The sequence below is a fragment of the Colossoma macropomum genome, unplaced genomic scaffold, assembly GCF_904425465.1.
Source record: "Colossoma macropomum unplaced genomic scaffold, Colossoma_macropomum, whole genome shotgun sequence".
In the NCBI taxonomy this organism is placed as follows: Eukaryota; Metazoa; Chordata; class Actinopteri; order Characiformes; family Serrasalmidae; genus Colossoma; species Colossoma macropomum.
This window is the reverse complement of record NW_023494805.1, coordinates 42,514,930-42,587,018: the sequence shown is the minus strand read 5'-3', so window position 1 is coordinate 42,587,018 and position 72,089 is coordinate 42,514,930. Positions and strand designations below refer to the sequence as shown.

Below are 72,089 nucleotides of genomic sequence, written 5' to 3'. Positions count from 1 at the left end.
CACGTAATGTCTGTAGTGTCAACTATAGTCACGTAATGTCTGTAGTGTCAACTATAGTAACGTAACGTCTGTAGTGTCAGCTATAGTAACGTAACGTCTGTAGTGTCAACTATAGTAACGTAATGTCTGTAGTGTCAACTATAGTAACGTAACGTCTGTAGTGTCAGCTATAGTCACGTAACGTCTGTAGTGTCAACTATAGTAACGTAACGTCTGTAGTGTCAGCTATAGTAACGTAACGTCTGTAGTGTCAACTATAGTAACGTAATGTCTGTAGTGTCAACTATAGTCACGTAATGTCTGTAGTGTCAACTATAGTCACGTAACGTCTGTAGTGTCAACTATAGTAACGTAACGTCTGTAGTGTCAACTATAGTAACGTAACGTCTGTAGTGTCAACTATAGTAACATGTAATGTTGGTTCAGTGTGAACGTTTAAGATTTTGAGTTCTATATGTGTGAGAAGTTCATCCTGTGAGAATCTCCTGTTAATTTTTGTCAGTGCTCACTATTATCTTCACACTAGTAATCAGACCTGTGATCTCCTGGTGATAGAGTGACACCGTAGATGGTCGCTCCACTCTCCATTCTCCACACACTCACACGCTCCCCATACTCTTCCTCAACTTACTCCACTCACACCTCACACTATAGCTGAGCATACACGTGAAATTCATGTGACTGCTGTGATTCGTTCATGTGATTTCCAGGGATTTGCTGTCCAGAATTCTTTCTCAATCTGATGTAAGATCCTCTTTAAAGTGTACATAAAACATGTTCAGTGCTGATGTATGGACTGCGAGGGACCTCGCTGTAGCTGCTTATTAGATTCAGTTCAATTCAATGCAGTTCCGGCACTTCATTCAGCCCCTAAAGGAGCAATTAGCCACTTCAGAGTTAAAAATTAAGAAACAGATTTGGGCAGGTCCTCCACGTGAACGTGCAGAAAACAAAACGCAGCTAAAAGAAACCTGACGCTCAGGTGATTATTAGGTCGCCAATTAGGGGTAAAAGCACCTATGAATGAAGTTTTAATGGCTTCTGTTGCATAAATTTGCTTTCCCTCAAAGGAAGATGATCTGCAGCAGCATTTGCATCTTATACACCGTTAACAGCAGATTATTCTCGTTAGTTTAAGGGTGATTTAAATAGTTAATGTTGCCTGCAGCAGGCGAGAGGGCAGTTAACCCCTACTGGACTTAGAAACGCAACTTACTGTCCTCTATAGATTGTTTTTGCTATAATATTTAAATAGTTTAATTATTATTTGTGCATAAGTTTATTTTTTACAAGTACAAAATCAATTACATTACAGTGCCAGAAAGGAGAACCACCTTTGGTTCCCTAAAGAACCCTTTAGTGGATGGTTCTTTAGAGAACCATTTCTGTAAATGAGACATAAGTGTGAAGAACTAAAAAGGTCCTAAATTGGTACAAAACCTTTACAATACATGAACTTTTAAAATGTTCCTCACACTCAAATTTCTCTTTCAAGCATGGTTCTTTAGGGAACCGAAAGTTGTTCCTCTATAGCATCGCTCAAAGAACGCTTTAAGGCAACTTTACTTTTAAGAGTGTAGTTTCATAATGAATTACATTCATATTTAATTAACATCCTGTATCAGCAGATTTGTTCCAGGTTTCAATAAACGTAATAAAAAGATGGTTCTTCAAGGGTTCTTTAGAAAAGGGAACGGTTCTTTTTAAAACCACGAATGCTATATAGAACTGTTTCATGCTTGAAGCGTTCTTTGCATGGTGAAATGGTTCTTCAGATTGATTGAGTATGATTGAGAATGTGTTGTGTATGGTTCTGTATAGCATGTTTTTGATAATGGTTCTTCTGTTGGTACAAACTTGACATTGTAACAATAGCAGAACCCCTTCTGGTGCGGTATAGAACCCTGTACAAGGCATTCTCAGTCAATCTAAGGAAACATTTTGCCATGCAAAAAAACATTTAAGCATAAAATGGTTCTTTTAGGGTTGTTTAGTAAAGAAACCAGTTTTATATAGAACCTTTGCATGATCAAAGGGTTCTTTGTATGGTGAAATGGTTTCAGACTTTTGGAGAATGTGCTATAGTTTGTTCTATGAAGAACCTTTTGGTTCTATATAGCACCCAAAAAGTGTTCTTCTCATGTTACAATGTTAAGCTTTAAACAATTGAAGAACCTTTTGGGTGTTATATAGAACCCTTTTCAAAATGCTTCTATATAGAACCATCTATAGCACATTCATGCATGTTTTCCATCAATCTGAAGAACCCTTTCAAGATGCAAAGAACCCTTTTTTGAATGGTTCTTTGAGTGGATTGTTCATGGTTCTATATATGACAATTTTCTTCACTAAAGAACCCTTGAAGAGCCGTCTCTTTAAAGATTGTATATAGAGCTCACGGTTCTAAATAGAATCATCCCCTTGGATTAAAGAACCCTTAAAGAACCATCTTTTTTAAGAGTGTGTAGAAAAAACTTTTCATCTAAATCAAATCCTATTAAAACATCTCCAGATTGAACGTTTAAAATCTGCACTTTCCACATGTTTCCTCCACCTGATTGAGCTGTGAGTCAGACATGACATGAAAAAGTGTTAGAAGAGCTGTGTGAGTGCGCTGTTCTCCACGGGGAACTGGAGGAACAAACGGAACCATGAGAAAAGCAATGAAAGGCACTTTACTGTAAGGTGTATTTTTGTGCTGGATCAGAATCCTGACCTCTGGCTTCGGCGCCACTGAGTTATGGCTTAACCGCTACCACTGACGCCTCTTATGTTGGCCATTCAGTGGGTGATGACCACTTAAACCTGCCCTACATCCATTATCGCTGCGGTTCCTCACTAACGCAGTAAAGCCTCCATTAAAGCGACTGAATGAATGTGTAGTGTTTACATCTTAAAGATGAACTGCAGTGTCCAGTTTCGGCTATTGGCTGTAATGAGACTCTGTTTGGATTAAATATTGATTTACAGCACAGCTTAAGGTCTAAATACTAAACTTCATGCAGTTATTGGTAAATTCAATATCCATTTGATTCATAAAATGCAACCAAATGAAGAACTGCCAGTTCTTCATCACTGGGTGCTGCTGCAGACTCTATTTAACACTTTATATGGTCAAAAGTATGTGGACACCCCTCATAATGATCGAGTTCAGGTTTTTCAGCTGCACTCATTGCTAACAGGTGTATAACATCAATCACATAGCCATGCAGTCTCCATAGACCAGTGGCTGGTAGCACCAGCTGTAAGCTAGGCTAGTTGTGACATAAGTGTTTACTAAGTAAACTAACGAGTTGCACCACACAATTGTTGAGTAGCCATTCCTATGCACTTCGTCCTCTGTTCTTGTCTTTTGGTGGTTCTTTGGTGTTCTTTTGTTTCTGGTTCTTTCTTTGCTACTTTCTCCATGGACAGCAATAAAACTGCTAGATCACACTAGTGCCCTGCCTTCTTGTCTCCTTCGGCTTCCAACATGTTACAAACAATGGCAAGCCAAGAACAGGCCAAACCAACAGGGGCTACAGACAACAGACAGGTGGGACAGATGACCTGGGGAAAAGACCAGGAAGAAGACACAGACCAAAACAACAACAAAAGCACATGGAGTAAGACACACGAGGGAAGATAAACAAAGACAGACACAGACAGAGACAAGGAAAGACAAAGCAGGACAAGACAGGATGTTACACTTAGTGGTTACTAAATATTCACACCTGGCTCTCAAGAGGTGTAAGTTTTGGGGAAACCATCAGAAACCTCATAGAGAGCACAGAAAAGACCAAAAACCTGACTTTTTGGTTAAGTAAGCTAAAAATTCTAAACACTGCACACTGTTAGTCTCACCCTGTGATAACGCTGACCCTCCCCATGATTTTGTTTTGTTTTGCCCTCCCCAGACAAAGACCGCCTGCACAGCATTGTGTAGGCAAGATAGCGGAGTGCAGTAGAAAACGGACAGTTTAAGGCGACCTTCCAGATATTCCTCCACCAAATATTCCTCCCCCGAATATCCCTCAAAGTTGACGAGGCTGAAGTTGGCTTCGTATTTGCATATTCCTGCTCCACCTTAAATTGTGCAGCAGTTCCATTCTGCGCCTCAGGCACCTGAATGGAACTGCTGCACCATTTAAGGTGGAACAGGAAAATTTGAACATCAAGCTGGTGAATGAGAAACTGACTTCAGCTTCATAGAGAGAGCAGAAAAGCCTGAAAAGGGATGAGGAGGCCGCTCTGTTTCTGCTTGACAGGTGGGCAACATGAACTTATTTTCACAGAACAAACAGGTCAGTATCGTTTTGTCCTGTTTGCTGATGTTTGTGATAACAACTGATTAGCTTCGTAGCAGCAATTGTAGCGGCAGTTTGCTAACCCACAACATTAGCTACATCAATGTTTGCAAAGGGTTTTGTGGCCATGAAGATCTAGCTAGCCCAGTGTGGTTCATCTTGGCAATCTACCTCCATGAATTTGGGGGGTGGAGCTTCTGAAGGAGCACTGAAGGGAGGGATGTATTTGTTTTGCTGTTGAGTACAAACATCAACAGCTGTTCTCCAGAATCGTATACTGTGACTTTAACCATGCAAAGATCCTTTCAAGCATTCAGACGGTTCTTTGAGTTGTCATGGTGTTCGACGTAACCATTACCTTTACTAAAGAACCCTTGAAGAACCCCCTTTTTTCAGGGTGGACATACTATTATCTACAAACATGGACCAAACAGAGGCTCAGGCTTTACGTGTGCAGGTTTGATGTTGTAAATATGAACCGTCTATGAGATCAGCCTGTTGGTTTTGTGCTAATGCCAGTAAATTGTGCTTCATTTTCCTCCTGAAGGTAACGGGTGGTAGACGCTGCTGTATTTTATTAATGTGACCTCACCTCCTCCTCTTCACTGCATTACGAGCGCTGTCGAGTGTGTGCTGTTCCAACATATGAATTATGAATTCCATCAGCGAGCTTTAGGAGGAAAACCTGATGAGGAGCCACACGCGTGTGCGCGCTCGCCGGGAAAAGACAGATGAGGACTGTTTCGCAACTAATTCAATTACGTTTAAGAGACTACAGCTGATTAATGTCACAGAGAGACGAGCTAAACCCGGTTTCGAACGCCTCTTCAGGGCCCGGTGTGAGAGAAAAGGGATACATAAGACTGAATTTCCAATAAATAAATAAATAAGTCCTTCTTTTTGGTGCCGTCCTGGAGAGACAGAATGAGGGTTTCCATTCAAACATTTCACAAATGTGAAGCTTCTATCAATCACTGTTCTGAGCTAATTCCTGTAGATGTTGAACGAGGGTGTCACTCACCGTGTGTGGCGTATAAAACCTTTATTAGCTCTTGGTAGAGCAGGTCTGACAGTGCTCTGTCAGATCAGGGCCGGCTCTGCCTAATAAGAGACATAAGCAGCTGCTTAGGGCTCCACTGCCAGCAGGGGGCCCCACAACAACTTCTGGGTTATTACTGTAGAAGAAGTTTAAAGATAATTGTGTGTATGTGATTAATCCTGGTTTAGATACTCAGACTGTGATTAATCCAGGTTTAGATACTCAGACTGTGATTAATCCTGGTTTAGATACTCAGACTGTGATTAATCCTGGTTTAGATACTCAGACTGTGATTAATCCAGGTTTAGATACTCAGACTGTGAATAATGCAGGTTTAGATACTCAGACTGTGATTAATCCAGGTTTAGATACTCAGATTGTGAATAATGCAGGTTTAGATACTCAGACTGTGATTAATCCAGGTTTAGATACTCAGACTGTGAATAATGCAGGTTTAGATACTCAGACTGTGATTAATCCAGGTTTAGATACTCAGATTGTGATTAATACAGGTTTAGATACTCAGACTGTGATTAATCCAGGTTTAGATACTCAGACTGTGAATAATCTGGGTTTAGATACTCAGATTGTGATTAATCTGGGTTTAGAAACTCTGACTTTGATTTATCCAGGTTTAGATACTCAGACTGTGATTAATGCAGGTTTAGATACTCAGATTGTGATTAATCCAGGTTTAGATACTCAGACTGTGATGAATACAGATTTAGATACTCAGACTGTGAATAATCCGGGTTTAAATACTCAGATTGTGATTAATCTGGGTTTAGAAACTCAGACTGTGATTAATACAGATTTAGATACTCAGTCTGAGATTAATGCAGGTTTAGATACTCAGTCTGAGATTAATGCAGGTTTAGATACTCAGTCTGAGATTAATGCAGGTTTAGATACTCAGTCTGAGATTAATGCAGATTTAGATACTCAGACTGTGATTAATCCAGGTTTAGATCCTCAGCCTGAGATTAATCCAGGTTTAGATACTCAGATTGTGATTAATCCAGGTTTAGATCCTCAGTCTGAGATTAATCCTGGTTTAGATCCTCAGTCTGAGATTAATCCTGGTTTAGATCCTCAGTCTAAGATTAATACAGGTTTAGATACTCATACTGTGATTAATGCAGGTTTAATCCAGAAGGTAGAAATTGTCACCTCTTTCCAAAGGCTAAGGCTTGTTTATGTGGCCCTCTCGCCATCGCCCTCTGGTGGACACTTAATCAGAATAAAACTATACATACACTCTTAAAAAGATGCTTCTTCATGAGTTCTTTAGTAAAACTAATGGTTCTATTTAGAACCATGAGTAATTTATAGAACTCATTATTGATGGGGAATGTGTTATATATGGTTCTATATAGAACCTTTTTGAAAATGGTTGTATATAGCACCAAAAAAGGTTCTACTATTGTTACAATGTCAAGCTTGTAACAATAATAGAAGAACCCTATTGGTGTTGAACCACATATAACACACACTTAAATAGATGGTTCTTTAGGGGTTCTTTCATAATGAGAGTGGTTCTACAAGCTTGACATCATAACAATAAAAAAAAAAACCTTTTAGGTACTACATGAAACCATTTTTAAAAAGGTTCTATATGGAACCATCTACAGCACTTTCTTCATCAATTCGAAGAATTTCACTATGCAAAGGGTTCTTTGAGTGTTCATGGTTCTATTTCGAACCATTTTCTTTACTAAAGAACCCTTGATTAACCATCTTCTTTAAGAATGTAGAACCCTTTCATGCTTAAATCGTTCTTCAGATTGATGGGGAATGTGCTGTATATGGTTCTATACAGCATCAAAAAGGGTTCTAATATTGTTATGATGTCAAGCTTGTAACAATAATAGAAGAACCATTTTGGTGCTGTATAGAACATATACGACACACTTAACAAGATGGCTCTTTAAGCGTTCTTTAGTGATGGTAATTGTTCTATATAGAACTATTTGTTCTATATAGAACCTTTCATGATTAAATGGTTCTTTGCATGGTAAAATGGTTCTTCAGATTGACGGAGAACATATTGTACATGGTTCTATATAGAACCTTTTTGAAAATGGTTGTATGAAATGCTGAAAAGGGTTCTTCTATTGTTATAAGCTTGGATCTATCAATCTAAAGAACCCCTTTACCATGCAAAGAACCGTTTAAGCACGCAAATGGATCTGTATAGAACTCATGGTCCTTTACAAAAGAACCCTTGAGGAACCATCTGTTTGGAGAGCTCAGCAGAAACAGCCCCCCCGTGTTGTGCGTTTGGTTGAATCCCCTCCACACAGTGCGGGGAGACCACCCACCCCCCCCCGTGCGCGCTTGGTAGAGTCCAGCATCAGTTGAGTGTTACAGGTGAAGCAGCGCTGGTTCTCTGCAGTGGAGATCAGCCTCCGCTGCTCTGCAGCTCCGCGTGTCCACTGCGGTCAGATGATCGGGGTAAGTGATGCTCAGCCTTCTGCCTTCTTCTCCTCACTGACCCGCGGAGCAGCAGCTCGCGGGGCTTCTCTCTCTTTAGAACATCGCGCGGGTCCGTTCTGCGTCCTCTCGCTCCCGGTTCTCCACTCTTTGTTGTTGCAGCGCGCGTGCAGCGCTGTTGCTTGGAACTTGCAGGGGTCAGGAAGCAGCAGTGTGAGTGTGATGAGAACCCGGAGGGGAACGTGTCTGTCTTAACACTGTCTCAGAGCAATAAAGCAGACTGTATTAGAGGAGGAGGTCTTTCTCCAGAACCCTACTCAGGAGAACAGAGCAGAACATCAGAGCCTTACTCTGAGAAGTTCTGAGGAGAACATGAGTTCTCCTTCTGCACTGACAGACTGCTGAGAGGGTTCTCTGATACAGGACAGAGCTGGACGCTGCAGACAAGTGTCTAAAATCTGCTCTTAAATTCAGATTTCTCCTGTTGAAAGTGCTGCAAGATTCATTTAAGAGTATTTTAATCAATTTAAGACATTTTAACTCTTTTAAGTGCTTTTATTAAGTAACATTATCAGTACTTTGCCACTAATGTATAGAATGTCTATACTGTAGATTTACTTATTATAGAATGCAATAATGCCTAGAAATAAGCTACACACTTTAAAAAGACGGTTCTTCAAGGGTTCTTTAGTAAAGAAAATGGTTCCATATAGAACCATGAACATTCAGAGAACCCTTTGCATGATTACAGGGTTCTTTGCATCATGAAAGGGTTCTGATTGATGGAGAATGTGCTGCAGATGGTTCTAAATAGAACCATTTTGAAAAGGGTTCTGTATAGCACCAAAACGGGTTCTTCTATGTTACGATGTCAAGCTTTATTAATTAATGGATTAATTACTTCAAAAAGACGGTTCTTCAAGGGTTCTTTAGTGAAGAAAATGGTTTCATATAGAACCATAAACGTCCAAAGAACCTTTGCATGATTAAGGGGTTCTTTGCATCATTAAACGGTTCTTCAGATTGATGGAGAATGCGAAACGTTTTTGAAAAGTGTTCTATACAGCACCAAAACGGGTTCATCTATGTTACGATGTCAAGCTTCATTCTTAAAAAAAGATGGTGCTTCAAGGGTTCTTTAGTAAAGAAAATGGCTCCATATAGAACCATGAACAATCAAAGAATCCTTTCCATGATTAAAGGGTGCTTCAGATAGATGGAGAATGTGCTGTAGATGGTTCTATGCAGAACCTTTTTGAAAAGGGTTCTGTGTAGCACCAACAAGGGTTCTGCTGTTGTTATGCTGTCAGCGTTGTTACAATAGAAGATCAATTTTTGGTGCTATTTTGAACGCTTTTCGAAAAGGTTCTGTATAGAACCATCTACAGCACATTCTCCATCAATCTGAAGAAACCCCTCAACATTTAATCATGCAAAAAGTTCTTTCAGTGTTCATGGTTCTATATAGAACCATTTTCTTTGCTAAAGAACCTTTGAAGAACCATTTTGTAGATGATCTTATAAGTGCACAAAATGAGAAATATTAGATATATTGACTAAATTTAAGGTCATTTAAGATAATTGACAAGATTATTAAGATTAATTAATGCAATTTTGTACATAATTATTAATATAATCTAATAAAATTGAGATAATTTTGCAGTTTATAAGAAAATGACAAGATCTTCCTCAAGGGTTCTTTAGTAAAGGCAGTGGTTCTGTTTAGAAGAAGATCTTACACCCTTGTTTACTAAACAGGTAAGACAGAGAGGTTCAGAATGGTTTGGTGTAAAACGCTCAGTTCTAGATAAACTTACAGAGTCAGAACTGTTCACAGTGGTGGTGATAGGAACCAGACGTCCACCTCTAAAAGCTCCCTCACAGAAAGTTCCTACATGAAATGGTTATGAATTCACTGCCTGATGACTGAGACACTGTTTTATGATAGTTTAGAGAACTTAAACTCCATTCATGGTGGAGGGATACATGCAGGGCGCTGTGAGGCAAAATAGTCCCCAAAGAAAACTTATTATTTCAGATTTTCCACTATTTTCCATCATCAACATTCCATATAAACTCAGAAGACTCGTGTAGGTTCACTGGTGGTTCTGGATAGTAAATAAAATGTCTATATTTGTGTTGTAGTCATGGCGACCCCTGGTTCCTATCACCACCACTGTAAAGACATCTGAACCATTTCACACCAAACCACTCTGAATCTCTCTGTTTACATCTCACACACACAGAAACTTTGGAAAAATGGGTGGAATTCCCCTTTCAGTCTCTGATTTCAAACAGGACGTAACTGAGTCTAGGAGAAGTACATGTTAAGAGCAGATCTGAGTGTCAGAACATGTCTTTCCTCTGGATGCGTCTGTCGTCTCTGTCGCTGGGACTCTGAGTCCGGTGGGGGAGTTTAGCGCAGTGTGCAGTCGGAGCTGATTACAGGAGGAATGATTTTTTTAATGAATGAACACACGGAGCCACTTATTCACCCAGCAGCGTCTCTATTCCCTCCATCCTCTCCGTTCTCTCTCTCTCCGCTTACTCTCGGGTTATTGTGCTTTACTGGCGCACTGCCATAGCAATCACAGCAGCAGTGTGCAGCTCTGCCCCAGCGCTGTTAGTGCTACTGATAACATCACTGCTACACTATACAGGGGAAGTCCACCCATTTTTCAGATTCAGTGGTTGAGATGTAATCAGAGTGACTCAGTGGCTTGGTGTGAAATGGTTCAGATGTCTTTACAGTGGTGGTGATAGGAACCAGGGGTCGCCATGACTACAACACAGATATAGACATTTTATTTACTATCCAGAACCACCAGTGAACCTACATGAGTCTTCTGAGTTTATATGGAATGTTGATGATGGAAAATAGTGGAAAATCTGAAATAATACGTTTTCTTTGGGGACTATTTTGCCTCACAGCGCCCTGCATGTATCCCTCCACCATGAATGGAGTTTAAGTTCTCTAAACTATCATAAAACAGTGTCTCAGTCATCAGGCAGTGAATTCATAACCATTTCATGTAGGAACTTTCTGTGAGGGAGCTTTTAGAGGTGGACGTCTGGTTCCTATCACCACCACTGTGAACAGTTCTGACTACATTTCTCTAAACTCTTATAAAAGGTGGTTCCTGATGGGTTCTTTAATAAAGGCACTGGTTCTCTTCAGAACCAGGAGTTCTATACACTCTTACAAAAGATGGCTCTTCAAGAGTTCTTTAGTAAAGGCAATGGTTCTATTTAGAACCATGAGTTCCATGCACTCTTATAAAAGATGGTTTTTCAAGGGTTCTTTAGTAGAGGCGGTGGTTCTATTTAGAACCATGAGTTTATACACTCTTATAGAAGATGGCTTTTCAAGGGTTCTTTAGTAGAGGCGGTGGTTCTATTTAGAACCATGAGTTCTATACTCTCTTATAAAAGAGGGTTCCTCAAAGGTTCTTTAGTAAAGGCAGTGGTTCTATTTAGAACCATGAGTTCCATGCACTCTTATAAAAGGTGGTTCTTCAAGGGTTATTTAGTAAAGATAATGGTTCTGTATAGAACCATGAGTTCTATACACTCTTATAAAAGGTGGTTCTTCAAGGGTTCTTTAGTAAAGGCAATGGTTCTGTTCAGAATCATAAGTTCTATACACTCTTATAAAAGGTGGTTCTTCAGGGTTCTTTAGTAAAGACCATTGTTCTATGCAGCCGTGGAGTTATACAGAACTATTTCATGCTTAAATGGTCCTTTACATGGTGAAGTGGTTCTTCAGATTGATGCAGAATGTGTTGTATATAGTTCTGTATACACCAAAAACGGTTCTTCTGTCATATACAAGCTTGACATTGTAACAGTAGCAGAACCCTTTTCAAAACAGATTTCTATAGAGCCATAAACAACATATTCTCCATCAATCTGAAGAACCATGCAAAGAACCATATAAGCATGGAAATGGTTCTACATAAAACTCACGGTTGTAAGTAGAGTCATTACTTTTAATAAAGAACCCTTGAAGAACCATATTTTTACGAGGGTAGAACGGAGCATTTCACATCAAATTCACCTGTAATATAATAACTTCTCTCAATATTTTGTGTAATTTACCCCAAATCATGTCAGACATTGAACTGTTAAGCGATTAAAATAACTAACCACAATTAATCACATTGTTTTGTGTAGTTAATCACGATTAACCTCATTTATCTCATTTACTAAAAATGTTTGTTCCATTTATCAAGCAGTGCTATTTATAACAGCAATATTAGAGGACAAAATACTGAGAAAATATATATTATATTTAGATATTGAGGCTCATAAACACAAATTAAGTTGATATAATATATATAATGTGTAACCTAGACCCTCCATAGATGCCTTATTGTCTTTATTATTGACAGTTTAAGAGCTTCTCCACACATCCCTCTGTTTTCTCGTGGTTTACGTGGCTGATGTAATCAAATCAAATCAAATCAAATTGATTTGTATAGCGCTTTTTACAACTGATGTTGTCACAAAGCAGCTTCACAGAAATCCGTTTAGAACAAAGTTTCAACATGAAATGTAAATCCTCCAGGTGAGCAAGCCAGGGGCGACAGTGGCAAGGAAAAACTCCCTCAGTTGAGGAAGAAACCTTGGGAGGAACCAAGGCTCACATGGGGGGACCCATCCTCCTCTGGTCAAACTACCTACAAAATTATTATTCTACTAATATTAATAGTAATAGTAGTAATAGTTAGGAGACTTCAGTGTAGAGTGGGAAGCCAGTCCAAGGCAGGTGGCGGTGACTGGGTTGTGGGTAACTGGTCTGAAGCGGGTAGCCGGAGAGCTCTACAAACAATCATCCAGCAGTGTCCAGCCGGACAGGTGAGCAGTCGTTTTCTCAGAAGAAAGGTAGGGAAATGGAATAAATCCTTTAGGTTCTTTATCGGCAGTGAGGTGTGTGCCCTGCCCTCAGGAGAGCTCCCTCACACCCACACTTTATTGTTATAGATTAGATTCATCTAATCACCTCCGCGCTCTGACAAAAGCAATTTCCAGCTCACATTAGCTCCGCCGGTAAAGCAGAGCGCTAATGCACCTCAGCAACACGGACTGATTACCCCACGGTCAGCGCAGCTTCATAACATCCTCGTTCTCTTAATTGTACGTTAGTTTTTTAGCACGATCCAACCCTCTGTAATTAAGTGCTCGTGATAGGCTGCAGTTAATCCATCATTCACCTGAAACCAGACACTGAAATGTACAAATAGACAAATAGACATTGATATGACACTAAATCATACACCAATGATTGATCCTTAGAAGTTGCAGTTATCACTAAGCATGCTGTCGGTTTTTATGTGTTGTTTTTCGCCCATAGCTCAATAAAACTGTATGGAAAGTTTAGATTTTAAACTGTAAATCTGTACACATTTGGGTTTGTGGGTAGAAAATGTGTTATGAAGAAAATTGCCACTCAGTAATGTCGTTTCCGGGTTTGTCAAAAGCTAGGGGGCGCTCCCGAGCAAGCCCAAGATGAATGGGTTAATGTGAAGAATTTGAGCAAAATGTTAGTTTATACATTTTAAAATTGAAGACTTTAAAATGGAATAATGCGCAGAACAGCATGAAACATTTCAACACCTCTGTTATATTTTTATGCACTTCTGAACTCCAGCTATATAAATTACTCCAGTTATATATTTTATAATGGCCCCTTATGTATGTTCACGATGTGAGCCAATTAACTGCTCTGCTCACCAACCAATCAGCGCTCAGTAGCAGTAACGCTAACCAATCAGCGCTCAGTAGCAGTAATGCTAACCAATCAGCTCTCAGTAGCAATAATGCCAACCAATCAGCACTCAGTAGCAGTAAAGCCAACCAATCAGCGCTCAGTAGCAGTAAAGCCATCCAATCAGCACTCAGTAGCAGTAATGCTATCCAATTAGTACTAGGTAGCAAAACTGCTATCCAATCAGCACTCAGTAGCAGTGATTCTAACCAATTAGCACTAGGTAGCAAAACTGCTATCCAATCAGCACTCAGTAGCAGTAATGCTAACCAATCAGCGCTCAGTAGCAGTAACGCTAACCAATCAGCTCTCAGTAGCAATAATACTAACCAATCAGCGCTCAGTAGCAATAATGCCAACCAATCAGCACTCAGTAGCAGTAAAGCCAACCAATCAGCGCTCAGTAGCAGTAAAGCCAACCAATCAGCACTCAGTAGCAGTAATGCTAACCAATTAGCACTAGGTAGCAAAACTGCTATCCAATCAGCTCTCAGTAGCAGTAATGCTAACCAATTAGCACTAGGTAGCAGTAATGCTATCCAATCAGCACTCAGTAGCAGTAATGTTAACCAGTCAGCAGTCAGTAGCAGTAATGCTAACCAATCAGCTCTCAGCAGCAGTAATGTTAACCAGTCAGCAGTCAGTAGCAGTAATGCTAACCAATCAGCACTCAGTAGCAGTAATGCTATCCAATCAGCACTCAGCAGCAGTAATGCTATCCAATCAGCACTCAGTAGCAGTAACGTTAGCGCCCTGCCAAAAACCCTTTTGCTGCAGAAAAATAAACATGCAGGTTCATTTTTAGCCGTTTAGCTCCATTGACCTCCATTCATTGAGGACTCACTCATGGGCGCCCTCTGGTGTTTTGCAGTCACGTTTTTGATTTAAAGGGAGAAATAGGAAGTGGCCAGACCTCTGCTGGGTTCTGCTACTGTTACGATGTCAAGCTTGTTGCCCTTTTTAGTGCTATATAGACCCCTTTTCAAAAAGGTTCTATACAGAACCATATACAACACATTCCCTATCAATCTGAAGAACTATTTCACCATGCAAAGAACCATTTAAGCATGAAATAATACTATAAAGAACTCATGGTTCTAAATAGAACCACTGCCTTTTCAGTAGCACCCTTGAAGAAGCATCTTTTTTCAGAGTGCGCAATGAAGATGTGAACAGAAGCCTGTTTACGTCTCTGAGCCGGACTGTAAACAGAAGCGTCTGACAGGTTTGTGTGACGTTTGGTGTGCGGTGTTTGGTAGCAGCGTGTGGGACGGGTTAGTAAATCTAATGCGTTTATGAAGTAAATGTAAGTTAATTGGCTTAGCTGATTACCCGGAGGAGCTTATTAATTGTAGAGCGGCAGTGATAGGAGCACACACGCAGATAAGACGTCCCCAGGGCCTTCGCTCCCTCTCTCACCATCATTTACATCAAATTACCACCATCTCTCACACTCTGACTGTGTCTGTACAGATACAGCACTGCGCTGAAGCACGTCAGCGCTTTATTTAAAGGTGTCCATCTCAGCAGTGAGTCTGCTTTGACTTGGAAAATCACTGTATAGCATTACAGTAAACTTACATAAACACAAATACAGTCCAAAGTAAAAACATTTTTTCTTATGTTTCTAAAGGTACTCAAATGTTAAGAGGAGCAATTTTGTCTCTTTCAATAAAAATCAATCCACTTTGGCAGCCACAACATTTTATGTCCATTTTACCATCTTGGCTGTAAATATGTCTCAGTGTGTGCTGATGAACTAGTATAGACTAAAAAATATAATATAAACGAAAACTCAGACTCACTTTGCTCTGCTTTAAGCTTTAGATCAGCTATAGCTGCTTTTCTCGCATCTCCAGCAGGAAACTTTTCCTCAAAAGTAGAACAGTTTCTTGTAAAACATCTCTCAACAGTTGATTTTTTATTAGGCTGAAGTCGCTTCTCATTCGCCAGCTTCTTGTTTGAATCTTCCCATTCCACCTTAAATGATGCCTGAGGCTCCAGAATGTAACTGCAGTGCCATTTAAGGTGGAACGGGAGAATTTGAACTAGAAGCTGGTGAGAACTTTTTAGTGTTTGTCAGTTTTTCATTGCAGATTAAACGTATCAGGAATCCAGCTGGAGTGATTATAAACGCAAATTAGTTCATTTATCTCTAAATTATCGATGTTCATCTTAAATCTGTCTCTTTGCCGTTTCGTTAGCTACTAGCTAGGCGAGACGGTAGTCTGTGTTGCTATGGTGACCAGCAGTCTGCGCTGATCTTCAGGGTTAAAGGGTGAATCAGCAGTTCTACATTAACTCCAGAGTTTAAGACCAATTATTGTTAAACTGTGTTGAACGATCAGCAGAGCTTTATTTTACTGTAAAGGAGGATTATTTTATTTTTACCTACAAATCTGATTCAGCTGTGGAGCCACAACAGGGCAGTAAAAGAGCCTCATGTGGCTCCGGAGCTGCATGTTGCCGACCCCTGAAAAATATAACATAAAGTATTGATCAGATAAAGCAGGTACTGGATGATAACTACAAATAACAATGGGCCTCCTTGGGGAGAGGGCAGGAAATGGTTAATGGTTAATGGCCACTTTGTTTATACGTCCGTACATATAGTATATCGCACTGCCACTTTTTTTACATGTCCATAAATATCCCATATTTCCACTGCCACTTTTTTTATACGTCCATAAATATTTCATATTGCACTGCCACTTTGTTTATACGTCCATAAATATCCCATATTGCACTGCCACTTTGTTTATACGTCCATAAATATCCCATATTGCACTGCCACTTTGTTTATACGTCCATAATTATTTCATATTGCACTGCCACTTTGTTTATACGTCCATAAATATCCCATATTGCACTGCCACTTTGTTTATACGTCCATAATTATTTCATATTGCACTGCCACTTTGTTTATACGTCCATAATTATTTCATATTGCACTGCCACTTTGTTTATACGTCCATAAATATCCCATATTGCACTGCCACTTTGTTTATACGTCCATAAATATCCCATATTGCACTGCCACTTTGTTTATATGTCCATAATTATTTCATATTGCACTGCCACTTTGTTTATACGTCCATAAATATCCCATATTGCACTGCCACTTTGTTTATACATCCATAAATATAGCATATTGCACTGCCACTTTGTTTATACGTCCATAAATATCCCATATTGCACTGCCACTTTGTTTATACGTCCATAAATATCCCATATTGCACTGCCACTTTGTTTATATGTCCATAATTATTTCATATTGCACTGCCACTTTGTTTATACGTCCATAAATATCCCATATTGCACTGCCACTTTGTTTATACGTCCATAAATATCCCATATTCCACTGCCACTTTGTTTATACGTCCATAAATATTTCATATTGCACTGCCACTTTGTTTATACGTCCATAAATATCCCATATTCCACTGCCACTTTGTTTATATGTCCATAATTATTTCATATTGCACTGCCACTTTGTTTATACGTCCATAAATATCCCATATTGCACTGCCACTTTGTTTATACGTCCATAAATATCCCATATTCCACTGCCACTTTGTTTATACGTCCATAAATATAGCATATTGCACTGCCACTTTGTTTATACATCCATAAATATAGCATATTGCACTGCCACTTTGTTTATACACCCAGGCATATTGCACAATAATTAACATCTGTTATCATTTACAGAGTTTAGTCACTCGGTTCATCTATCTACATATCAGATACTAAGAAACTCTGAAATTCATATTAATTTATAATGAAAGTTTTTCCTTTAAATAGTAAAGGAATGTAAATTAGTGACTAGTTCTGTCAGACGTTTGGACCCCATTGTGTATGTCTATATATACATATGGATGGATAGATGTAGATATACATTACTATGCAACATTCTTAGGCTTCCCTTTCTTAGATCTCTCTTAGAAAGTCTTGGCTTTCTCTCTCTCTCTCTCTCTCTCTCTCTCTCTCTCTCTCACTTGTTTACTATATATAGCTCATTGTTATTGAACACAGTGTTCCCTCTAGCGTCGAGGCTGCAGTCAGCTGTGTTGGCGCTCTCTCTGCTGTATATTGTGTTTATGTTTTGAAATGTACTGACAGCCTGTACGAGTGTGTTTCACATTCGGTGTGTATGCGCTGCAGTGGCGCTCGCGCGGTGTGATCCAGCCCTGCGGCATCTGTACTGAACAAACAGCTGTCCAGCTGCTGCTGACTGATGTTCCGTTCTGTCTTTGAGAGAGTTTTTTAATCACGTTCTGTCACTGTGGGGTTTAAGGTGTAATCAGCCTGCCGGAGCTCCAGAATCCCAATCACACCAGCTCACTGTGCCGGGTTACTGTACTTAGACACAATACAGCACGAGTACTATAGAACAATATACAGAACCTCAGACCTGACGGTCTCTACAGGGGTCATTATACTAATTGTTCTGATCTTTTTTGCATAATTAATAAGTTAAGATATAAACATGAAATGCAAGTCAAAGTGATGGATGAAGGTCTCCTTGATGAAGAAGAGAACCTCACCTGAACAGACCAGATATACACTCACAAACAGCTCTGTGACATTTACACTTCAATCACAGAGAGGCTATTTTTATGTTTATGGGGTTCTTTAGTTAAGACGATGGTTCTATATGGAACTATGAACACTCAAAGAACCACTTGCTTGCTTATATGGTTCTTTGCCTGGTGAAATGATCTTCAGATTGATGGGGAATGTGTTGTATATGGTTCTATATAGCACCAAAAAGGGTTCTGCTATTGCTACAAGCTTGACATCACATCAATAGCAGAACCCTTTTTGGTGCTATATAGAACCATATACAACACATTCTCCATCAATCTGAAGAACTTCACTCTTAAAAAGATGGTGCTTCAAGGGTTCTTTAGTAAAGAAAATGGTTCTATATCGAACCATGAACACTCAAAGAACCATTTGCATGCTTGCATGTTTTTGCATGGTGAAATGGTTCTTCAGCTTGATGGAGAATGTGTTATATATGGTCCTGTATAGCACCAAAAAGGGTTCTGCTATTGCTACAACCAACGAACGACACCAAACAACCAAAGATCTTCATGGGTTCTTTAGTAAAGAAAATGGTTCAATATGGAACCATTAACACTAAAATAACTATTTGCATAATTAATTGGTTCTTTGTATGGTGAAATGGTTCTTCAGATTCATGGAGAATGCATGAATGTGCTAGAGATGGTTCTTTATCGAAAAGCGTTCTCTATAGCACCCAAAATAGTTCCTTTATTGGTTCAAGCTTCACATTGTAACAATAGAAGAACCGTTCTTAAAAAAAGTTTTTTTGTAGAACCATCTACAGCACATTCTCCATCAATCTGAGGAACACTTTCATGATGCAAATTTTTCTCTGAGTTCATGGTTCCATATAGAATCATTTTATTTTACTGAAGAACCCACAAAGCACCATCTTTTTAAAGAGTGTATTTAAGCATGCAAATGGCTCTATACTGGACTCAGGGTTCTAAACAGAACCATTCCCTTTACTGAAGAACCCTTGAAGAACCATCTTTTTTAATGTACTGAAACTGTTTCTCAGTTTTCAAACAGCATCAGCCGATTATAAGCTTAATAAAGCTGTGTGTTGTTTGAAGGCGGAGACACTGACAGGCCATTTAAACGCTGCTCGCTGTGATTGGCTGTTTCTTTTATGAATAAATCACTGAAAGGACTGATGAGTTTTAGAGAGTGACTTAGAAGTAATGAGTACTGAGGCTACGTTTACATTACAAGCCTTGTTGCTAAAATCCAATTTTTTGCTCAAATCCGATCTCTCTGACACGATGCTTCACACTCGTTTAGGTAAGTGACTCAAATCTGTCATTAATGTGACGAACCGGCGTCCTGAAATGACCCTCATGAGCTCATCCTACTCAGTAACGTCACGTGAGTGAATCACGTTCATCATCAGCACAAACTAACGAGCAGAACGAGCTTCGCTGAGAAGATCATTAACTCTGATCAGCTCTCAGCTTCATTATTAGAGCGAGACGAAGGAGAAAAAGGTGAGATGAGCTGCTTTTCCACCGTTTACAGGCTTTAACTGCTGTTCGGCGCTGCTGCCATGGTAACGCTGAATGATGGCGCAGTGAAAAAAAAAACACATGAATTCAGATCTGAGTGTCACATTAAGGTCGCATGGCCACGAATCGGATACGTATCTGATCTAGGACCACATATGAAAGTGACTCAGGTCGGATTTGAAAAGATCAGATTTGTGTCCACACGGCCCTGAAAACATCAGATCTGAGTCACATTAGGGCAAAAAATCAGATTTGTGCCACTTCAGCCTGGTAATGTGAACGTAGCTCTTCAAATGTGGTCCTAGATCAGTAGAATCTTTACAGTTTTAACATGAATTTCAGAATTTCGTACACTCTCAGAAAAAAGGTACTAAACCGTCACTGGGTCAGTGCCCCTCTCATGACTGGGCTGGAACCCTCAAGGGTCCATCTCAGTACCTTTAGTCAGGGAACATAACTGAACCATAATCCACTGAAATGATATGTTCTAAGCTGTACTGACTCCACACACCCCGTCTCGTCTCCAGGCTTTTATTTTACTGTTCTGTTTAAAACATTCGGTTATGAAAAGGTACAAATACAAACTTTTCACCTGGAAAAACTTATTTAAGCTTGTAACAACAGAAAACCCCTTTTTTGATGCTATATAGAACCATATACAACACATGCTCAATCAATCTAAACCATTTCTCCATGCAAAGAACCATTTAAGCATGAAACGGCTCTATGTAGAAGTTCAAGAAGCATCTTTTTTAAGAGTGTAGTCTTCAAGTACCAGCAAGTATTCAAAGTCTGTAAAATGCTGCCCTCCGTGTTTCAGTCCTCTGAAAACATTTCTCTCCTCGACGCTCTGAAATAAGATAACAAAGCTGAACTCACGCCGCTACCCGTCACTCCTGTGGCACCAGCGCTGAAGTGACAGGCGCCGCGCCACGAGGGCAGAGCCGAAGGTGCCCGAGGGCAGCTGTCGAAATCCATTAATAAGACGCCGCCAAGCAAAACCTTCTGTACAGCTCCCTCACTGTGGAGCGCATTTGGGGGCTGTTTCACGGCTCAAAGCACTCGCTGCAAAAGAGCCGGGAGGAGAAAAGGGGAACGAGGTGAGGAGGAGAGCGGAGCGGAGAGATGGAGAGCTGGATAGAGGAGGTGAAGGAGACGCTTCGGAGAAAGAGAGAGGAGGAAACTCTCAGAAAGGAGGCGTGAGAGGCGGTGAATGAGATTCAGGACTGATTTGAGACGTTTCCAGGAAAAATCAAATGCACACAGCTTCCCTCATTAGCCCACACACAGTCGATCAGCCAAGACGTGCTTGGCTTCTGAAGTTTGCCTCTACGGCTTTAGCACTGGAGCCTGGCGTATAGGACACACTGAGTGCTTTTACATGCACTTAGTAATCTGATAACTGCCGAAAACCTGATTTTGTTCATCTGATTAGCATGCTCTTGGGTAATCAGATAATGGGGAAACTCTGGGTCTACAATCAGACAGTAATCGGTTTTCTGCTTTACAAACCGGCCAATAAACTCACAAGACGTGAGGTAAACGTAATGCATAACTCAAACATCATGACGCAGCTTTTTTTAAAAACATTGCGAATATTTAAATCCTTCATTTCATCAAGCATGTATTTGGTTTCAGCGCCGCTCCAGAAGTGTTTTGCAACGTCTCGCGGCGACGCTGCTTATTTCCGGTACCGCCGTCTGTTTTCACGCATGCTTAGACTGAGAAATCTGAAAGAAATCAGAGTAAGAGTTCACATGCACTGAGAAATCTGATTACTGAGCTCAAATCCAGCCTCTTTATCAGATTTCTTAGTTAGTTTACACACCTCAGTGTTTAAGGACGCAACCTGCAGCAGCTGCTTTCCCTGCATTAAAACTGTTGTGGAAATCTGTTTATGAAGAACCGGCTGCTGTAAGGAGTCGTGTCTGTCGTTATGTACTCGACTCAGCGCCCTCAGATAAGCACAGATAATCATGAATGCTAGTTCATTTCAATTCATTCACTGTCCTCATCCACCTTAATGAATCTGCTTTATTATTATTTAACACACAAACGATAAAAAACTATGTATAATTTTGTCCTAAAAAATTATCTGTTAAGCTGCTAATATGTAGTTAATTTTATGCATTCTCATCTTATTTATGAGCTCCTAGTCTGAAATATAGCTGTCAACATTCACCTCACACTGATGTGACTGTGATAAGCACAGCAATACAGAACAAGCAGAGCAATTAACAATAAGCATTTGTGGTTTTTATTTCTAAAAACATTTTATTTCTGAACTTCTACATCGTCCAGTATGTTAAAGCATTTTTCATCGTTCAGGGAGAACGTCAGTCTACAGTGCTGGGGCCGCTGTGTTTCCTCCCACATACGCTCGGCAAAGTGAGTTGCTTTCAGTCATTCGGCACAGTTTTCCCCGTAACAGCTCCTCTCCTCAGCCCATCAGCCCCTCAGACAGCGCCTCTCCGCTGCTGTAACGTTAATCTTTGAGTACAAAATCAAATCAATAATTATTTACATACAAAAAGTGCTACTAAACAGTAAACAGCCAATATTTTAAACTGGACTCACTCGTTTTGAAGAGCCAGCGTGTTTACACAGCTAGCCTGCTAGCTAAGCTATCTAACCTTAGCTTCACCCAACGAGTTACAAATGCGGCCTGCCAGGTCGCCATCGACAAGCGACCTGCCTACATTATTCCACAGGAACAATTTCTAGAGACCTACAAACAAATATGTTAAACACTTTACACAAATACAACAACCAATCAAAACAGTAAAGTCAGAAGTCAATAAATAACGTACATTTCTAAACTCCTCTGTCGGTAGAAAAAGACGCTTCGTCCACCGTGGTTATTAAACCGAAGCGATGGAACTCTCGGCTGCCTTCAGATTTGGTCAAATTAAGCCACCTTAGAAGGCAGCTGCCTTATGCTGCCTTCCAAATGGGACAGCCTTCGTCTCAGGAGAGCGCGAATGCTGCCTTAGAATGTTGCCTCCCGATTGGAGCACACCATAAATGAACCTCTTATCTTTGGGTGAAATGTTAGTCAGTAAATGTGACCTGTTATCCTGTTAAGCCTTAATGTGGCCACCATCAACTGCCTACTTTGACAGGAAAGGGGTGTTTGACTCCCTGCAAAATAACCAACAACAGACTGGTGTTTTAATGTGAAGTGTATGAGCAGGTGGGAAGCTGGTTGGTAGGCATCGGTTAACGTGCTTAAAACTCTATGACCATCAACTTTTTTCAACCCAGCATCCATATCTACAAGAGCCTCAGTCACAGCACACAGAGCAGCTGCTTGCAAAGACAAGGAAAAGAGCGTTCACAAGGACGTGCCAATCAGCAGTCAGAATAGAACTGTCGAAATCAGGACGGTTGTGATTTCGGGGTTCATATCCACGCTTTCCTGAAGGCTAGCAATGAGAACCAGGGCTCGTCGGAAAGGGCACGTTGCGCTCTACTGACCTGTGGCTTCATCACAGACCTTTAACGTCAGATTTTTAAAGTCACTTGTGGCAAAGCATTTCCTTCTCCTGTGGTTTCATTCCTGACGTCATTAGCGATCAGTCGACGTCGACTCGACTTATATCACATAACTGTCAGCTTTAAAAAATCTGCAGTCTTCAACCCTCTACGTTGCTGCAGGTGTGTTCTGAAGCTATCAGTTTCCTGTCGCCGTGTGGTAATCCTCTCATTAGCATATTTTAGTTTATTGGAGGGTGATCGGTTCAACTTATTAGTGACGTACAAAGCTAAGCTGCTATGTAGAGCCCCACGGATCACTTTTTTATGTATGTACTGAGAAAGCCTGTCATTTAAATGAAAAAAATAGGAGCTCTGTGGCACAAATATCAATCTATATAATCATAATAATCCATCAATGAAAAGTTAGCATGTTTTCGAGTATGGGTGGTCTTCAGGAATGCAAGCTAAGTAAAATGTCGACCTGGCGCTGGCTTATTTACATGAAAACTTAACCTCTTCAACCCCTTGAGACCACCGGTGGTTCCAAAACGCACTTCGTCATATTCTTCAGAACTTTCATATTTCATAAGCTACATTCTAAAGGTGGGGGTCGTATGAGAGCTGAAACTGTCTTCTTTCCAGTCAAATAGATGGGTGATGTCATTTTACACCCTTATAATAAAAAAAGCTGAACTCACAGTTTATTTTCTACTGAAAGTCGACCCATTTTTCACAAATCTGGGCTATAAACTATAAACAGATGGCGTCTCTTCAGTGATCTGCTCTGTAAACATTATTATTATAAAATAATACTGAGATTTTTGGCTTTCAGCAGTAAATTGTAAGCATATATCAATATGTGTGATCATAAAACACGTTCAGTCAATTTGAGGGGGGCTTTTAAAAATAAATAAATAAAATAAAAATGTACATTTATTTCTTGCAGTTACTGAATAATTTGCCTTACGATTTGGTCATGTAAATTCAGATGGACAAACCAAAACATACCCTGGTCAATAAGAGGTTAAACTATTGAATTGATTGCTTCAATACTTTGCACAATTCTGGTAAGAAACCACATAAGCAAGTCTGTTTGAGATTACTCAACAACTTTACACAGTTTGAGGCTTGCAGTTAGCACAATGCTAATTGATAGGATATAAGCCTTCATTACTTGTTAGCTACATTAGCCTCGTAGCTTCGGTGCTTGAATTAAAGAGACTTCAGACACCAAACACGTCTCGTCCGGATCAGCTGCATCTGACGACGGAGGTAGATTGTATAAATTAGAATTTGAACTACTGCCTTAAATCATGTCCTGTTCCGAGAAGCCACAGTAACCGCGGGATAATGAGGCTGTAGAGTGGTGGACATCGAGAGGGCCTCCATGGCTCTGACAGGACAGGCTTCAGGCTTGCTGGTGTGTGAGCTAGGTAATGAGAGGCACTATGGGTAATCAGAAACCCATTAATCGGCATGGGACATGTGCCGCTGTCCTCATTCGTCCCAGGGCGTTTGCTATTTTCATCCACAGTAACGGGCCACTGAGAAGAATTACAATGCAATGGTCATCTCAGTCCGGCTCAAATAAAACAGCCAGACCGCAGCGGATGCTCGAGCGAATCTCCTGCTGTAATCAGCGCGCGGCTGAAAGGCCTCTCTCGCTGTCAGTTCATTGATGTGACACTTTGCAATGTTCCCCACTGCAGCTGAGCGAATAAAAGCCATTTTATAATGTCTTGATATATTTCCCACTCAAACATCGCTGGCAGCATCCCTGATCAGCTTCCCAAGATAGGGGCCCAATTTCAATCTGTGGATAAAAGATGGACAAAAGTAATGGACTTCACTGGACTTCGTATCAACCCTTAGCAATCACTGATGTGCAGCGACACCACCTGAAGATTTAGCATATCCTCTGCCAGCTGTGGTGAAAAATACACTAAAACTAATGGCTGTTATGTGATTAAGTACAATTCGCGCTTGTTGGAAAGTGACTGGAGTCATGAGCTTGTTGGAGGTCATTTTTTGGACTATAATGTTGGAATATGTTTCAATGTTTACAAAACCAGAACTGAAGATTTTAAGGGGTAAAATGCTGTTTGTTCACAGTGTGAGCTGTACAGGATTGACCGTTTTGTCTTTCTGGAGAGGTGTGAATTGTTTTTCACAGCAGGAAGTTCTTGCCCCTCCCCTTTCACCTCTTATTGCTCGCTAGCAGATCAACAACATTTCACACAACATCTGTTCATCTGAGTTACAGGGAACAAATATTTTAACTGATTATGTTAATTAAAGATATCTGAGTCCATTTCCAATTTCTCTGGCGGAAGGGCCACTAGGGGGCACTGCAGAAAGAGGCGTATTCTGGGTTAAAAGTATTCCGTAGCGCATGACTGGTGAGGTGGGGGGACTCATTCTCCCTTTATACAGAGTCTCATTCACACCGCCCATTTCACCAAACCTTAGCATGATTACAATGAACTTGTGGCCATTTTTATGATTGCTAGGTGTTGTGATTGTTATCAGCCAACATACGTATTTTATGATCAGCAGATTTTAAGAAAAAAAAAGTTTTTGTTGATTTTGAAAGTGAATTTAAGTTAACACACTGCAAAAAATGCTGTCATGTCAAATAAAATTATCTTAAATCTAGTCAATAAATCTAATATTTCTCCTGCTGAGAATGTTGTGAATATTATTTTCACTTAGAAAATCAACTAGAATTTAGCTTTTGTGTACGACTGTGTATCTTTGACGTAACCTTTGGGAATCCCTCTGGTATCAAGTAACGCTGATTGGCTTCTGCAGGACCTGGGCGACTTGTCATAATTGATGGAACCATAAATTGTTCTCTCCTTCAGAAGATCCTGAAGGAGAATGTCGTCCATCAGTTTGTGACCGAAGCTTAAGCGCTCAAAAGAAACAGAATGGTTTCGGAGTGGCTGAGTCAAAGTCCTGACTTGAATCCTATTGAGATACTGTGGTAAGACCTAAAATGGGCATTTCATGGTCCGAAACCCTCCAGTGTAGCCATTCTGCAAAGAAGAGTTGGCCATAACTCCTCCACAGTGATGTAAAAGACTCAGCACAAGTTATTGCAAACATTTGATTGCAGTTGTTATTGCCCAGGGTGGCACAACCACTCATTAGGCTTAAGGGGGCAGTTACATTTTCACATGGGTATTACAGGTTTTGAATAAAATCATTGTCTTCAATAAATAGAATAGTCATTAGAAGCTGCATGTTGTGTTTAGTCGTGTTGTCTTTGTCTTGTATTAAAATTAGTTGGATGGTCTGAAACCTTTAAATGTGACAAATTAGCAAAACGTAGAAGAAATTGAAGGGGGGGCAAATACTTTTTCACAGCTCTGTATCAGCCTTGATGCCGCCCCAAAAATCCACCCCAAAGAATTTGTAGTTTTTCAGTTCCTTCCACCTCCAAGATGCATCATCAGAAGAAACTTGTAGTCTTTAAGCTGGAAAATCAGACTTGAGAGACGACTACAGTTTCGCGAGAATAATGTGTTTGTGAATAGACTGTGTCAGATATTGGATGCCATATCGCCTTGACAGAACTGTGCGGGCGGGAGCGGGACAAAACGTTTCGGTTGCAGGTGGGAGCTGGATGGAAATGGACTGTGGGTGGGATCACAGCCCAAAACACAAACAGACTTTCTGCTCCGAAATGGAATTTTCAAAGGCCAGTATTTCAACTTATTCTCTGATGATGTTTTGTGGTCATTTTATGATTTAGTCCATAAATATATTACATATTGCTCCTTTAATTTAGCCAGCGTTAGCTCTCCAAATGTCCTTGGTAATCAAATATAATTAATAGCTAGACATTCTTCCTTCTGTCTTGATTTTTATAAGCATTATTGTTTGGAATCGGCACTTAGAATCGTCTCCATCGATTGACACTCACCTGGAATCGGAACCGACCAGTCTTTAAGCAGGAAAATCAGACTCTAGAGACGACTCCAGCACCGCGGTCGGAGGCGAGTGAGCTTGTTTACAGATGTAGCGCTGCTTACATTTTTCATTCCAGCCCAAGTGTTTCTCTAAGTTAATCAGTTTGAAAATACAGGGAACATAATAGCTCAAATCAGAGGCTTTGAACCCTGAAGGACTTCGCAGCCTTTGTTATGCCGATAACACACAGCGGACGATGCTGTTTGACGCTAAAGAGAACCGATATAATGAAAGACGGTCACAAATCACGTCCTTCATTTTTTTCTTTGGGCCCGAGGTTAATTTGACAGTTTGAGGTCTTTCACAGCTGCCTCTGCAAGAGTTATGGATCTAATTTACGACAAAGGGGAACATAATTGGCTGTCGCAAGGGCAGATTAGATCATAACTGAGTGCTCTGAATGGCTGGGTCAGCAGAAGATACTGCAAAGCTCAGCAAAGGCCTTAAGCTAACAGGACACTTAGAGCTAATTATACAGTGTAATGTAATGGAATAATCACCCGCAGTCCTTCTGTTGCAAAGACACAAACGTAATTGCTGTTAAAATTCATTTACAGAGTTTCTAACTGTAATCTCTCTAACACCATCGTGACCAGTCTCAGCATTACTGCTCCATCGTAAACTTTAAAGCAGGCCATGAATTTGAAGATAGAGCTGGAACATGGGCTCGTGCACTTTAGAGTAATGCTTGTAGCAGATATGCTGTAATATGGTTTTTAACATTTCTCATGCAAATCTTTTTTACACAAATTCTGTGGAATTCTTTTTTTATTACTAATTTCCTGGTAGTAGTCTAGGCTAACAGCAAGCACAGCTCAAATAAGTTAAGGCTGCTCTGCTGAAAATTACTGGGCTTCATTTACCAATATCTTTTTCAAAAGCAAAGTGTGTTCTTGAGAAAGGTCCTCAGAAAAAGTCTCTGTCAGATTCATGATGGGTTCTTTAAGCGCAGAACTGTTCTCACCTTTGTGCTCTTGAGTGTGTAGATTCTGTTCTTACCTAAGAATAAATCCCAGATAAGAGAACACTGGTGAATCTTGATCCAAAACTGCGTAAGTGGGTTTTAAGAAGAATTTCGGTTGGTGAATGAGGCCCAACGTTTGCAAATTAAAAATCAGCTCATGTGGAATTTTTAGAACTCTATCAAGTTTAGATAGATGCATGGTTGGCTATGTACAGTAGCCAAAGTTGAGCCTGTTATATCGAAAACAAAAGCCCACTGCTCCGAAAATATTCGCTGCTTTGTATGAAGCTTAAGTCAGCTTCTGATGCACAAGTTTCTTGTTTGAATTTTGCCGTTCCACCTTAAATGTTGTAGTGGTTACATTCTGGTGCCTCAGGCTAATCGTCGGCTTCTTGTTCCAATTTTCCTGTTCCACCTTAAATGGTGCAGTATTCTGGCGCCTGTAACTGTGGTAGAGGTCCGCACTCTCACAGGATTCCTGCTGGATCCCCGGGACCACCACAATATCTTGCGGAGCTGGACTAATTTTCAATGCTGTGTGCGGGAGCGAGTGGGAAACCAGCCCACTGCAGGCGGGAGCGGGACAAGGCACACACAAATAAAAATGAACAGCCTAAATAAAGTAGAACAATCACTAAATCATATTTATAAACAATATAAAATGATGACAGTAAAACGGTTAAAATGAATGAAGTCATTCTAAAGAGCTGTGAAGCAGCCAATCAACAACACGAAGATTCTCGTAGTTTACAGAGACGGTGGAGCCTTCAGTCTGACGCCCCCAGCTGCCTGGCAAAACACCAAAAATAACCGCTCTGTGGTTTAATTCCTGCTCTGTGTTTAAATGGAGAATAAATGGCGTTTGGTTACTCACAGTGAGCCTGATGACCACGACTGACCTGTTATTTCAGCAGAGAATAATGTGTTTGTGAAAAGACTGTGTCAGATATTGGATGTCAGTTAACCTTGACAGAACTGTGCAGGCGGGAGCGGGATGGAAATGGGCTGTGGGTGGGATCAGAGCCCAAAACACAAACAGACTTTCTGCTCCAAAATGGAATTTTCAAAGGCCAGTATTTCAACTTAGCGTGTTTCCTTAATCTCTGATGATGTGTTTTGGTCATTTTATGATTTAGTACAGTGAATATTTTACATACTGTTCCTTTAATTTAGCCAGCATTAGCTCTCCAAATGTCCTTGGTAAGGTCAAATATCAGCATTACTGTGTGGAATCGACACTTAGAATCATCTCCTTTGATTTCCATCCCTTGGAATCAGAATTGACTCCAACATTTTTGCAAACAAACAGAACCGAGCATGCGAGTCCCCCTGCACACCCCCGTTCACTGTGTATTAACTCTAGACTTCTAAGGGAAGAGTGCTGGTTTGTGTTGAACCCTCCAATCTCGTTTGAGTGTGGTGGTCCATAAATAGTCCTTCATTCCTGTTTGCATTTTCTCCTACACATGGACGGTGGGTGTGTATTGTAATTACAGCAATTAGAAAAAACATGATATTGCTTCTGTACATCCGGCTGAGGCTGAAAATGTGGGAAAAGTGATGCCAGAGGGCAGAGGGCAGTGAAGGCTCTGACTGGATGGAGTAGGCAGATGTCTTAAAGTGGCTTTGCGGCTTGTTATCCGCACATGAAAGTAAAAGACCTGTTTGTGTGCAAGGAGCAAAGAGGGACAGAGTGTGGAGTTGACAGCTATCGGCTCCCCTCTCTCTCTCTCTCTCTCTCTCTCTCTCTCTCTCTCTCCATGCATTTCGTGAGTAAACTGCTGATGCATCGGCAGCATGGTTGATGCTGTAGCAGAACCGTGCCTGGTAAAGACCTGGATCTTGAAATACAGTAACCTAGAGGGTCTCCTCAGCAAAAGATAACAGTGTAGAGTACCTCGAGGGTTGGGATGTATTTTAAAAATTTCATCAGGTCTTGTTGAGGAGAAGGAGATTTGATTTATTCTGTTTTTTTTCCCACTTCTGTGCTTTTGTGTTGCAGGATGGAACCCCTTGCAACCTCTGGACCGTGTCTGCAAGTGAACTACTTCAAAATATCTGGAGGCTACAATCTCCTGACTCCCACCATGCCCGAGCATAATGTGATTGCTCTTTTTAATCAGCTTGACAGCAGCTGGAGCTCCGGCAGCCCTCGGTCGCCAGTGGACAGGAACGTGGAGCCGTAAATCTGGAAACAGCCAGGAACGAACGTCAAGCCCAGCAGCCGCGTTTTTAACGGAAGAGAACTTGAGAAACCACAGCCATGTCTGACCAAGCCGCCCATTAGTTTAAGATAATTTACGCTCTACTTATGAGTCTATCTTATCCTAGAGCGTATGGATTTTGATGCCTAGCAACTCCCAAAGTGGGAGCAGTACTGCCTGCAGCAATTTGGGTGAAGTACCTGGCCTAAGGGTATAAAGGTACGCTGGTCATATCTGATAACCTGGTCTTCAGGCTAAGCACCAACCAAGAAAACCCAATGAATCCTGGGATTCAGACTGGCAACTATCCGGTTGCTGGTTCAGTTCCCTTTCCACCTACCTTGAAACTTGCTCTATGCTAACACTAACATTGGACTCTAATAGGATCAAAAAACTGTAATCCCTGGACTGCGAGCATGCCCCATCTCAACGTTACCACTCTTTTCTCAAACTTCTCCAATGGACCAGAATCGGGGAATCTGTACCGTCCATTTTCTGTCTTCAGCGTCCTGACGCTCACACTCCTAGCCATGCTCGTGGTGGCTACCTTTGTGTGGAACCTCCTGGTCCTGGTGACCATCCTGAGGGTCCGGACCTTCCACCGTGTCCCCCACAACCTGGTGGCCTCCATGGCCATCTCGGACGTGATGGTGGCCGGTCTGGTGATGCCGCTGAGCCTGGTGCGGGAACTCTACGGCCGGCGCTGGATCCTGGGCCGGATCCTCTGCCAAGTCTGGATCTCTTGCGACGTCCTCTGCTGCACAGCCAGCATCTGGAACGTGACTGCCATAGCCCTCGACCGCTACTGGTCCATCACGCGGCACCTGGAGTACACGCTCAAGACCCGCAAAAGGATCTCCAACGTGATGATCGGACTGACCTGGCTCCTGTCCTCCGTCATCTCCCTCTCGCCGCTCTTTGGCTGGGGAGAGACGTACTCTGAGGAGGCTCTGGCCTGCCAGGTGAGCCAGGAACCTTCCTACACCGTCTTCTCCACGTTTGGGGCCTTCTACCTGCCTCTCTGCGTGGTGCTCTTCGTTTACTGGAAGATCTACAAGGCTGCCAAGTTCCGCATCGGATCCCGCAAGACCAATACCATCATGCCCATGTCGGAAGTTATTGAGGTAAGTGCATTTTTTTTTTTTTAAATCACATTAACATATTTTCTCCTGACCTCAAATGTAGTTGGTCAGTCAAAAATGGACAAAATACACATTTTACAACTAAAAACGATAGCAGCCATCTAGAAGCCTGAATCTGGTCCATATTTTTGTCCATTTTTGTAGACAACAGTATGTTATAAAGGGTCAGAAACCACATAATCAAGTCTATTAGAGATTACTGACCAACTCCACATGGTTTGAGGCAAAGGTGTGATGGCATGCAGTTAGCATGATGCTAACTGATGGGGTATAAGTTTCTATTACATGTCAGCCAGTGCAGAAAGGACAGATTGATCTTTATATGTGCAAAATGTATCCAGAAAGCACTGACCAATAGAATGGAGCAGCTGCACATGAGCCTAAGGTCATTATGCCTAATGCCAAGCGTGGGCTAGAGGGGTATAAAGCTCCCCAGCATTGGGCTGTGGAGCAGTGGAACTGTGTTCTCTGGAGTGATGGAGCTCCATCCAATGAGCTGGAATGATCCAGAACTGACCATCCAACATCAGTACCTGACCTCACTAATGCTCAATCAAATCCTCACAGCAATGTTCCAATATCTCGAAGCCTTTCCAGAAGAGAAGAGGCTGTTACTGCAGCACAGACTCATTATTAACACCCTTCATTTCAGAAGAAACGTTGGTGTCTACAAACTTTTAGTGTAGGAAATCTTACCGATTGAAGTGGGAACAAAGCTAGTTACGGCTTTTTGAGATCATGAGGGATTGTTTCAGGTTTGTCTTTGCTCTCCTAATGAGGTTTCTGCACCTGAAAGCCAGTTTTTGTCCACAACCAGAGTAAATTCTTGGAACAAGAATCGAGGTTGTATCCTCACAGTTCACTCTCAGAGTTATACTTCTTGTCAGTTGATCCAGCACAACCTTCTCAATGATATGACATCCTCTGACTTCATGTCAGACAGGTTCTCCGCTGCTGTTCTCTCCCTTCCGTCAGGCCTGCTCTCAGTTCTTGATCTTTGTCCGACAGACTGCAGCGATGGACACAATTCTGAGGATTCGTTTGGCAAAATGGCACTACATGAATGTAAATTGCTGTCTTTTTAAACACACCATGTTTTTGATGGAAAATAGTGGAAAATCTGAAATAATACGTTTTCTTTGGGGACTATTTTGCGCCCATGGTGTGTTTAAAAATGACTTAAAAAGACAGCAATTTACATTCATGTAGTGCCATTTCACTAAAAGAATCTTTGGTCCTGGAGATCAGAGTTCAGCTCCATTCCCAATCTAACACACCTGATCCAGGTAATGAAGGCCTTCATGAGCATGTCTGGTGTGTTGGATCTGAACTCTTGCATAAATCTGTCTTAAAGGCACAAAACAAGACAAAAGCAGTCTGTTTAATTGTAATGGATAATCAGAGGTGTTTCCAGTACACTACTAGCAAAGCTCTGTATAACATCAAAAAAGGCCAAATCTACGCTTTCACAATGCAAAGAACCCTTTAACCATGCAAAGGGTTCTTCGAGTGTTCATGATTCTATATAGAATCATTTTCTTCACTAAAGAACCTTGAAGATCTTTTTTAAGAATGTACATAAACTGACACAAACATCATAACTGGACCTTAGAGGAAAAAAATGAAGTGCATAATACATATAATATTTTTCTAGATGCTTTTTCGTTTTAAAAGTCTTTAAAACTCTTAAACTCTTACATCTGGTTCCTATCACCACCACTGAGAACAATTCTGACTCTAGAGTGCAGCGTTTCACACCAGACTGCTCTGAATGACCACGTTTACACCTCAACCGTTTAATTAGGCAGAAATTCAGAAAAAAGGTTGTTTTAAAGCTGAGCTTATTTGGGCTCCAGGCACTTTGTTAAAAGGAAACAGGAACTCAGGACAGTGCGAGATGAAAGCCGAGAGAACGAGGTGAAGGACGGGAGGAAAAGGATTTTCTTTTGCAGAGATCAAACCCGACAGAGTGGCCCTTTCAGCGGGCGGCACTAACTGTGGGTGGAACAGGCAGTTTTAATTGGGCCATCTGATCTGGAGTGGCGCTGCGCGCTCTGATACATTCCAATACAAACTGTGGCTCATTTTGTTTTCATTAGTGACTGCTGGCCAGTTTTGGTCATAAATCATCCTGAAGTGATTAAGCAGCATGTGGAGCGCTAAACATCCACACGCGTCAAGTGCAGCCCTGTAAAAGACAAATGTATTTGAAAGGTTGATGTTTACATTTTAAACATTATGACGGTGTTTTAGGGCCACTGTTAATAAAAATAAAAATAGTAGACTTAGAGAATAAAGTCGGAATATTTCGAAAAAAAATGTGCAATATTTCGAAAAAGGAAGTCGTAGTATTTCGAGAAAAAAGCTGATGTGCAGGAGAGACAGGGAGACTGAGTGTTTCTTTATGGGTGAATCGATATGAAAGTGTAGCTCCACCAACTCACCGCCCCTCATTTAACACCAGGAGGTGCTGCCTTCACTTCGCAAAGCCTTTGGCCACAATATTGCGACCTTTACTGGTATTAATGCCACTTTAATGTTGTAATTCTATGGCTTTTTTCACAAAATATTACAACTTTATTCTTGAAATATCATATCATATGACTTTTTTCTCAAAGTCTGCTATTTTTATTTTTATTAACAGTGGCCCTAAAACGCCGTTGTAAACCATAATCTAATACACTGCATGTATTATTTTGGATCAACTTACAACAAGTGTATTTAAATTGTAACTAAGATGTGACGAAATATACATTAAGTGCATTTAGTTGTGCTTTTGAGTGCTTAAGTTGCACTTGTAGTTTTAAGTATGTACTTAAGACGTCTACTACACTTACAGCATATTATAAATGTATGCTCTTGTGTGTATACATGCCCTTATTTGATTGCTAGGTAGAGTTGCATGCAAGCTTTAATGTCATTGCTTTAAAATATACTTCTAAGTTTTACACTTAAGTAGATGACAGTTATAGTTTTGTATGCTTGTATTTTCTAGCATAGTTAAGTACAGTTTAAATGTGCTACTTAAAAAATATATGTTTCGAAAAATACACTCGAAATATATTACAAACACACTACTGGATGTACTGATACACATCAGTGCTATTTATTTAGTTATACTGTGACTAAAAAGTACATTTCAGTATCACTAAATATTGATCATATAACATACATTTACTTTTTAGTATACACTTAAATGCACATACACATTATACAATATATTAGGAGTAACTAAACATAACTTACATATACATAAATTATATTTAAGTAATGTTGAAATACATTGTAAATGCTTGTAAGTGCTTTTCTGTTCTAAATTGGAACAACCTTATGTTGCAATGAAGTTCACTTAAGCAATTGTTAAGAAAAATTCTACTACACTTGAAACAGATACCCATATTTGATTGCTAGGTATTTTGACTTACATTGCAACTGAAATGTACTAAAGCACGCTATAAAAGTCATAGCGTAAATTTACTTTTTAGTACAGGATGAAATATACAGATATTATACAATATATTAGGAGTAACTAAACACAACCTATGTATACATAAATAATATTTAAGTAATACATTGTATATTGCAACTGAAATGTACTAAAGTGCACTATAAAAGTCATTGCTTTAAAATATACTTCTAAATAATACACTTAAGTTGATGACAATTATAGTTTTGTATAAATATGCTTGTATTTCCCTACAGTAAAGTACAGTTTAAATGTGCTACTTTTTAAAGAGGTATGTTGTTGCTAAAAAGGTATGTAAGTGCTTTAAATGTACTTGGATGCCCAAACTTTTTCATGCACTGTTGAGTTCTTTTTTTTTTAACAACTTAAGTTGCACTTAAGTAGATTTAAGTTTGTAACTTGGAATATATTATAAACATACTACTGGATGTACTGATACACTCTACTGCTACTTATTGAGGTATACTGTAACTAAAACATACTTAAATTACATTTCAGTATCACAAAATACACTCAAATAGATTGAATAAATAAAACATATTTACTTTTTTTACTATACACTATACATATATTCTACAATATATTAGGAGTAACTTAACACAACTTATGTATACATAAATTATATTTAAGTAATGTTGAAATACATCATATATGCCTACTAGTGCAATGAAGTTAACTTAAGCAATTGTTAAGACAAATTCTACCACACTTGAAAAAGACACCCATATTTCCTAGTTATTTTGACTTATGTTAACTAAACTGTCCTAAAACAAACTTTAAAAGTCATAAATTTGAAATATACTTCTAAATAATATACTTAAGTTGATGGCAATCAAATCTGCTTTTGCTGAAGTATGCTTGAGTATATTAAGATATACATTTATTCCAGTGTATTTCCTTACAGCATTCCAAAGTACCATTTAAAATGTCTTACGTTACAAATATACTTAAAGTATATTTTAGGCATATTTCCATAAAATACATGTGACATATAAACAGTACTAGTAGTATTCTCTATATGCTGCCACATGGATGTACTTAAGTATGCTTCTTTTTTGCAGTGCAGGCGGTTCATTGTGAAGCACTCATGCTCAAACAGCCCTCAGCGACTGTTTCTCCTCAGTTCAGCGAGATGTTCAGTGCTGGATTTCGGTGGGAGAAACGAGAGCATAAATAATTATTGCCTTCATTTTGTCTTTGTTGATTTGGCAGTGAAATCCATAACACAGCATTGTGCTGAAAGCGGTGGTCCTGCCAGGCGCACCAAAGCCCTCCGAATCAATGAAGCCAATTTGTAGGATTCTGTACTCACACAAAGGGATGATTTGATGGCCGTACTTACTGAGGAGCACAAATTTAGCTTCTGGCTCTAGTTTTGTGGCTGATCTACTACAACCTGCTGTGTAACCAACTGGCGTCCAGGAACTCGCCCACACGTCAAATTCAACGTTTCTGTATATATTTCTCTATTTTTGTGATGATCCAGCTCAGAAATCCAGTTCAAACACTTCCTGAATCTGTAGAGTCGCCCTTTCCATTCCATCTTATCACGAGATCATACGAGACTCACATCCGGAGTTATGAGCCTATGAAGAGGGGCTGAGATACACGTCATCTGCCTCTCACCGTGTGGAGCTGGTGGATTGGTGTGTCCGTCTACATTCTGTGTAAAACTGACCAACGGACACTCAGGAAATCACTAAGGACTGACCAACACGCCGGAAACCCTTCATTCTTCATTCAGTCCACATCGGAGACTCATGTGAAACGGCGTGCAGAGAGTTTACAGCTGCTGAAGCTGCCCTTTTTGAAAATGGTTCTATGTAGCACCAAAAAGTGTTCTGCTATTGTTACGATGTCAAGCTTGAAACAATTAAAGAACCCTTTTTTGGCACTATATAGTACCATATACATTCTCCATCAACCTTAAGAACCATTTCGCCATGCAAAGCATGCAAGTGGTTCTTTGAGTGTTCATGGTTCTATACAGAACCATTGACTTTATTAGTAAAGACAGTGGTTCTATTTAGAACCATGAACACTCAAATAACCATTTGCACCATTTGAATAATTTGCAGTATGGTTCCATATAGAACCTTTTTGAAAATGGTTCGATGTAGCACCAAAAAGTGTTCTGCTATTGTTACGATGTCAAGCTTGCAATAATAGAAGCACCCTTTTTTGGCTCTATATAGAACCATATATGACACGTTCTCCATCAATCTGAAGAACCACTTCTCCATGCAAAGCATGCAAGTGGTTCTTTGGGTGTTCATGGTTCTATATAGAACCATTAACTTTATTAGTAAAGACAATCGTATATGTATATGGTTCCATATAGAACCTTTTTGAAAATGGTTCTATGTAGCACCAAAAAGTGTTCTGCTATTGTTTCAATGTCAAGCATGCAACAATAAAAAAACCCTTTTTGGTGCTATATAGTACCATATACATTCTCCATCAATCTTAAGAACCATTTCAACATGCAAAGCACGCAAGTGGTTCTTTGACTGTTCATGGTTCTATATAGAACCATTGACTTTATTAGTAAAGACAATGGTTCTGTTTAGAACCATGAACACCCAAAGAACCATTTGCAGGCTTAAATGGTTTTTGCATGTTGAATTGGTTCTTCAGATTATGGAGGATGTGTTGTATATGGTTCCATATAGAACCTTTTTGAAAATGGTTCTATGTAGCACCAAAAAGTGTTCTGCTAAAGTTCCGATGACAAGCTTGCAACCCTTTCTGGCACCAAATAGAACCATATAAGACACATTCTTCGTAATCTAAAGAACCATTTCACCATGCAAAGCATGCAAGTGGTGTTAATGTGTTCATGGGTCAATATAGAACCATTGTTTTACTAAAGAAACCTTGAAGAACCTTCTGTTTTGAGTGTAGAACTGTATGTTCAAGCCACACTCTGGAGAGGATGTGCTGTGTTCCAGGGCTAAAATATATCAAGGGAATATTCTAATAAAAAAAACATGAGCTAAACAATAGATGAGCTGACGGACGATCTGGACGATCTAGAGCCTTAAACAACTTTGTTCAACACTCGTTTAAACGCTGCTACAAGAACATATCGAGCGTTTGAAAGAGTGCACTGTTGCCTGATGAGTTCCCACACTGGGAGGACCGAACATCCATCTGTGGGCTTCATTGCAGTCGGCTAACGGGCCGCAGAGCCACAAAAGACCCTTTCGGTTCTAGAATGAAATCAATCATCTGATAACTTTTCAATTCCAGCATCAATGACACTTTCCATTATGTGGGGCCGCATTATCGAAGAATGTGTGTTATTCACAGCCAAACATTCATACAGACGGAAAACGGGAAGAGAAACAGTGTGATTTCATCTGGATTAGCTTGTAGGATGTATGTTTATTAGAGCCACGGGTGCAGTTTGGATTCAGCAATAGAACCGATGTTCTAAGGAGGCTCCTTGGACGACAATGAACAGACGAACTGCAGAATCAGTTTATTATGAACAGTTAATGGATGTGCAACATTACGGAAACCTCTACTGACACTGAGGTGTTTACAATGAAATAACATAATCGGTCACACATTCGACCTTTATGAACCTGTAATACTTTATTTTAGTATTGTCGTCTGGATTCTGATAGGAGAATCTGAAATCTATAACTCTGATATTTCTGAAATTAGACAACAGTTATACGTCACTTAAAGGGATGGAGACGCTGGGTGGAAAGTGCAGATTCTAAACTTTCAATCCAGACCACATTTGTGTTTGTGAGTAGGAGAGAAGATATAATTCATTATGGTTTGTATTTGATGAAAAGTTATTGTTATGCGGACTGTCTTGTTTTCTGTACATAATTTTGTCATTTTTTGACATCAAGTAAACAGAAAACGTCAAAAGTACCCAATTGAGTCGAGTCTTGAGTCTCTAAGGTGTAAATCCAAGTTTAGTCAGTTAAGCATGAGTCCAAATCGAGTCATGAGTCAGTTAAGCATGAGTCCAGGTCGAGTTGAGTCATGAGTCAGTTAAGCATGAGTCCAGGTCGAGTCATGAGTCAGTTAAGTGCGAGTCCAAGTTGAGTCTTGAGTCTCTGAGGTTTCAAGTCCAAGTTGAGTCTTGAGTTTTTGAGATTTTAAGGCCGAGTCGAGTATTGAATCTTTGAGGTGCAAGTCGAGTTTTGGGTCTTTGAGGTTTTATTTCCGAGTCAAGTCTTGAGGCTTGGAAGTGTGAGTCTAAGTCAAGTCATGAGTCAGATAAGCATGAGTCTGTGTTTTGAGTCAGTTAGTCGTGAGTCCAAGTCATGAGCCAGTTAAGCATGAGTCAGTGTCAGTTAAGCATGAGTTCAGGTCGAGTCATGAGTCAGTTAAGCGCAAGTCCGAGTCAAGTCTTGAGTCTTTGAGGTTTCAAGTCCAAGTCGAGTCTTTAGTTTCAGAAGTGTGAGTCCAAGTCGAGTCATGAGCCAGTTTAGTGCAAGTCCTAGTTGAGTCTTGAATCTCGGAGGTACAAGTCGAGTCTTGAGTCTTTGAGGTTTTAAGTCCGAGTCAAGTCTTTAGTCTCAGAAGCGTGAGTCCAAGTCAAGTAATGAGTCAGTTAAGCATGAGTCTGTGTTGCGAGTCAGTTAAGAATGAGTCCAAGTCATGAGGCAGTTAAGCATGAGTCCGTGTTGCAAGTTAGTTAGCGTGAGTTCAAGGTGAGTAATGAGTCAGTTAAGTGCGAGTCCGAGTCGAATCTTGAGTCTCGGAGGTTTCAAGTCCGAGTCCAGTCTTGAGTCTCGGAAGTGTAAGTCCAAGGCGAGCCATGAGTCAGTTAAGCGTGAGTCTGTGTTGCGAGTCAGTTAAGCATGAGTTCCAGTTGAGTCAATAGTCAGTTAAGTGTGATCCAGAGTCTCATAATAAATATCAATAATGAAGCTGTGTTTGGCTGTGTGCCTACAGAGGCAGCCTGTCGGTGCCGGTGTCTGACTGTGCAGCGCCCCCTCTCAGGTATTACTGCATAAACTGTACAGAAAAATGATAATAATGACTCTAAACCTCTGAGGTTTAAATGAATATCAGTTACTGACTGTAACAGAACAGAGATGGGTTCACTCAGTCAGTGTCACTGAGGATGTTGAATGCAAAGCAGCCAAAAAAAGTCTTTATTTTAATTACTGCGGTGTGAGACGTACCTGAGCTGTGCGGCGCTGAAGTAGGGCTTATGACGAGGGCCTGATTATGCGGTGCACACAGTGAGGTCTGAAGGAACTCCTTGTGCAGCTCGAAGCGCCATGGGGGAAAATCAATATGAGAAGAGCTTTTGTCATCGAACAGGTCGCGCAGACGCCGCAAAGCCTCCAGTGAGTTACATCAGCGGCGCGGAGAAGCGCGCTGTACTACAGTGGGAAATGCAGCCACGTCTGAGTCATAGGAAGATTTGTACTCGGATCAATTACACAAGCCTAAAATAAGCACCAGGGGCTTTTAATAGGAGCCTGAGCGTAAATTACAGGTACCGCAGGCTTCGCGCTAAACCTGCAATCACCAAATGAAATACCAAGCAGGAGTTTTACACGCTGTCTGTACAGTAAGGAATAATAAAGGGAGTGATGTGTAATGTGTTATGTAAAATACAGGCTGATAGCACCTCTGTGTGTTAATAACAGGGCCTGGAATACATTCTACAATTAGATAATTAGTAAATTGGTGGCTAGCACAATTAAAGCAATACAGAGTCTTGGAGGAAAATTAGATAACGAGCTAATTGGTTCCCAGCAATTAGCTGGTTAGCTTTGATTACGGAATACTGCAAATAGAAGACGTTGCATAAGAAGCATGGAAGTGGACGACAGCTATACGAGTGGATGACGCTATGAACTAATGGGGTGAGAGTCTGAGTCAAGTCTCAAGTCTCTGAGATGAGAGTCTGAGTTGAGTCTCAAGTCTCTGAGGTGTGAGTGTGAGTCGAGTCTTGAGTCTCTGAGGTGAGAGTCTGAGTCAAGTCTCAAGTCTCTAAGATGAGAGTCTGAGTCGAGTCTCGAGTCTCTGAGGTGAGAGTTCAAGTCAAGTCCTGAGTCTCTGGGGTGCGGGTCTAAGTCAAGTATAGAGTCTCTGAGGTGCGAGTTTGAGTTGAGTCTCGAGTCTCCAAGGTGTGATTCCAAGTCGAGTCTCGAGTCTCTGAGGTGCAAGCCTGAGTCAAGTCTCAAGATTAGAGTCTGAGTTGAGGTCCGAGTCTCTGGGGTGTGATTCCAAGTCAAGTCTTGAGTCTCTGAGGTGTGAGTCTGAGTCGAGTCTCGAGTCTCTGAGGTGAGAGTCTGAGTCGAGTCTCGAGTCTCTGTGGTGCGAGTTTGAGTTGAGTCTCGAGTCTCTGAGGTGTGATTCCAAGTCGAGTCTCGAGTCTCGAATGGTGTCTCATCAATCTTGCAAAAACTCAAGTATCAGAGTTTCTAGTATTTACAGAAGTGATTTGTGTGACTGTTGACTTGCGACAAGTGGATGAACTAATGTTTGCGATGTTTTCAAGACGAAGCCTCTTACTATGGCAGCGTATTCTGGACTTTCTTTAAATTCAGTTGGAAATTTGAAAATGCTGGCTAAGTGGTGTGTTCACAGTTGCATTTCCAGCGTGAGTGTGCATTATTTAGGACATGATCCAAATTCAAATGCAAAATGTGTTTGCATTTCTGTGCATATTGGCTGGAAAAAAGTTAGTATGGAAAAGCAAATTACTCTGACATTAAAAATGGAAAAACAATCGCAGATTTGCAATCGATAGCAATCGCACTGCAACCATTTTGGTAGGCAACTTCAAGTTCATTCAGCAGAGCTGTGGCTGTTTGTAATGAGACAAAGCCATAACTGATCTAGCAAAGGCAGTAAAACGTTTTTTTTTTGTCACTTTTTAAATCTAATTTTTAAAGCACATTAACGGTTATGTTTGAGTGTGTTGACTTGATTTTGATTTGAATGAACAAAGTTTCAGCCATTTCAGACACAGAGGCTGAAATTCACAAAGCAGGACTGATCTTAGATCAGATTACTCCATATTTTATCAGCATAAAAGGTGCAAATTAAGTCTCGAGTCTCTGAGGTGAGAGTCTGAGTCAAATCTCGAGTCTCTGGGGTGCGGGTCTAAGTCAAGTATTGAGTCTCTGAGGTGCGAGGCTGAGTCAAGTCTGGAGTCTCTGGGGTGCGAATCTGAGTCAAGTCTCGAGTCTCCAAGGTGTGATTCCAAGTCGAGTCTCGAGTCTATGGGGAGAGAGTCTGAGTCAAGGCTCACGTATCTGAGGTTTGAGTCTGAGTCGACTCTCAAGTCTATGGGGTGAGAGTCTGAGTCAAGTCTCAAGTCTCTGAGATGAGAGTCTGAGTGGAGTTCCGAGTCTCTTCGGTGTGAGTCTAAGTCAAGTATTGAGTCTCTGTTGTGCGAGTCTGAGTCGAGTCTCTGAGGCGTGAGTCTGAGTAGAGTCTTGAGTCTATGGGGTCAGAGTCTGAGTCTAGTCTCAAGTCTCTGCGATGAGAGTCTGAGTTGAGTTCCGAAACTCTGGGGTGTGAGTCCAAGTAGAGTCTTGAGTCTTTGAAGTGTGAGTCTGAGTCGAGTTTCGAGTCTCCGAGGTGTGATTCCAAGGCGAGCCTCAAGTCTCGGGCGTGCGAGTCTGAGTTGAGTCTCGAGTCTCCGAGGTGTGATTCCAAGTCAAGTCTCAAGTCTCGGGCGTGCGAGTCTGAGTTGAGTCTCGAGTCTCCGAGGTGTGATTCCAAGTCGAGTCTCAAGTCTCTGGCGTGCGAGTCTGAGTTGAGTCTCGAGTCTCCGAGGTGTGATTCCAAGTCGAGCCTCAAGTCTCTGGCGTGCGAGTCTGAGTTGAGTCTCGAGTCTCCGAGGTGTGATTCCAAGTCGAGTCTCAAGTCTCGGCCGTGCGAGTCTGAGTTGAGTCTCGAGTCTCCGAGGTGTGATTCCAAGTCGAGTCTCGAATGGTGTCTCATCAAATCTTGCAAAAACTCGAGTATCAGAATTAGTTTCTAGTACCTACAGAAGTGATTTGGGTGACTGTTGACTCGTAGTGTTCATTAGCAACATTAGTCTCACATCTCCATCTGTAAAGAAGCAAAATCTGGACTCCCATCATGTCCTGCCCGACTTGTCGACTACATCTGGAGTGGAAAATTGTAAATGCTGAAGAATCCGTTCTTATGTCCTCAGATACTGTAACAGTGATGCTGAGCGCATTTCTTCTCCCCTCCCAGCCTCTTCTTTTTGACTGGTGTTTTTGAACTGTATCTGTGCTTCAGTGTGCAGAATCTTTCCATTCCTTGCGAACCTGCTGGCAGTTGCGGCCTGAGAAGAAAGGACTGTGTGGTTGGTTGAGTTGGGCTTCCAGGGCGAGCTGGAATAAAGAGTAGGAGTGAAGAGCAGTTCTGTGGGGGAGAAAACTCCACTGCAGAAGAAGCCCTCCATACTGACAGCTCATCAGAAGTGGAGGCCTGGAAAAAACATCATTGTCGGTGCAACACGCTGACGTAAATGAGCTGAGGAAAGGCTGTGATTGACAGAGGCAGGAGGAAAGGCTGTGTAGCTAACGCCGTGATGAGCTGAAATCTGTCCTCATCTACAGGAAGATCTAGAGTGCTCTGAAGACGCCTCAGCCTCTTTGTGTGGCCATATTTAAGTTTGTAGAGGACGTTTCAACCTATTTTCACTTAGAAAATCCACAAAAAAAACATGCTGAACCCAATAAATGATCAATGTGATCAGTTATTAATCTCAGTGTTACTGAGCTCTGCTAAAGCCTGAGTAGACTAATAAAACATCCTTTCAGACCCACAGCGCTGAGTCGTCTTCTCACAGTGGAAGGATGGACAGAAACACCTGTGGATGTTTTCAGATCTGATCAGCTTGATTTTCTCCTCTCTCTCAGAGATGAAAGCTTTAAGTGCTGTTTATCTGATGGGGGCAGTTTTGGGGTCGACCAGGTCTTCCAGATGGTTGTTAGGAATCAAAGTGTGAGATTTCCCCATAACGTTCCCCTTTTAAGGGTATCTACAAAGCCATGCATATACAAAAAATAAGTTTGCTGGATGTATATATATCATGAAGAGTGGACCAAAATAAATGACCCAAAATGACTTGGAAAAAAGTCTGGTTCTATTGACTTACATTAAAAGTAAAGTATGTTTTTTCCTTCTTCTGTAAAGTTACCATTTTGGAAATATAAGGTTTTCTTTTGACAACAATGATATATATATATATATATATATATATATATATATATACACATAATGCAAAAGTTTGGTGCCTCTGGTCAAATAACATGTTTTGCTGAAGTTAAAAAAAGTAAAAATAAGTGACAATAACACATAAGGTAATAAAATCTAAATAACAAAACATAAAAAATGAAAAATAAAACATAAATTTTGGTGCATTTAAAATGTTTTAAAAAGTTTTCTTCAGAGGATGTGTTAATTTATTTTCACTTAAAAAATCAAGGGTGTTCAAATTTTTGCATATGCAACAGCAAAATTTTATCTTTTTGCATAATTTGAAAATTCTTCACATGTTAAAATTTCATGATGGTTCAATGGTTCAACAAATATACATGGAACCAGACATTTTCCCAAGTAATTTTGGACCATTTCTTTTTGTTCATTCATCATAAAATTTGCACACAATGTAAGGGGCCACAAACATTTTCAAATTATATCAAAAACTGAAAAATGACAAAAATGGAGGCACAAGGTTTTGTTCCGACAGCAGCGATATGTTAATAATTTATAAACAAAATGACGATGTGCTATTGTATAGTCTACGCTGTTAGTGGCGACTCCCGCTGAACCTCCACTACAAGCTTGACACCTGGGCTCGGCTCCAGCTGATGTAAAAAAACACCTGTCCGACCTTCTGGAAGCTCGTGAAGGGAGCGCTGGAGCAGATCAGAGGAGACAGCCATTTCCTCCTAATATTCAATATAATCAGCAGCAGAAGGATCTTCACGCTGGATAACTTCATGCTGTCAGTTTGGAAGCACACAGGTCAAATATCTGGTTCCTCCTAATGTGTGGTGTTGCAGTGTTTAATGGAAGTTGTCAGCCGGTGTCACAAATCCATTTCCCACTTCTCCGATATTTCCACATCTCTCTGTAGTCTAATGAGGGACGGTGTGATGGTGTGAAAGTGAAGAGGGCCGTCAGGAGCAAAGTGAACCGCTCGTTTCTTCACAGCCTTACCGTAGAGACCTGTCGCTGTCCTTTCAGGGCTGTGCGCACACTCATCCGCTGCCGAGACAGTTCTTGGTGTGTCTAACTCAGATCGCAGCGGAGGAGGACGTGGTGATTGCCTGCTGAATGGTGCGGAAGCCAATTATTCCACTTCTCAGCAGGAATGCTTAGGGCCATGGGAGAAAATGGCTGTATCACCTGGAGGAGGAAGGATATTTACCTGGACGCCTGTATCCCAACACGGGTCTTCAGCCGTGTGCCACCTAAGAGCTCGCTCGTTCTCTCTGAAAATAACGAGGCAACTGTTCCTTAAAGGCTGCTCCATGCTGGGAGCATTCGGTTGCATAATGACCTCATCTAGATTCAAATGGCGTCCATGCGACAGGTAACAACACATTCCATTCAGATTTCTAGGATGAATAAAAGATTGGATGGATTTGCCTCCACAGTCTAAAAGATGGAAATCTGTTATACACAGAGACCACTTTGTGCTTCCACACACTGGCCACTTTATTAGAAACACCCACCTTGTGCTTCCACACACTGGCCACTTTATTAGAAACACCCACCTTGTGCTTCCACACACTGGCCACTTTATTAGAAACACCCACCTCATGCTTCCACACACTGGCCACTTTATTAGAAACACCCCCATGTGTTTTCAACTCACTGGCCACTTTATTAGAAACATCGATCTTGTGCTTCCACTCACTGGCCATTTTATTAGAAACACCCACCTTGTGCTTCCACTCACTGGCCACTTTATTAGAAACACCCACCTTGTGCTTCCCCTCACTGGCCACTTTGTCAGAAACACCCACCTTGTGCTTCCACTCACTGGCCACTTTGTCAGAAACACCCACCTTGTGCTTCCACTCACTGGCCACTTTGTCAGAAACACCCACCTTGTGCTTCCACTCACTGGCCACTTTATTAGAAACACCCACCTTGTGCTTCCCCTCACTGGCCACTTTGTCAGAAACATCCACCTTGTGCTTCCACTCACTGGCCACTTTATTAGAAACACCCACCTTGTGCTTCCCCTCACTGGCCACTTTGTCAGAAACATCCACCTTGTGCTTCCACTAACAGGCCACTTTATTAGAAACAGCCACCTTGTGTTTCCACTCACTGGCCACTTTATTAGAAACGCGCACCTTGTGCTTCCACTAACTGGCCACTTTATTAGAAACACCCACCTTGTGCTTCCCCTCACTGGCCACTTTATTTGAAACACCCACCGCTTCCGCTCACTGGTCACTTTATTAGAAACACCCACCTTGTGCTTCCACAAACTGGCCACTTTATTAGAAACATCCACCTTGTGCTTCCACTGGCCACTGGGAAGGCTTTACACTAGATTCTGAACATTGCTGTGAGGATCTGATTGAGCATTAGTGAGGTCAGGTGCTGATGTTGGATGGTCAGTTCTGGATCACTCCAACTCATCTCAAAGGTATTGGATGGAGCTCCATCACTCCAGAGACCACAGTTCCACTGCTCCACAGCCCAGTGCTGGGGGGCTTTATACCCCTCTAGCCCACGCTTGGCATCGGTCATGTTGACCTTAGACTCATGTGCAGCTGCTCCTCAGAACTCCATCGTAAATTGACTCGTTACCGTCTCTGAGCTGTATTTATTTGCACTTTCTTGAAACACGTCCATGATGCGTCCTTGACATCTTTGGCTGGCTCGGTCTGAAGGGGATCCTGGGATTTGAACACATTTCTTTAGCACTCTTTAGCTTCTCGCCAGCCCAGCAACTTCATCCATCCATACTCCAGAACCACCAGGGCATGAATTTTAATACTTGATGTAAATGGGGTCTGTGACAAAACGAAGTGCGGACAGAGAACATTTGTAACGAACATCGAGGGGCTCAGTCAGGTGGGAAATGGAGTCAGTGCAAGTTATTCAGCTCCAGCTCCGCTGAGTAATTAAAGCAGTTGCTGCTGGAATAAGCCTGCATGAGATAAGACGCTCCATAATCTCACCAAGGCCGTCCTGATTATACGGCAGCAGTCAAAAGTTTGGACACGCCTCATTAAACGTATGCTTTTCATAACCTTTCGATCTAAGGACTTATATTTCATATATAAAACTATACGTTTTCATAAGTAGAAAAGAATAATAATAGTTTTTAAGATTTTCATTATTGGTTTAACTCTGAAGTAAACACATGTAAACAGGGCCAAGTTGGAAGGTTTTCAGGCCAGGAGTTATATGACACACTTACACATACACAAAACACTGCCTTTGTGCAAAATAACATTTTCTAAAGTCTGCACGTTTTCATCTTCTTCATTTCTTACTCGTACGTATTACTTATATGCCACGTTCAGATAACGAGTTAATGAAATGAAAACTGGCGTACGCTTTTATCTTAACTGTGACATAATCTTGACGATCAGTGTGCTACACACTAACGTTAAGAAAGTTGAGATCAGCCTTTCTCACCACCCACCTGCTCGGATATGTCCTCATCCTCCTTAAGCAGATTTATCGTTTATCTTCTCAGTGCTGCTGTACATCTTCACATGATTCACGTATGAAAATTGCTGCATCAGTAACACTGTAGAGCTGCCTGCTGTGTCAGTCAGCGCCAGATCTGCACCATCACACTGAATTCGATACACTGATGGCGTCTGAATGTAGCTGTGACATCATTTAAGGTAGAAGAGGAAATGAGAATAAGACGCTAACTTCAGCTTCATCTAATTTCTATATCCACGAGACTCAGTAAATCGGGCTTGTACCACTTGACGAACACACTTGGAAGGACATTTATACTTTCTTTAAGCGTGCTTATGATTAAATGTGCGAGTTTACACATTAGCTCAAAGTAACCGGCCCAAACCGGCTGCCGGCCCACCGGGCATCCCCCCGACTCTCCCCATTACCCACTCCTGCACGTGAATCATGTGTGATCACATGTAAGGTGAAACAGTACCTGATCACATGCAACAACGCCTTTCTTTCACACGCATGTGTAAAACCTGTCAACCACGAGTCTGTTTATCCACATGTGCAACTCATGTGTGCTCGCAGTGCATTTTGCAAAAAAAACAATGTATTTGAAATGTAAAAAATATTTTATATATCTCACATATAAAAAATACATGCCTATGTTTTTTTCTTTCTGCATGAAGTGGCACATGATTTATCATTCTTCAAGAGGAGCCCATGCGTTTACAGATCATGTAGTGTTACATGCAAATGAGATGCAAATCTGATGCAAATGGAAGAGATCCTTTAACGTTATATGTAAATCAACAATCAAACGCTAGGATTCGGTGATCAGGAGGAAAGTGTTGACTATCAGGGTGCAGAATACTTTTGCATGGACGTTCTACTGAAGTAGTTCACACTGCGGCTCCACTGGGAAAAACGATTATGTTCTGATCTGTTTAAACTCAGAAATAAGCTAAACATAGACAAAGATTTTATTTCTAAAGTGAAGTCGAAAGATTTAGATTTATTATAAGATAAATTTTTAAACAAAAAAATGCTGACTCATGTTTTCATGTCACTACCGAAACACGAAATTTTAGTCAATGGGCGGAGCCTTATTTTTAGCCACGCCCCTCCATTTCAGAGCAGGAAGTGAGGCTGCATCCCTGTCCCTCATGGCCACATGGTGAGCAGTTAGATCCCATTGTTTTGAAGTAAATGTGTCCCAAAGTCTGAAAATCAGTGTGGAACATTAAGAATCGTCATATTTTCTGCAGTTCAGCACTTTTTAGTGTTTTAGTGTAAAATATGATGATTTTCTGTGTGAACAGCTGTTCAAAGCTGTGTTTGCTGAGTTTTTGAGCTCAAAATGAGCAGAAATTGTCACCGAAACAGTCACTACTGACACATTTGGTAATGTTTGGGTAGTTATGATTGTTTTGGTGGTGACAAAATGGAATGTTTAATTATGAGTTTTAATAAAATAAACATAATTAAGGTATAAAGTCACTCAAAGCGAAAGGATTTTAGTCTAAAGTCCGAGTCGGTTTAGAATCCCAAATGTGTTTCAGCTCTGACTTTGAACTAATTCAGTGGAATCATCCATATAGGTGTAATTATGTTATATTTGAGTGCGCCTTTTGGACGTATCCAGTTTCAGTAAACGTCTTTAACGATAACTGAGTTGCATGTCGGCCTCTGACAGACACAGACCTGAAACTCCCCATCAGTGCTAATTTATGCACACACCCTGTGAGCACATCGCTAACGTTCAGCAGATCATCATCACCCCTCTGTCTCTCTCTCTCTCTCTCTCTCTCTTTCTCACTTCCTTTCTTTCACCCTGCCGTTTCTATTTCTGTCTCTCTCATTTATTCTCCCTCATTTCTTTCCTCCTCTTTTTCTCTCTGCTCCTAAATTTACTTTTACCCCTCTGGTGCGGTAATGAGGAACCAGAACAGTGAGAAACAGGCTGTTTCCAGGAGCTCCTTTAAAAATGCCCTGCCTGTGAATATAAATAGACACACAGCATAAACACACAGATGAAGCATGTAAATGTAAGCTATAAATACATTAGGCACACGTCTATGCATAGCGTAAGGATTTTCTGTGTGTGGGATTGTTGTCATAGTAACCTCGAACCATATTCAGCATAGTCTACATTGCTATAGACACAAACAGACAAGACTGATATGTTATTTATCACTATACTATCTTCTTCCTTTGTGTGAATGTGTTTAATGTTTTCTTTTAAATTTGTAATTTATTTTACTTCAAGGCTATAAATGCATTGTCCAGTCTGAAAAGAGAACAACCCTGCATTATTTATGACAAATGCACAGGTGTAAAACCTGGCAAAAAATGTATTGGGAAATCTGGCAAACGCAATTTGGGCAAATACTGGACGATGTATTGGGGCGAATACTGGACGATGTATTGGGGCAAATACTGGACGATGTATTGGGGCAAATACTGGATGATGTATTGGGGCAAATACTGGATGATGTATTGGGGCAAATACAAATGAACCGATAAGTCCTTGGGCAAGACTCCCAACAGTACCTTAGCCTTTCTCTGTAAATGATCAAGTAAATAAGTTGCTCTAGATAAGAGTGTCTGCCAAATTCCATAAATGCAAATGTAAATGTGCTGGCAAATGCACTGGAATCAATACAGCAATACTGGCAAATGCATTAGGATTAAATCTGGAATACTGACATATTCATGGGGGGAAATACAAGAATACTGGAAAACTGGCAAATGCATTGGGGTTTTATTAGAATACTGAAAGATTCATTGGTGGAAATACCAGAATACTGGCAAATGCTTTGGGGTAAATATTGGAATACTGACAAGTTCACTGGGGAAATACCGGAATACTGGCAAATGCATTGGGGAAATATTTGAATAAAGACAAAATCCTTGGGGGAAATAATAGAATACGAAACAAATGCCTTGGGGTAAATATTGGAATATTGACAAATTCATTGGGAGAAATACTGGCAAGTGCATTGGGAAAAACTAGAAATACTGGCAAATCCATTGGGAAAAATAAATGCAAATGCATTGTCGTAAAAACTTGAGTACTGACAAGTCTACTGTGGAATATATTGGAATACTGTAAAATGCTTTCAGGATAAATACTGGAACACTGGCAAATGCATTGGGATAAATTCTAGTACATTGACAAAGGCACAGGTGTCAATACTAGAATAAGGGCAGTTGTATTGGGGGAAATACTAGAATACGGGCTAGAATTCTCTAGAATTCTCACCTTTTCTCTGTTGACACAGATAAATACTTTACAGTGGTTCAGGTTGTATCTTACAAACAGACACCAGTTTGTCACGCTAGGTCCACACGAGTCCTCCACCTCTCCTGTTACATGTGGTGTCCCTCAGGACTCAATTCTTGGACGCCTACTTTTCCTAAATATAAGAATACAGGCGGTTGTATTGGGGTAAATACTGGCAACTGGCAGATCACTGGGGTAAATACTGATAGCTGCAAATGCACTTGCATGATGTAGAAGGTTTTGAAGTATGCAGTACTTGCTGGGCCAGGAACTGATTGAAGAGATCAGTGAGGATGGCGGATATCTGTTCATGACAGCTGTAAAAGCATGTTAACATGCTTGTTATTTGTGAACAATTTGTCCTTGCACAGAACAGAAGTTTACTCAACTGACCCCTGCTGGCTGAGGGACACAGGGGAGCAGGAAGCAAAACAAATATCACACATATCACCAAATATCACAAATGTCACATCTCAGAATAGCACAACCTACAAAATCGCCCCTCGGTGCGGACAGAGATCACTGATATTGGTATTAGCAACACGTCTGAATTGGCTAATGATTGCTTAATGCTAATTTGATAGCTAATTAATTACGTAGGTCTGTATTTCAAAGAGGACAAGTTTGTTAATACCATAAATCAATGCAAGCGATGCCACATTGCAGTGTGAAAGGCTTATAGGCTTCTGCACAGTAATTAGCTGCAAACCTGCTATTTTTTCCCCCGTGGCGCCAAGAGAAGCTTTATCCATATATTGATGTTTGCATAACATTAGGACTGAAGGGGCTAATTTGAGTTACAGTCGCTCTCTGTTGCTCCACTGGGATCCGATTAACAAATGGAAATCCGCACACAAAGACGTCGTATTTCTTAAAGCTCCAGCTGGGATTAGCTGAAAATGTAAGAGCAGTTCTGCCACCGCCAGAGTTTACCAACAACATCTTATTAAAACGTTCCATATGTGGGATTATGCAACTCTCCTGCAGTAAACTCGCAGCCGCTCTTGGGACGGACGCACTGCTGTATCTGCACTTTCCTTGTGTCACATTAAAGTCGAAGTTGTAAATATCTCCAGCTTTCCAGTGATTGAGATTCCTTACTGATGCTGTAAGCAACTTTTCATTATCCTGGACGTTATATAATGTGCACACGTCTCTCTTTGTATGTGGATAATTTCATTATACCGGGCATGTGCTCGTGCATAATGACGGTAAACTTGAAGCGAGGCGTTCTGCACTGTGCAAAGACGAGCTAGATTTGCATATGAGAGTAAACAGGGTGACTTAGCGCTAAGCAAACACTTTTTTGTAGTAGGCTTGCAATATATGAGCTTTGAAATTATGTTTTCCGCATTATCCTTCGTTATCTTGGTGTGCGTGTGCTGCATTTTTGTTTCGAAGAGGACAGGATGTACTGTAGTTGGCGGGAAAAGTGTTTAGCATGCAGACTTGCAATTTCATTAGCTAAAAATATAAGATCTCTTACGTTTGACCAAAAAATGAAAAAAGCAGAACCTGTCCAGTTCCGTTTGGGATGTCAAATATCCAGTAATTGCCTTCCACTCCGATCAAGATACACTGATAGCTTTAGCCTAATTTAGGCTAGCTTTCATGGTGAAAATTTCATGCAACTAGTTGCATGCAACTATGCATACTGTAAGTTGCATGCAATTTTTGTGCCACTTCAGTTACACAAAGCAATTCAAAAACAATCAAAGTTGCATGCAACTTACAACTTGCAACTAGTTGCATGTTGTAAGTGGTATGCAACATTATTTCTGTGCCACTTCTCATAAAGCAATGCAAAAAACAAAGTTGCATGCAACTTACAATATGCAACTAGCGGTGAGAGGTGAAATCCATCAGGAGCTCAATTTTCCCAACTTTTGCCATCGACCACAGTGGTGAAATAAACTGGATGTTGCATTTTTTGGATGCAACAGCGCCTCCTGCCTTCTCCACCTTAAATAAACAAGCTACACTGCTAAAGCTCTTCTCTGACAATCACCCATTTTTGTTTGCACCATGGTCACCATGCCAACATTTGCATAGATTCATGTCAGTGTTGACCGTGTACCTCTACGGGGTGTGGAAAGGGTTTTTTCCCATGCAAACATATAAACGCAGCATAAGGCTTATCTCAGCTCAGAGTTTGCTGAGGATGAATCGTTTCAGTTCTCCAGTCTTCCAAGGACGTAGAAAGTTTTCATGCTGCACACGCTGCTCCTTATACTTGACCTGGCTAGCTCTGGAAGAGGAAGCACTGCTGTTTTGGAGGGCTGTGAGACTTTCCTTGACCCTCCAGTGCTTGGCTGAATGTCAGGAACATATTTTTTGAGGAATGTTCTTTTAGGCTCTGTCACAAAGACATGAACTTTGGAGACTATTTATGTCAGAAGAACTCACTTTTCAATGTGTGTCTTCTGAAAATGTGGCGAATTGAGGCAAAAATATGTCTTGGAGGAAGTATAAAAAACCCTTTTATCAGTCTAGTTCTCAAAGCCTTTCTCAGATTTGAAAATCTTCTGACCATTTCCTCCATTATACACTGACAGTATCCTCCATTGTACACTGCATACAAATGCGATTTCTCCAGGCAATAGCATCCGGGATCGAGCGCTGCATTAATGGCCCTCTATGCTGTAAACAGCGTCCTCTTACATTTTGTTTGCAGTCAACCTGAAATCAAAACTGACCTTTTTTACCGTGTTAGTTTATGTTTCTGGTCATAGTCACCATATATTTGTTCCTGCTGACCATATGGATGGTGTTTCTTCAGAAAGTCCTGTCTTCTGTTTGGATCTTCAGGCTTCTGAATGGCTGGTTCATGGTTCTTCTGACTGTGTCCACCCATCTTGCTGCTGGCCGTCCTCAACCTCTTTACCTTTAACACGTCCCCTTGGAATTATAAGGTTCTGTCTGCATTCTGAGCAGTTTTGAGATACTGAGCTTCAAAGATTTTGGATTCCAAATAGCCAAACTGATATGTGGAAAGAATCTCTATCATACATGAAAATGACAGACACCCTAAATTTATTTTAAATGTAAAATATTAAAATCCTGTCGGATTCTAAATGAATTTTTCTGGAACAGGTCAAATGCAGATAGAACATTCTAATCCTAAGAACCCACTTTCTGCTTGGAGGTCTAAGGTTCTATCTGACAAAACATTGAAAGAAGCAACGATTTTCAAAGAACACAAACAGTTTATGCTCGTAATTTGGTTTAAAACATAATATTAGTATAACAGAGCGTTTACATTATCAGAGAGTTCAAATTAATGCTTTCTGCGACATTTTATAACGTTAATTTGATGAATTTTTTAGTTTTTATAACAGTTATTTCTTGTTTTAGGACAGATAATCTTTTTCTAATTGAAAACTTTGCTTGATAGATTGAGTATATAAATATTTTTTCCAGTGCAGAGGTCAGTTTTGGGGAGGAACCATTAGTTTAAGTTTCCTTTAGGTTAGACAGCAACCAGCTACTGTAATTAACTGTCCCAGCAGGTCAGTGTAGGTCAGTCCAAAGGCCGTGTGAGGTTTTATTTATATCAGAACTGTTGACTAATCCAAAATGTCTAATTTTGGGAGAAAGAAGAAACAGAAAAGCTGGATGAATGAATGAAATTAATGTTTATGTTGTAATTAAGAGCTCATAAGTTCAAATGTTTACAATTTAATTACCTTTAAGGGTTAACATTTATCAAATTTAAGACATTAAGACTTTTTAAAGAGCTGTAAGACGACATTTGATTTTATAACCTTTTCCCGCAGTCGCTGAGCAGAGCGGCGACATGACAAATAAGTAGAACCTCACTGGGCCTCTTGTGTGTATTCAAAGTGCTGATTGGCCCGCAGATAGAACCGTATAGAACTAAGTTAGAATTTGACTTTGGAGGCAGAACCTTTTTGTTTTCTAGATAAAGAGTCCAAAAATGCACACAACTCAAAAACAGCTCACACAATGTTAAGAAGTTGTCAGAGAATATGAATATGTGAAATAACAAAAATGTCAGATACAACCTCATAATTCCAAGGGAGCAAACTGTTCCAAGCATAACTGTCTTTTCCAGTGATTGGTTCTTCTCATAATCTGTCCAAATTAAGAGCTTCAGTTTGGTTATTTGGGCTTGGAGTGAGAGGTGAAACTTAATTTGGTCGAGGATCCATTTATTTGTCTCATTGGCATCCAAGTTTCTCTCAGAAGTCTTCACCAACACCAAAGTTCAAAGGCCTAGCTTGTCTAAAGGTCTCGCTCGTTTATTGTTCAGGTTTAACATCCATAAAGAACCACAGAGAAGATCACAGCCAGGACAAACCTGATCTTTGCTTGTAGAGACACATCATTACATTTGAAGATCTTCTCAAGCTTCTTCGTCCTTGTCCTGCCGAGTTCCAATCTGCGTCATATTCCTTGACCGCTGGACACTTTGTTGTTCATAATTGATCCAAGTAAGCAAAGGCTGTCCAGTACTTCTACATCTTGGTAAAGTTAGTGGTCAATGGTAAAGTTAGTGGTCTTTCCTGTTGTTACAGTTTTTATCCCACTATCATGTAATATCATTTGAAAGACAAAATTCTTGTTTTCCTTAATCTTCCATGAAAAAGTAATGACTTTTGCCCCGCCTCTAAAACATCTTCTGAGTTTTGGAAACTATATGGACAAAATTCTGACCATCAATCATATGAGCTTGTTGGATATCCCAGTCCAGTAAGGTTGAGGTCAGGGCTCTGTGAGGGCCACTGGAGTTCCTCCACACCAGACTGGTCACTCCATGTCTTTATGGAGCTGCTTTGTGGACTCAGTCATGCTGGAACAGGAAAGGCTCTTCCCCAAACTGCTGACACAAAGCTGGAAGCAGAGAACTGTGTAAAATGTCTTTGTGCTGCAGCATCAACATCACCCTTCACTGGAACTGAGAGCCCAAACCCTAAGAAACAGCCCCGCCCATCATCCCTCCTCCACCAAACTGTACTGTTGGCTCTGCATTCCAGTAGGTAACGTTCTCCTGACATCCACCAAACCCAGATTCATCATCAGACTGACAGGTAGAGAAGCTGATTCATCACTCCAGAGAACACGGTTCCACTGCTCCAGAGTCCAGTGCCGGCGCTTTACACCACTCCAGTCGACGCTTGGCATTGAGCATAGTGATCTTAGGCTTGTGTGTAGCTGCTCAGCCATGGAAACCCATTTCATGAAGCTCCTGGCGCACCGTTTTTGTGCTGATGTTTCTTCCAGAGGCAGCTTGGAGCTCTGTAGTTAATAATACAAAAGAAGATTTTAAGTTTTTACATTTTTCAGCAGTTGTCTGGGGCAGACCTAGCATATCAGAAATGTCAACAACGTGGCATCCTATGACAGTGCCACGTTTAAAGGCACTGATCTCTATAGTACGACCCATTCTACTGCCAGTGTTTGTCTGTCGAGGTTGCAAGGCTATGTGCTTGATTTCACACCTCTGTTAGCAACGGGTGTGGCTGAAACACCTGAACTTAGTAATTAGAAGGGGTGTCCACATACTTGTGGCCATATAGTGTATGATTTCCATTCAATTAGCTTTTTAACATCACAGTAATGATTAACAGATAACGTTGTGCAGCCCCAGTACTTACAATATTAGAAAGATTTCAACTTGGAGCTTCTGAGCAGCAGATTGGGGGTTAAAAACTCTGTTTAGGATGCAGTTTGGTACCAATTTGGTGTTGCTAATCCATTAGCATTGGTATATAATCCCCCCCCACACTTCTCATATAACTGGACTAGAAAACTGCACCAAAGAGAGACTGAAGTTGAGTCTAAATTTAGCCACACAGATAAAAATACTGCATAAGGAGATTGTGAGCTTAACCCACTAAATGTGAAAGAGGATCAGTTTTGTACTGTTAAATATTCAGATATTCGAAACCTCGTATTATTTTATGGGAAAGTTGGAATATTAACGCTTGGCTCTGCCCCCCATGCGGGCAAATAAGGAAGGCAAGTCTGAAGAATCAACCTTTTGTTATTTAGCGAAGAATGAGTCAACGGTACCTCCACGTCTAATCAAGATACAACAGCTAAGCCGCTAAAGCGCGCGGAGCAGCAGGGATCGTCTCCAGGCTTTATTCTCCTTTCTCCGGCATTGTTCTTCTGTCTTTTCTTCTGCTGCTCCATATCAGCCCAGAGCTTTATGAAAAATGACAGTGCGGTGATAGTGATAGTGTCACGGAACCACCAGCGAGGTGCAGATGAACTGCGCTGAAGATAAGAGACATCAAACAGCAGGAGAGCTCAAAAGAAACGCTTGAAGCTCGGCCGACTCCCGGGATGGAGGCTGATCTGCATGCAGGTTCTCAGATCGCTTAAACGAAGCTGAACGTCTCTGTCCGAATCACCGCCCCCATCGCTAATCAGGGAAGACGCTGCAGAAAGACCAAGCTTTTAAACGCACTCAGAAAGCATCAGGTTTGACCGGAGGGAGCTGAGAAGGGTGTGGGTCAAAACAAGGATGAGGGAAAAACCTGTTTTACTTCTTGGATAGTTGGTTAGCCAAGATGTCTTTGGTGTCTGAAGTCCACCTCCTTGTTTCTGCACTCACTGTCCACTTTATCAGTTCCACTGACCGTATAGTTTCACTCTGTAGTCCTACAGTTACAGACTGTAGTCCATCTGTTTCTCTGATACTTTGTTACCCTGTTCTTCAGTGGTCAGGACCCCCACAGGACCCCCATAGAGCAGGTATTGTTTGGGTGGTGGGTCATTCTCAGCACTGCAGTAACACTGACGTGGTGGTGGTGTGTTAGTGTGTGTTGTGCTGGTACGAGTGGATCAGACACAGCAGTGCTGCTGGAGTTTTTAAACACTGTATCCACTCACTGTCCACTCTATTAGACACTCCTACCTTGTCAGGCCACCTTGTAGAAGTAAAGTCAGAGACGATAGCTCATCTGCTGCTGCACAGTTTGTGTTGGTCATCCTCTAGTCCTTCATCAGTGGTCACAGGACGCTGCCCACAGGACGCTGTTGGCTGGATATTTTTGGTTCTCAGTCCAGCAGCGACACTGAGGTGTTCAAAAACTCCAGCAGCACTGCTGTGTCTGATCCACTCGCACCAGCGCAACACACACTAACACACCACCACCACCACGTCAGTGTCACTGCAGTGCTGAGAATGACCCACCACCCAATTAATACCTGCTCTGTGAGGGTCCTGTGGTGGTCCTGACCATTGAAGAACAGGGTAACAAAGTATGCAGAGAAAAAGATGGACTACAGTCTGTAACTGTAGAACTACAAACTGCTCCTACATGGTTAATGGACAATGAGTGTAGATACAAGTGAGAATAATTCCTACTTTTTGAGTGTTTTTACTGGCTAGAGTACTTTTTGAACCGATTATGCTTTCGAAGTGGCTTTATAGCAGAGTGGTTAAGTCACTCATTCTGCCTTCTTAACACTACATTCCTACCAGTCCAATTATGTAACTCTGTTGCTGACCACATGTAATGTAATTAGATCTAGTTCCTTATTAAAGCCCTTAACAAAGCTTACATTGCAATAACAATAACAATACCATTACAATTGATTAAATCATCACACACTCGCCTCAAAGCCTGTGGAGCTGTTCGCTAATTTCTACTAGATTTGATTATGTGGTTTCTGACACTGTATGACTCATTGTTATCTATAAACATGGACTGAAGCACATCACATAGTTTGAAGCCTGAATTTTCATAGGCTGCTACTGACTCCCTCAGCGGCACCTACTTTTCTGGAAAAATGCTTTTGGCTTTGGAAAAGGCACCATACAAACAAACCTGAACTGATCTGAACTGCATCCTTTTGTTGCCATTGCTGTTATTGTAGCAGCTCATCTACTGCTGAGCTTTGTGGTGTGACTGTGAATGATCTGCATCACGCTGTGCTCCACCCACCCAAGTTGAAGAATGCATGGAGCAATCTGTAACTGCTGTCATTCCGTATCACTGTGCTACACCAACGCTCCTCAACAACAGCCCTTTAGACTCCATGCACCTCACATTTTACTGCTTTCCTGCTCTCACACAACAGATTCAGCTCTTTATCAAATATCATACGCTCACTGACCACCCCTAACTTGTGCTTCCACTCACTGGCCACTTTATTGGAAACACCTACTTGTGCTTTCACTAATTGGCCACTTTAATAGAAACACCCACTTGGTGTTTTAACTCACTGGCCACTTTATTAGAAACACCCACCTTGTGCTTCCACACACTGGCCACTTTATTAGAAACACCCACTTTGTGCTTCCACTTACTGGCCTCTTCAATAGAAACACCTACCTTGCACTTCCACTAACTGGCCACTTTATTAGAAACACCCACCTTGTGCTTCCACTCACTGGCCACTTTATTAGAAACACCCAGCTTGTGCTTCCACTTACTGGCCACTTCAATAGAAACACCTACCTTGCACTTCCACTAACTGGCCACTTTATTAGAAACACCCACCTTGTGCTTCCACTCACTGGCCACTTTATTAGAAACACCCAGCTTGTGCTTCCACTAACTGGCCACTTTATTAGAAACACCCACTTTGTGTTTTAACTCACTGGCCACTTTATTAGAAACACCCACCCTGTACTTAAACTAACTGGCGCTTTTAATAGAAACACCCACCTTGTACTTCCACTAACTGGCCACTTTATTAGAATCATTGATTAGTTTCTGACCACTGGCCCACTGTTGTCCAGATATTATTCGGCTGGTGGTTCTTTCTCACTGCTAGGTCGAGAGTTGTCCACCAACCAAAATTATCCAGAGCAGCTCAGTGGCCAGAAAGACATGGTGTGATTACTGAAACACCTCCACACAGACGCGCTGTCTTTAAGGGGGTTTTTGGCTCTTTTCATGTTTTCCAACTTAAAGCTGTCTTTCATGTTTAAAAAAATCTTCAGGAGAAAAAGCAAAATGTCAGCAGCAGAATTTTTATGCAGTCCTTTCATCCTGAGCACATTTAGTTCACACACAGTAAGACGGAGCACGCCCACACCGCCTGTCACAGGTTCGGGACACCCTGTGTTCTTTGGAATTTAAATCTGTCACTTTCAATTAGATAAAAAATACCTGCAACAGTGTTGTTAGCATTGCACGGCTAGTTTCTAGTACTGTAATGCTAATATGAATAGCTTCAGCACTCAGCTTCATGTTATTAAGTTTCTTCTTGGCCTAAAGAGCAGGTTTATAAATAATGATTTGACAGTTTTTCCTTCCAAACTATTGTTAAAAGCTCCCATTGAAACTCTGGTAACACTTTACTTCAACTCTGCTCCACAACATTGACCTCCTGGTTCTAAGTATATATATACACATCTGTGAAAGAATGGGTCTAAAGAGCTCACTGGATCCAAGTGTAGTGCTGTAATAGGACGCTACCGCTGCAACAAGTCAGTTTGTGAAAGTTCTTCCCTCCTAGATTTTCCTCGATCAGCTGTGAGTGTATTATTGAAAAGTGGAACCATTTAGGAACCTCAGCCACGAAGTGTCAGACCACGCAAAATTACAGAGCGGGTCTCCGAGTTCTGAGGAGCATAGAGCATAAAAGTCTCCAATGCTCTGCTGATCAATATCTGCAGAGTTCAAACCTCCTCTGGCATCAACATCAGCATAAAAACTGCACCAGGAGCAGCGGCATGCAAGCCATACGTCACCAAGCACAGTGCCAAGGGTCGGATGGAGTGGAGTAAAGCGCCACCACTGGTGGAGCAGTGGAAACGAATTCTGTGGAGTGACGAATCAGCTTCTCTATCGGTCAGTCTGATGGACGAGTCTGGGTTTGGTGAATGTCAGGAGAACGTTACCTGCCTGACTGCACTGTGCCAGCTGTAGAGTTTGGTGGAGGAGGGATGATGATATGGGGCTGTTTTTCAGGGGTTGATCTAGAACCCTTGGTTCCAGTGAAGGGAGATCTTAATGCTTCAGCACCGAGACATTCTGGACAATTGTAGCTTCCAACTTTGTGGGAACAGTTTGGGGAAGAACCTTTCCTGTTCCGGCATGACTGAGCCCCAGTGACCAAAGCAGCTCCATAAAGGCCTGACTAGGTGAGTTTGGTGTGGGAGAACTGGACTGGCCCTCACAGAGTCCTGACCTCAACCCCATCCAACACCTTTGGGAGGAACTAGAACGGAGATTGTGAGCCAGACCCTCTCGTCCAACATCAGTGTCTGACCTCACAAATGCTCTTCTGGATGAATGGGCAGAAATTCCCACAGACACTCAGACATTTTGTAGAAGCTTCCCAGAAGAGTGGAAGCTGTTAGAGCTGCAAAGAGGGACCAACTCCATATTAATGCCTATGGATTTAGAATGGGAGTCATAGAAGCTCTTGTAGGTGTGATGTGTAGGTGTCCCAATACTTTTCTCCATATGAATGGCTGAATGCAATCCACTCCTCGCAGCAATGTTCCAGCATGTAGTCTAAAGTCTTCCCAGAAGAGTAGAGGCTGTTACTGCAGTAAAGGGGGACAAACTCACTATTAACACCCTTCGTTTCAGAAGAAGCGCTGGAGTCTGCAGACTTTGGGACGGATATTGTGCTCATGACAGTGACAATATTTGCACTCAGATTAGATGGCCTTCTTGTTTCCATGGTGAAATCCTGCTGACCGATCTCACTGCTTCTTCTCCAGCAGGTAAAAGAGACTGGTCTGCATCTTCACTTGGCCTTCACTGTCCATTACGTAGTCATGCATCTATTTGATGGATGTAAGAAACAAACAAACAAAAAAAGACAAGCTCATTTGTATTTAAGTAACATCTGGAAAGTTGCATGCGACAGTTTGGTGCCCCTGGACAAGCGACAGTAACTGTTTACTGACTTTAACTTACTGAGCAAATAAATCAATAAATAAATAAAATGTGGCCTGTGCAAAAGTTATGGCACATTTTATATAATATGTTCTTATTTTTGTCCAATATGTTAAAACTCAGCAGAACAATAGATTTTATAAGGGATTTTGTACCTAAATTCTATAAAATTCTACAAAAACTGCAAAACACTAGAAAGATAAAAGACCATAGTCTAAAGGGTGCCCAAGCTTTTGGTCTTGGGGGGCCAAAGTGCAATATGCCTGGGGGTCCGAGGGCCAAAAAAACAAAACAGTGTACAAATAAAGAAAGCAGGAAGGTTTTAAATCAGGTTTTAAAAGAATATTTGCAATACTACACTGTATTTTGTCAAAACACTTAAAAAGTACCATTTCTAAAAAGGTAAATAAGAGTTTAGTAGGTTTTATATATCATCTGTTGTTTGTTTTGTCATTGGGTGGTGGTGGTGGTGGTGGGGGGGGTGTTAGGGTAACTGTGTAAAACTTTGTAAAACTAATTCCATCCCAGTAATTCTTTACTCTTACTTGATTATTTAGATTACGTTCGATTATTTAGGCGACCACTTGAGTAACTGTTATTTTAAAGTAATAATGCTGCATTTGCGTTCAGTTTTTAGCTGCTCAGCTCTGACGACTGCCTCCTTTTTTCTGCGTCTGTAAGAGGCTTCTGGTGTTTTCAAAGTCAAAAGCATCTTCCATGCAAAAAGGAAAAAAATTTTAGGGGGAAGTAGCGAAATGTCAACACCGGAATATTAATATCACCCTTTCATCTTCGGTACATTTGGTTCCCACAGAGTAACACGGAGCACACGCTCAGATTACAGAGCCAAGATTGGCCACAATATACTGGCTTTATTAATAAAACATAATAATTAACTTTATATTATTGTTTTGTTGTTATTTTATGTTTTTTAAGTTGTATTAACAGATTATACAACAGATAATATTTAAAATGCCAGCAGATACTTAAAGAATAATAACATGGTGATTTAAACAGAGCTGTAAAAGTTAATGTGTTAAGTTGTTAATGCCACAATTTTATATGCTTAACGCAGAGATCCCAACCCAAATGTTAAGAAGATCCAAAAATCTAACCACTTTGGGAGCCACAACATTTTATATACATTTTACCATCTTGGCTGTAATTATGTCTCAGTATGTGCTGATGTACTAATATAGGCTAAAAATATAATATAAATAAAACTGCAGACTTACTTTGCTCTGTTTAAAGCTTTAGCTGAGTTATAGCTACTTTTCTCACATCTCCGGCAGGAAACTTTTCTGTAAAAATAGAACAGTTTCTTGTAAAACGTCTTTCAGCATTCGACTTTTTACAAGGCTGAAGTCGCTTCTCATTCGCCAGCTTCTTCTTCGAAGAATGTAACTGCTGCACCATTTAAGGTGGAACAGGAAAATCTGAACAAGAAGCTGGCGAATGAGAAACTTCAGCTTTGCAACTTTTTAGTGTTTGACAGTGTTTTGTTGCAGATTAAACATATCAGGAAACCAGCTGGAGTGATTATAAATGCAAATAAGTCAACTCGTCTCCAAATTATCGATGTTCATCTTAAATCTCTCTCTTTGCCGTTTCGTTAGCTACTAGCTAGGCGAGACTGTTGTCTGTGTTGCTATGGTGACCAGCAGTCTGTGCTGATCTTCAGGGTTAAAGGCTGAATTAGCAGTTCTACATTAACTCCAGAGTTTAAGACCATTTATTGTTAAACTGTGTTGAACGATCAGCAGAGCTTTATTTTACTGTAAAGGAGGATTATTTTATTTTTACCTACAAATCTGATTCTGCTGTGGAGCCACAACAGGGCAGTAAAATAACCATACGTTGCCGACTCCTGGCTTAGATACACGTCATCTGCCTCTCACCGTGTGGAACTGGTGGATTGGTGTGTCCGTCTACATTCTGTGTGAAACTGACCAGTGGACACTCAGGAAATCACTAAGGACTGACCATCATGCCGGAAACCCTTCATTCTTCATTCAGTCCACATCGGAGACTCATGTGAAACGGCGTGTAGAGAGTTTACAGCTGCTGAAGCTGCTGCAGCGGTTTTGGAAAGTAGTGATGAAGATAACGAAGCATTTAGATATGAAACATATGAGGATCATGATATATGAAGAGCCTTTAAAGGAGAGTTTAACTAGATAGAACAGAGAGAACAATCCTGATCGGACAGTTTTCTGTTGGGCATTTCAAGAATTTGACTGTTGTTTTATATCGAAACTAAACAATGAATAACAAGAGAATTACTGCAATACTTAGAGAGGTAAATAATTGTGATGATTCTAGTAATTAAAAATTTTGTTTTTATCTCACAGAAATAATTAGACCTTCTCTGAACTGTTCACACTGTGGAAATCGTGATTTTCATGTTCAGGTTCTGCTTTCACATGATGAATATGTTACTGAATTATTCAGAAGTAATAAACACATTCTGATGAAGCTTATTTTGTCCAGTTTTTGTCCATAAATATCAAAGTGCACAGATTTTTAAACTGAAAAAAATCTTACTTTAGGGTCAAATTTGGGTGAATAAGACAAATCAATTGCAATTAACTACACAAAATGATGCTATTATTACCATTATCATCTGGCCACCCTAGTTTTAAGTAGTTAATCTAGAATGTTAACAGATATTGATAAACATTTCTTCCCTCTTGTGTAAAGTTACCACTTCAGAGCTGTGAGGTTTTCTTCTGACAGTGACAGTGTTTGCGCTTTGGTTAGAGGACCTTCTGTTTCCATGGTGAAGTCCAGCTGACCGATCTCTGTTTGTTTGTCAGGTGAAAGAGGCCAGTCAGCAGCCTCAGATGGCCTTCACCGTGCGCCACACGGCCGTGTCCTTCCAGACGGAGGGTGAGACGTGGCGGGAGCAGAAGGAGCGGCGGGCGGCGCTGATGGTGGGCATCCTGATCGGGGTCTTCGTCCTCTGCTGGATCCCCTTCTTCCTGGCCGAGCTCATCACTCCGCTGTGCTCCTGCGACATCCCTCCGGCCTGGAAAAGCGTCTTCCTGTGGCTGGGCTACTCCAACTCCTTCTTCAACCCGCTCATCTACACGGCCTTCAACAAGAACTACAACAGCGCCTTCAGGAACCTCTTCTCCAGGCAGCGCTGAGTGACCATGGCAGAGCGAAGGGCTGCGATGAGTCAACAAAGACGATTAGTTGTAAAACGATGTCCATTATAAACTAAAGCGCTCTACAATGTTCATATGATCCACACAGTCACTCTGACAGACTGTAATACACTACAGGAAGTGTAGGGGGCGATATGGCTTCTACTGTTTCATTTAAAAAGCCTCTATAATGTTCATATGATCCACACAGTCACTCTGACAGACTGTAATACACTACAGGAAGTGTAGGGGGCGATATGGCTTCTACTGTTTCATTTAAAAAGTGCTCTATAATGTTCATATGATCCACACAGTCACTCTGACAGACTGTAATACACTACAGGAAGTGTAGGGGGCGATATGGCTTCTACTGTTTCATTTAAAAAGTTCTATAATGTTCATATGATCCACACAGTCACTCTGACAGACTGTAATACACTACAGGAAGTGTAGGGGGCGATATGGCTTCTACTGTTTCATTTAAAAAGCTCTATAATGTTCATATAATCCACACAGTCATTCTGACAGACTGTAATACGCTACAGGAAGTGTAGGGGGCGATATGGCTTCTACTGTTTCATTTAAAAAGCCTCTATAATGTTCATATGATCCACACAGTCACTCTGACAGACTGTAATACACTACAGGAAGTGTAGGGGGCGATATGGCTTCTACTGTTTCATTTAAAAAGCTCTATAATGTTCATATAATCCTTACAGTCATTAGGGGGATTCTATTGTTTTGCATGTGGCATAACAGGTCAATTACTCGATTAACGGGGTAATAATTGATTAATCGAGTAAACAAAATCGCTAGTAGCAGGCCTAGCTGAGAGGGGTCCAGCACCCAAAAAAATCTATCCATGAGCATCTTGTTGGTCAGAAACTGGTCACTGACGAAGGATTAGAGGATTGCTGACACAAACTGTGCATCTGCTGTGCAGCAGCTACAGGGGAGGCCATAATAGACAAGCTGGCTTGTGGTAATGTAGCACAAAAATGAGAAGAACTGTATGAACTGGACAGTCCTGATACGGTTGCCGTTCTTGTGCTTGTTGTATTTACTAGCCTTCCTCGATGTCTTTATGTACAGTAAGTGTGTCTATAGCCACCACGCTGTCGGTTCTGTTGGGTAAAATTGTGAAACGTGTGAATTCACAGTACAAAAGAGGCAACAAAGCCGCGGTAAAACATCCAGCTCCAGCTCCTTCTTCAGCAGCGCCTTCAGGAACCTTTTCTCTGCCCAGCGAGAAAGAGAAGAAAGAGAATGAAGGATGACAGCCAGGGAACAGGGGAGATGATAAAAGAGGAGAGTGACAGATGACGGACAGCTGTGCTTCACTCTCCCAGCTTTTCATAGACAGAGTTACGTAAACAGAGACGCTGCTGGACTGGCTCATCTTCCTGCCCCCGTAGATCAAGAGACTCCAGAGACTTCCTGTGACTTTCTCTCCTTTTGTGTTGAGATCAAAACCTGGTGTCTGCAGAGACGTTGTGACGATGTGTCCACCGACCCTTAGAAGACCCGAGTTATGACTGTCATTTTGATATACTGTTGAATGCAATTACACAAGTATGTGGTTACATTTGATTGACATTCTGTATCGACAGGTTCGACCTTTTTTCATTTGTTTTCATGTCCAACAATGACAAAAACCGTGGCAGAAATGTAAAGGATGCTATTTATTTCCTCGAAATCAAAATAAAATATCTCTTCTTCTTCTTCTTCTTACTAATGTGGATTGGATTGAAATTTCAGAATCTGCACAAATTCTTCACTTGTTTCAGTAACTCAGTAATAATTTCTATTATCGCTGTCATGCTAAAGCCTTATCTCCATTTTTGACTTTTTCTGCATTGTGATAATATTTCATGACATATATATACAAATATTCATCTCTTCTACTTGCTGTGGTCACTTTGTACTATTCACAAAAACAATTTTTATTAGATACACCTATCTTTTACTTCCACTCACTGTCCACTTCATGAGCTCCATGAGCCAATCAGGTGCTGTGATGAGGGAGGGTGAGGTCTAAATAGCCCTATGTAGTGGTAAAGTCAGTATTTCTGATTGGAGTAGTTCCATATGTGTTGCATAGTTCAGTTAACTTTCTACCACAAACCCTATTCCCAAAAACATTGGGTGAAATGCAAAGAAAAACAGAAAGAACTGAGTTATAAATGACCTGTGTTTTGAACAAAAACAGTACAAATACAAGATATGTAATGTTTTATCTTATCAGCTTAATAGTTTTTTTGTAAATCTACGTTACTCTGAATTGGCGAGGATGGGTCAAGGCTTGTCACTTTATCAAAAATATATCAGCAAAAAATCCAACATTCTTCAGCCAGGGATCACAAGGGATTTAGGTATTTCACTCTCTATGGTGCATAGCATCATCAAAAAATTTAGGGAACCTGGAAAAATCTCTGGAAACCACAAGTAAATTCCTGTGACCTTTGACCCTCACACTGTACTGCATTAATAAACGTTTTTGTGATGGATATCGCCACATGGGCTCGGGAATACTTTGACAAACTGTCGACAATGAACATCATCCGTCACTGCATTCACAAATGCAGGTTAAGACTGTGCTATACAAAGTAGAAGTTATATCAACAATGCCCAGAAACGCTGCCGACTTCTCTGGGCTCGAGCTCATCTGAAATACACAGATGCTCAATGGAAACGTGTACTGTGATCTGATGAGTCAACTTTTCAGATTTTTTATGGAAATAATGGATGATTTGTTCTCTGGGACAAAGAAGAAAAGAACCATATTGTTACCAGTGTAAAGTCCTAATTCAGTGTGTGGGGGATATTAGTAAGTAACCTGCACATTAAAAGCACCATTAATGCTGAATACATTTTGGAGCAACATATGCTGCCTTTTAGATGCTGTCTTTTTCAGGGACATCCATGCTTATTTCAACATGACACACCACGAAACATTCTGCACGTGTTACCACAGCATGGCTGCGTAATCAGAGAGTGCAGGTTCTAGACTGCCTGCAGTCGTGAACTGTCTCCCACTGATAACGTTTGTCTTACTAAGCTTAAAAGCAACATAGGCCCCATATGGTTGTGCAGGTGAAGACTTTCATGATAGAAGAATGGCAAAAGATTCTGCTTTCAAAACTGGATCAGTTTGTGTCTTCAGTCTCCATTAAGTGCTGTTAAAGGAAAGGTGATGTAACACAGTGATAAATATGCTTCTGTTGCAACTTTTTGGAATGTGTTGCAGGCAACAAATTTGGAATGAGCAAAAATTTACAAAAAGTGATGAAATTCAGAAGGTAAAACATCAAATATTGTCGTTTTGTATAGTTTTCAATTTAACACAGGTGAAACAGAATGTACTGATCACTGCTTTCTGTTTTCACACACTGTCCCAACTTTTTTAGGAATTTGTATCATTCCAAAGCGAGGAAAGCAGAGGTGGGGACTCGAGATAATGACTGACTTGCCACTTGACTCCTGAAATTCCAGCTTGAGGTAATAAGTATATGAAAGCATCTGTAGCTGCTAGATGTTCTCACCAGCGGCTGAATTGGTTGGGTAAAAGTGTGCAATGTAAAATCACAGCACAGAGAAGGTAATGAAGTCGTCATCACAGGACTTCAGCAGTGCATCAGTATTTGATCTCTCATCATCCGCAAGTTATTGAATAAATGTGGTGAAGCAAGGAAGCTTATGAATTTATTATGTTAATTTCCTTTCAGGCATCTCTGGAGTTCAGAGCAACTGCAGCTTCAAATACTTGGCCTTCAGGGCCAGCACTGTTGGGGTTCATTTGAATTTGAAAGGTCATTAAAGCGATAGTTTGGAGAAAAATCTAATTAACCACCCTACCCAAAAGCAGTCCATCATCCAAGATGTTTGGAGCTGTGAAGTCAATGTGACTAACGAGTAACATACACAGAAATTAGCATTGTGCTGGATACATACAGCAAAGCAGAGTCAAACCATGTGGAGTTGTTAAGTAATCTCTAATGGACTTGCTTAGGTGGTTCTATATCTATATATGGACAAAATATAAGCTTGTAGAAGAGTCCTACTGACTTTAGCTTTGCTGATGTACTTTTGTCCACTTTTATAGATATCAGTGTGTCATACAGAGTCAGAGACCACATAAGCAAGACTGTTTAAAATGACATAAAAGAGAATTCAAGCCAAATTCTGCATAAATCAGTGGTCGAGATGTAATCAGAGTGATTCAGAGTGGTTTGGTGTGAAATGGTTCAGATGTCTTTACAGTGGTGGTGATAGGAACCAGGGGTCGCCATGACTACAACACAAATATAGACATTTTATTTACTATCCAGAACCACCAGTGAACCTACACGAGTCTTCTGAGTTTATATGGAATGTTGATGATGGAAAATAGTGGAAAATCTGAAATAATAAGTTTTCTTTGGGGACTATTTTGCCTCACAGCGCCCTGCATGTATCCCTCCACCATGAATGGAGTTTAAGTTCTCTAAACTATCATAAAACAGTGTCTCAGTCATCAGGCAGTGAATTCATAACCATTTCATGTAGGAACTTTCTGTAAGGGAGCTTTTAGAGGTGGACGTCTGGTTCCTATCACCACCACTGTGAACAGTTCTGACTCCAGAACAGAGCATTAACAGCTTTGTTGACATCTTGAACATTTAATTAGACAGAAATTTAACAACCTGACAAGGTCTGATGCGAGTGCATGATGATTTAGACATGCTGTTAGCGCCTTGCTAATTTGTGAAATATGGGCTTACATTACTTGTTAGCTACATTAGCCTCATAGTTCCAGTGAAAAACTAAAGAAGCCAACCTCGGACACTGAACTGATCAACTACATTTAGATTAAAGTTCAATTTAAACAAAACTATGAATATTTAATCTGGATGGCAGAATCGCAGCTCTACTCTCTTCCTTCAGCTTTCTCATTTCTCATTTCTCTGATGTTTCACAAATCCCAGCGATGCTGCGGCTACTGTTTAAGACCGATTATCCTGATAAGATTCCGTATGAATTAACAGCTTTTCAAAGCATGAAACTGAAATGGGAGACTAAAGGTCTGAATTGCCAGGAGGAGAACTTTCCACCTGCACTGTCTCAGCATTGAACTGAAGGATGGATCAAACCACATGATTTCTCAGCACGACCAAAGAACAGAAAGGGCAGTAAATGTGAAATAACTAGTGTCTAATTAGGACAACGTGCATGCAGTGGCAGTCAAATGGCTGGACGTGTCTTAAAGATGCATGTTTATCATTATCCTTATGAATTAGAAGGGAAAACATGGGGTTGATTGTCTTACTTTTCACTCTGGCTCTTGTGTCTCCAGAACCTAATAGTTGATAGCAGTCAAAACAAGATATAACAAAAGCCCAGGGTAGCCTGCACAAAATATGGGGTGTAGTTATTTGATTAGTATTAATCAACATTTGTACAAGTTATTCATTTTTTGGTGTCAGAATATATTAAGCAGAAAATTACACAGAGGCCCTATGCTTATGTAATTTTTTACCAAAAATCTCATATATGCTGTTTTTTATTGCAAAAGCTCACTTAATTATAATATCAGTATGTTCTATTGTAATAGTCACTATTTAGTGAGTCACTCTTTACCTTTATTCCAGCTTCGTTTCTTTTCAGGAGACTCACTTTCAGTTCCTCAAAGAATCTGCAGACACACCTCCAAAGTTCAGTCTTAGAAGCTGGTTGATCATTTTCTGAAGTAATCAAACACATTCAGTGGTGTTGAGGTCTGGACTCTGGGGTGGTCAGTCCATCGTTCAGCTTCTTTGTTTGATGTGTCCGTCTCCTTTTCTCAGTGAGGTTCTTCTTGATCAGCTACACATCCTTTCAGACCCACAGCGCTGAGTCGTCTTCTCACAGTGGAAGGATGGACAGAAACACCTGTGGATGTTTTCAGATCTGAAGCAGCTTGATTTTCTCCTCTCTCTCAGAGATGAAAGCTTTAAGTGCTGTTTATCTGATGGGGGCAGTTTTGGGGTCGACCAGCTCTTCCAGGTGGTTGTTAGGAGGTACATTTTCTCTGGAGCTTTTAATCCGTTTTTGAACTCCAGGTTTTTAAACTCCTGACTTTCTCCTTTCTTATGTACCTTTATAACAAATCTCATCAGAAATATCTAGTGTACAATGAATAACTTGTACTTAATTGCAATTTTGACTGGAATATAATTAAATTAAGAAAAGGGTCTCTGACTTTTGGACACTACTGAATAGGACCTTTACCATCAAAATGTAATTAAATTCCCTATAAATATTTCCAAGTAGATCAGATAAGAGTGCTTGGACACCTAACTCCAGCTTATAATTGCATAATCTTTAAGATATTATGATTTTAAGGCTCATTGCTTAAATGCTTCTCACTTTGTCTCCTGTTTTGTCTGAGATGTGGTGAGTTTTATGGATGTTTGCAGCTGGTATTTGCTGCCAGTTCTATTCAGAGGTGTTTTATCACAAGCAGCCCATAAACACTCTTCACTTTTATTACCCCGAGACAGAGCCCATAAACATACGCTAAGCCGAGGACACACTTCCCTTTCTGTCGGTCAGAAATATGGATCATGTTTCTGTCCTTCCTGGACAATGTTTTGTGGACATTAAAGAGCTATTTCCTAATTCTTTGAGCAAGAGGCATCATAGAAACCAAATTTCTGAGGTGGCACTACCCATCCAACCATCCACAAAACCTCAACATACACGTACAGTATAAGAAGATACAAAATGACTTATGAATACTCTTCATTATTATATATGCTTCTACGCTCTTTTCCACTAAAACAGGTCTACTAATGGGATCCACAGTATGGTAAATCCCTCTCAGTGCAATACTGATAATCAAAACTCAAACCCTAACCTGAGGAAGCAATTAGCTGGCTGGCTAACTAAATAACTAAATACCTATTGTGGTCTTTTTCCTATTTTCTTTTCACTGTTATTTTAAAATGCAAGCATAACAGCTCTTTATTAAACAAAATAATTTCATTCATGGGAACGAGTCACTAAGTTACAAGGAACAAGAAGTCTGAAGTTTTGAACCTCAAGTCCCAAGTCAGTACAGATGAATCTCGATTCAAATCTCAAATCAATACAGTCAAGTGTCAATTTAAGTCCCAAATCAATACAGTCAAGTTTCAATTTAAGTCCCAAATCAATACAGCTAAGTTTCCATTTAAGTCCCAAATCAATACAGTCAAGTCTCAATTTAAGTCCCAAATCAATACAGTCAAGTTTCAATTTAAGTCCCAAATCAATACAGCTAAGTTTCCATTTAAGTCCCAAATCAATACAGTCAATTCTCAATTTAAGTCCCAAATCAATACAGCTAAGTTTCCATTTAAG

At 40.8% G+C, this 72,089-nt stretch overlaps 1 protein-coding gene across 1 annotated transcript; it reads left to right on the top strand.

Annotated features, from left to right (window-relative positions):
* Nucleotides 1–30,638: 30,638 nt before the first annotated feature.
* On the top strand, nt 30,639–64,794 carry htr5ab (5-hydroxytryptamine (serotonin) receptor 5A, genome duplicate b). Its single transcript, XM_036597217.1, has 2 exons — nt 30,639–31,346; nt 64,398–64,794. The coding sequence occupies exons 1-2, from the start codon at nt 30,639–30,641 to the stop codon at nt 64,728–64,730; spliced, it is 1,041 nt and encodes a 346-aa protein (XP_036453110.1). The 3' UTR covers nt 64,731–64,794.
* The last annotated feature ends 7,295 nt before the right edge of the window (nt 64,795–72,089 follow it).

Excerpts from the sequence above, each read along its gene's own strand:
- htr5ab (XM_036597217.1), top strand. The coding sequence starts at position 30,639 with ATGCCCCATCTCAACGTTACCACTCTTTTCTCAAACTTCTCCAATGGA. Across the intron at positions 31,347-64,397 it reads CCATGTCGGAAGTTATTGAG|GTGAAAGAGGCCAGTCAGCA; the intron begins GTAAGTGCATTT and ends TTTGTTTGTCAG.